The sequence below is a fragment of the Homalodisca vitripennis genome, unplaced genomic scaffold (assembly GCF_021130785.1).
Source record: "Homalodisca vitripennis isolate AUS2020 unplaced genomic scaffold, UT_GWSS_2.1 ScUCBcl_5893;HRSCAF=12845, whole genome shotgun sequence".
Lineage (NCBI taxonomy): Eukaryota > Metazoa > Arthropoda > Insecta > Hemiptera > Cicadellidae > Homalodisca > Homalodisca vitripennis.
Window position 1 is genome coordinate 4,880 of NW_025782028.1, and position 72,089 is coordinate 76,968.

General features: G+C 32.8%; 2 protein-coding genes across 2 annotated transcripts in view; one reads left to right on the forward strand and one right to left on the reverse strand.

Moving 5' to 3' along the window:
* Positions 1-4,290: 4,290 nt before the first annotated feature.
* On the forward strand, positions 4,291-53,763 carry LOC124373574 (trafficking protein particle complex subunit 13-like). Its single transcript, XM_046831937.1, is given in 11 exon segments — positions 4,291-4,691; positions 8,546-8,714; positions 11,212-11,296; positions 15,542-15,675; positions 15,939-15,981; positions 15,983-16,063; positions 23,152-23,248; positions 26,802-27,028; positions 28,908-29,008; positions 38,936-39,083; positions 53,468-53,763. Coding segments are annotated over 11 exon segments (1,365 nt in total). The 5' UTR covers positions 4,291-4,648; the 3' UTR covers positions 53,705-53,763.
* A 4,285-nt stretch (positions 53,764-58,048) lies between these two features.
* The window catches only part of LOC124373573 (1-acylglycerol-3-phosphate O-acyltransferase ABHD5-like), a 19,522-nt gene continuing 5,481 nt past the window's right edge, over positions 58,049-72,089 (reverse strand). The window contains 8 exon segments of the mRNA XM_046831936.1: positions 58,049-61,635; positions 62,857-63,046; positions 63,243-63,314; positions 63,316-63,361; positions 65,538-65,695; positions 68,094-68,209; positions 68,211-68,269; positions 70,731-70,937. Of these exon segments, the coding sequence (XP_046687892.1) occupies positions 61,384-61,635; positions 62,857-63,046; positions 63,243-63,314; positions 63,316-63,361; positions 65,538-65,695; positions 68,094-68,209; positions 68,211-68,269; positions 70,731-70,937 (1,100 nt within the window). The 3' untranslated portion in view covers positions 58,049-61,383.

The window sequence follows — 72,089 nt, forward strand, 5'->3', positions numbered from 1 at the left end:
GAGCAGCTACAGTTCGAGGACTTTAGCTTCGCGCGTGTGACCTTGAGTGTGTGTTGTGATATGCGGGAGGGGTGGCGGGGTAGCATTATGCGCTGCGTTCCCGAAAACATTTCCTGTGACTCATGGGTAAAACCCTCCTTTTAGGAATCGTTATTGGTCCAAATAACTCATCACACTCGCTACAATCAGTCTGTTTTGTGACAGTGATGATTGTGGTGAAATTAAATAATAAGAGAATAACAAATAATAATAGGACTTATCCTTTTTTTCACTTGTTATAGTGTTGTTTAACTTTTTTTTGAAAATAATGTATTTGTCAATACTAATCTGCAAATCGAAATCGTAAGTTTAAAGTCGTTAAAGAGATTGTTGCGCCTTCATGTCAGCGGCTAGCACGTAAACGCAACCTGCCACACATATAGCGTTTATTTGTTGAAAGGGTATTATTTGGGCCCTACGAGCCCTCCAACTATACCTGCTACGGTAAGTTAACAAAACCTGCTCAATTATCATCTTTGTTTAAAAACTAAACACATTAAATAGTGGGTTACAAATTGCATGCTCAAGATAATGACTCTTAGCTCCTTAACGTGATCAGTGCCGAATTCTGTAAACCACCCGAAACAAGAATAAAAGATTTATTATTAAATGCATTTATTTTCTAATTATTAAAAAATCTAAAATTAAAAATACTATTATAGTACTCTTGTATAAACATTTGGTCTTAATCGGATCAGAAGCTTCTGAATTAAAATTTTCAAAGTTGCAGTTTGCTTTAAAAGTGCCAAAACCGGTACATTTTCGTTGTTACCAATATAAAAACTGGAAGTCATTTTTTAGTGAACATTTTTATATTAGAAACACAAAAATAAACGAACTAAATTTTTATATAACTCCCGTTATTGTAGCCAATCAGGTAGTTTGTGGTCAACTTTCAAACTCGGATATCTATACTTTTTGATCCGAGAGTAAACATTAACATTTAGCTTGATTTGCAATTTAAACTTAATATTATTTTGTACAATATTTGGTTAGTGCTATAATTAAATTAAATTTAATTAAATATACTTCATATAAGCTGTATTTGTTTCAGAATATTTGGATTATTCCTGTATAAAACATCCTGGTGATTGGTGGTAGTTTTTATAATATATATATATATATATATATATATATATAAACTGTATACTCTGATATGATATTTGCCCTCCTTTTATTAGTTCTTTTCCCTAAGTATTATGAAATAACGATCCATAGAACCTAATATTTTTTACGTTTTTCTCGGGGGTTGCTCCCGATTCCAAAGTTAATACCATTTTATTGCATGGGCAATGTAGCAAATATATGGCAAAAGTCACACCGAATAAGTCTGTAATTTTTATATTCTTTCACTACATTCAGACATACAATCTTTCCAATCATGCATATCAGTCACTCGCCAATTGTCTCTAATCTAGAAGACTTCTCAACTCGTCGACGCTATAAAATGCCTTATATGCTAAAAAGCGTTTCAGACGAGTTTTAATGGCTTAGACGTTTATTCATTTTTCATACAACCGGGCAATCTGTTTATGGACCGGGCACCTGCCTGCGAGGGCAGGTTTTCAAAAACTACCGTTCTGTGTTCACCCAGTTCGGTAGTTGTCTCTGCCTCTCGTTGCATATCCATGTGTCTCGGTCCCTAGTCAAGGCACATTTTTATATACAGAATGAAACTTCTTCAAAGATATAGAGACATGGCAGAGTTAACAGATACAATTTTTTGAAAGCTGGTCGGCACGACTCTCTGAAGTTCATGTTAGTGATTATTCTGCTCACTTTCTTTTGAAGCTTGAAAACTCTCAAAATTTGATTGTTTGAACAAGTTCCCTACAAAATACTCTGTAGCAATGGTGTGGGTATATCAGGCTATAATACGCAACCATGAGTACCTGACTTGGACAGTATATGTTCTTAAAACATAAACCCTAGGTGTTCATTTTTGAACAAACTAAAACAATGTGAACGTTTCATGTCAAACCTTGATGAATGTATATTTCAAGGAATTTGGGAAAGTAAACTTATTCTAGTTTGGAGTCTCTCTGTACGATGGCAGTACCACATTCAAAGTCCTTGGGTCTCAGGGCGGAATTCAGAAAATTGATTTTTGAGGAATCTGTTATGAGATTGATGCTGTGGTAGTTTTAGACACAGTTGGTAAGGTCAACAAAAGCTTGTTGTTTAAAAACTTCCTTTGATTTTTCTTTGAAACAGAGAGTCGTGTCATCGGTATATTATACGTGATTCCCGTATAGAAGTGACGACTCATTGTCATTGACGTATACCAGAAAAAGAATTGGACTGAGAAAGGGGCCTTGGGGAACTCTTTAGCTCAAATCCATTGCACTTGTCATTGACTCAATTGGAAAAGTGATTTGCAAATTTGGACAATCTATGTTATGTGGCTTCGAAATGATCTAATCCACGACAGGAGCACAAATCGTATGCCATGAGATTCCAGTCTGTCAAGCAATGTATCATGGTCAACACAGCCGAATGTTTTGGATAAGTCGAGAAACACACTTATTGTGAGATTCTGACACTCTAACCCCTTCACAACCATTTCAGTCAGACTCACCACTGAGTCTATAGTCGATTTCCCGTTTTAAAGCCAAGCTGATCCTCAGGGAGCTGATTGTGTTTGCTAAGAAATAAAGCATTCTTGTCAAAAATGGTTTTTCAAAAATGTTGATTACGATTGGCAAAATAGAGACAGGCCCCTATTGATGTCGGGAGTTTTCATGATACCGACTCTCCGGTGTTCCAGAAACCCCCCCCCCCTCGAGAAGATTTCTGGGTGCTCCACTGTTTGTTCTTAATACTCGTAACGTAATATATGTAACAAAAGTATGTTGTTAAAGAATGTTAAACAAATTTGAGGGTCACAGAACAGTGAAAATGTGAACGAGGAACTGTATGTACTAGATATACCTCTATATGTAGTTAAAGTGTCAGTGTTGTGATGCAGACTTTTATACCATCCCGAGACAAATCTAGTAGGTAGTGATTTTGTGAGTTGAAAAAAATTTATAAAGCGGGTTCGTAAGATTTTAAAATAAGACGATCGTTTCAACACCGCACTCGGTTGTCTGGTGATTTACCCATTCCAATACAATATTTTCAATGAACCCGGCGTTAAACTTTTTTTTAAGCTTTTAGTAGATATTTACCAAGTTACATTCCCAAGATAACAACTTTAAGAGCTGCCGATTAGTTACCACTAACATCTTTTATTCGTATGATTTAAAATTTCCAAAATTACATATTAAAAATACTTTACTAATAACTAAGTTTTGGAACAATCGGATCACACATTTCTGACATATGAATTTTCCATAGTTGTCATTTGGTTTATAAACGCCAAAACCGGCCTTTTTTGTTGTTATTGAAATAAAAAGTAGAGGTTATTGTTTGAAAATTGTTTGTTTTGTATGTCTAAAAGTAAAAACAATCTAAACTTTAATTATTTAATTGTTGCTTTAATAATTATTCGTCTTTTAAACTGGTATTATGTTGAAACTCGGTTTTCTATACTTTTTGATCCGAAAGTAATAGACCGGTAGACAGTGTCGGCGTATCCCCTCTAGAACAATATTTGTTTAGTCCTCCTCCGTAGACTAATGGATATAGTCTCGGCTCTCTAACTGAGAGATCACGGGTTCAAATCCCGGGGAGGTCCAATCAGGCATAGACAGGATTAGTGTACTTTGCAAATAAATCTCAGTGTAATAATAATAATAAAACCAGTGAACATCGAAGCCGGCATAGCGTAAAGCTGAGGCTTAAAAAAAATTTGTTTATATTTACAAATCTGTGTACGTAACGTTTGCGCAGCCCTCATTCATATTATGGCTGATCGCGTATAATTCTGAATAACAAATTATGAGCTGACATAATTGCTATAAATGCAAAATTGCTATGGCAATAAATGAAAGAATAACCTAAAATAATTCTTGATTATTTAGAGGAAAGTTTTTAAAACTACAGAGTTAGCAGAATTTAAGTTTTTAGTCTAATGACAATATTAAATATTTAAATGGCACCTTGTGATAGATGGCAGAGACTAGAACCAACTTTTCGAACGTGGGAACAACTGATAATACAATTTTTATTAACATAGTATATTTTTCCCTTTTTACTCCATGCTGTACGTAGCAACAGAACATTACCTCATGAAAAGTTTAATATAGGAAATTAAACAACATACAGTATTTTTGTATATCATCAGTTATGTAAAACTTTGTTGGCAATTTCTATATTGGTGTAACCATAGAAAAGTAACTACAATGTATACTACTTAACTGATAAACTGTCACAAAGAGTGTTTATAATAAAGTAGGCCGTGATTCATGGAATGTGTTGTCTGCTATGATACATGACAACAAAAAGAATATGTTTATTGGTTATGTTCAAGCTGTGTATCCGATTTGAGAGTGTTGAGTTGATGTAAAATTTGTGGTTACGATATTATTACATTGTTTCGTCTTTTGCTTAGGTTTGTGTACCGTTTTTAGGCCCAAAAAGGTGGTGTTCCCTACATTACTTACATTCTAATTGGTGAGATTTAAAAGACTGTCACTTTTCCGTTGTCATTTTATCCAAGCTGGACATGGAAGCACGAGAAAAAACAGAACAATTGCTAGCTTTAAAAGGTATGTAGATCTTTCATGACCCTAAGGCCTACAGCAGCTAAATGGGTAAACTGAAATAGTACTTGTAGGGGCTGCAGTATTATAAGAGGCCAACACTCAAATGATCGATATTCATGATCTTCGAATCATCAATAGCCTATTCATGAGTAAGGAATTCACAATATAACTAACTACTTAAAACCAAATGTTGTAGGTACGTATTTCAAATTACAGTATAGTTCGGCTGTTTGGGAAGACTTCAATAAGCGGCCTACACTCGTTTATTCGATTGCAATTATCGAACAGTTTGATATATTATCCAACTTTGATACGAAAAATCGTACACAATGAGAGTTATAATAAACTACTGTAACCAGAAGAATATCGTACATTATAATTTTAAAAACATAAATTTAACAATAACATTACAAAACAACAAAATTAACTCAGACTTAGATATCAAAGAAACCTTACAATATTTATAACTTGCTCATCTTGATATCAATGAGAAACCGCCTTTTGTGAAATGCAGGAAAGAATTCTCCCATGTCTATTTACCAGGAGCCAAAACCCACATGTTGAAGCCGCTTAAACAAATCTCATCACTTGTGAGAAATATCTCACATATTTTCTTCATATTCATCGCATTTTACTAAGTCTCAAAATATTAGTTACCGGTACTTCTTGTTGTTTATTGTTTACTTTAAAATTACTATAACTAATAAGTTAAATCATATGCTAAGTTGAATAAATTGCAATATTGAATTATTTCTTCGGATGAAAACAATCGAACCATTTGGTAATAGCAATCGAATAACGAATGTAGGCCGCTTATTAAAGTATACCCCTCACGTGATCTAAGTTTAAATTTGGGTACTATCTCAAGGAATATTTTTTTGCAATAGCAAAAGTGCACAAGTAGCCGTGCAGTGTAGACATCCTTATCTGTTTCTCTAGCCTACCTTATCTGTACTTGTTCTTTCAACATGAGTGATTGTGCTCTGTGTGGTGATTTATTGCCCTAAAATGGTGATTTTACTGTCTGTTCTGTATGCTCTCAAAATGATCACTTTGAGGGTGTTGAAGTCTTGTGGGTAATTGGAACTGAATGGGGCAAAAGAGGAGGATAAAAATCAATTTGGATATCTCCCTGGATGAGGAACCGATTTAGCATTAGAGAAGCATGTGCTTCAAAATGCATTTCTTTTTTAATCTTGATAATATGTCTAAAGCTGAGCGTCAGAATAAGTTTAATTTAATCTGTCATGGTGTATATATAATTGTTCAGGTTCAGCTATAGAGGTGGTCCAATCGGTTATGTAGCTACCTAGGGATTTATATTAATAAATATTTAAAATGGAATCATCATGTGACTTATCTTACTAAAAGATTAAGAAAAATAAATTATTCATTTTATTATATCAGAAATTATATAAACACTAAATATTTGAAAATGTTGTACTTTTCATGGTTTAAAAGCGTGATAAATTATAGTACATTATGAATTATGGTGGCAAATAACCAACAATTTTAAATCCTGTAGTTATGGGTTAAAGAAAACAGATAGAATGAGTCACCTCTTTGCGTAGAATAGTACTTTAACATTAAAACAACTATCCATATAGTGTAGTAATGCATCTTTATAAAATACCAACACTATTTTTCTTTCAGACAAATAAATAGAACTTGATTGACCCAGTTTAACTTGCATCATTTACCAAATATTAAATAAAGAAATAAGTAGACTTTAGTTTTTATTATATTAGTCTGAAATATTTTAATGTAATAATACAGTATAGTGGAAATTAATACTACTCGAAAGGAAGCTTAAATTTAAAATGAAGTAACAAAAGATTATTACAGAAAATGGCAATCTATTTAACTGGAAACCTGTAATTCTTTCTTAAATTTAAAACTCCCTAATGGTTTTTCTGTGTTAGCTATCAATGATATAGTATATTTATATGTAGGTAGATGTGTAATAAATATATTATTATTTATTAAGTAATATCTATAATATTTTTATTGTTGTTATCTCTTTGAAAGTTTATTGTTTGTTGAAATAACTTTGCTATTGTTATAATCTTTTTATAAATGTTAAAATAATTAAAAATATTATTGTTCTGTTATAGGTGTAAACCTTTTTATTTTAATGTTACTAATTCCAATTCTTTATTTTAGAAATAACCATTATTTCTTATATAGTTGCATGTTCCAAAAGTATATATTACTGGTATGCAAATTCTATTTACTGTTTCAAAATGTATATAGAAGTAAAAAGTATGTTTTTTGTGTGTGTATGTGTATGTATATATAAATATATGCATATATTTATGTATATATGTATGTAGATAGGAATAAATATATTTTTATGTTTTTAGTAATACTCAGTGTTTGAGATGTAGATACCAAACATAAGGATAGAGTGGACAAGTACACCGGCTTCTAATATTTGTAATATTTATTTTTGTAATATTTATATTTTCCCCCACACACATACTTCTTTGTAGTGCATGGGGCTTGTAATAATTTTACAATGTCTTTTGAATAAATATAGTTCAAATGAAATGAAATGAAAAAATCAGGGTTGGATTGGGGAAGTGCACTCAGTAACTAATAGGGTTGGAATGTGGCTGGGTTTCTAATCTCGTGCACGAGTGTGTGTGCATTTGTTATTTGCTAGTAATATAAACCTCAAAAAAGGAACTAGCATCTAGTTGTACGGGTTGAGAGTTATGCTACTGGCAGTCAGCACAGGCTGTAACAGTACCGAATGCGACAAATGAGAATCATCTCTCAAGATATTACCTTTCAGAAAAATATCATAAATTAATACTGTTTGAATGCCTTTATAATTAAAAATAATTATCTTAGATGTATTATTACTTTTTAAATGAAAAAGATTATAATCCTAGTTGATTTTTAAGAAAGTTATATTTGTTTTTTTTTTTAGTATGCAAAAGGTTCATTTCAAGCCTCCTAGTAGTATAGATAAGCATATGCTACTATTGGCGTAGACATTATGTAGGCATTAATCATAATTTAAATGATGTTTTTGTCTTAACCAATAAACCGATGAAATGCATACATGTTTCTGTGTATTCCTTACCTAATTTCATGTTTATGTCAAATAGTAGAAAATCTTAACAACTTTTTTTAGAGATTTAAAACCCTGGAATCTCAAAATTCTATAGAAAACAATATTGTTAGCCTTTATTTAAAATTGAAATGCAATCTGGTTCCAGATTTCAGAAGAGTAAAAGTTTTAAAATGTTGCGCAGTAAGAACAACTAAAATCTGTACTGTTTCCATTCCAAGAACTGTAATAAAAAATCTGATAACACTTGGAATAAAAATGTGAAATTAGACAAGAAAAAAAACTATTGACACAATTTTATTTTTGATCTTAGATCTATTGGCTTAGTAAAATACATTGAAAACTCGCCAATGTATAACTTACTTTGTGCACTGACTGTAGTTTGTGCAGAGACTTGTTAGTACATCTTCAGATACTGGTTGACATAAAATAAATAATTACTATGGCAGCAGCCAAAGTAGTAAAAATCTATAAGAAGAGTATAATTAGGAGTTGAAATCTATTTTACGTTCAATTGCTGTGTAAATTATGGAAAATCATTGATTAAATTACAGTTTCTCATTTACAGAAATAAAATTAGATATGCACATTTTTTCTGAGTTATTGCGATTTTTTTGGGAAGCATTTTTTTGTGTGTAAATATTGTAATGACATTCTGCATCAATATGAGCACTGACCTATACTCAAAGAGTGGATATTGAACTCTATAGGTGCTAATGAAAAAGAAATAATTAAAAAAATTCACATTAATTAGTAGTAACATTATTTTGTTTTACAGTGATGAGGCTGACTAGGCCTACTCTGGCGAGTCCTCTAATTGTGCAGACAGAGTCCACAGACCTTCCTGGTATGCATTTGAACAACCATTTGAAGAGTGATATTACTTCAGTTGCTGGAGCAGAATCATTTGCTGTGGGACAGTTACTACTCTTGCCACAGAGTTTTGGGTAAAAGTTTTTTCTCACATTCACGTTTTGTTACAGGATGGATCAAAAGTCCTTAACTAATAAAAAAGTGCTCTACAAGAAACCTTGAATTTTATTTTATTACTGTTAGGGATATTTAGTACAACTGAGGGCAACATTGTCTGACTAGATGTGTGCAATGAACTACACCATTGTTGTCATTGAATATAAAATTAATATCACGGAAAACCAGAGAGAATTTTTGTTCAGCAGTACAACAAGAGTCTTAGTAGCAGCAAGAATTTAAGATTAGTGTGTTACGCTGCATATCGTTTGATTTACTAATCATCAAAACCCATGTAAATAAATTCCACATAGTGAAATAGAAGGTTTATATAAAGTGAAAGTTGTAAAGATAGGTTTAAAAGTAGTCAGGTTTATCTTTTAACGCCTATGTTTCTGTATATAGATCAAGAAATGGTGCAAAACTCTCAACGAAAATTATATACACACAGCAAACATTTCCTGGTCCTGTACCTGTACAACTTACTATAGAACTACAAATTGTGTTATACGTCTTTACAAAATGTTAGCACCTCAAACACTGTACGTTACCCTTAAACCTGTGTATAACTTATTGCTATTGGTGTTGGAAGTTTGTATGACAACAATATTCAGAACAAATTAAATAACATTTTTTAGCGTTGAAGCTTGATTCAGTTTTAAATACTTTGCGAACACATAAGATTAATCCACTCAGTAAGTGGAGAATTCTCACATTACACAGGGATAAAGACTACAAAAAGTAGATTTTTTTGTTATATTATTTTCAACAAAAGATTGTTGGCTCAATTTGATGTCTAAGAAATGTTGAAACCGCTTCGCATTCAGAAATAATCAGTTACCAGTAGTTAGTTTCTATGTCTGAAGATAATGAACAAAAAATTGTGCCTTTACGACAGGAAGGTACATTACACGTCAAACATTAAGAACATTGTTATAGGTAAACTGCTTACAAAAAGAGATTGGATGATTTGAGTACACGGAGTGTGAACAGTTGAACGATTTTTGTAACCTAATGCATAGAATCTATAGTTTTAGCTAATTGCATATAATCTTAAGGTATTTTTTATGGATAAGGGTTTTTAAATAAAGTTAATTCTAATGTTATAATTTTTACAATTCTGAAATATAATATATCTTATTTAGAAGAAAATATCAAATTTATTCAGTGGGCAAGAAAAAGTGAACAAAATGTTCGAGGTGAACAGGTTTTTTGAAACACTCTGATCGGGATCATTCGTTCACCTGATTTACCAGTTCGAATTGAGCAGGTTCATGACCGAAAGGACTGGCCACTGTCACTGTGCGGCTAACCTCACTCCAAAATGTAAGCTTCCTGGATACGTTTTATGGTTACATGAGTCTGTTTAATTAATATTTGATGCATGGACTGCGACACTTGTATAGGCCTACACACAAAAATACAATATAGTCATAGAATAGGTAAGTAGCTACAGTGTAAACAAAACTGTCTGAAGTGAAACAATCCATACAGCTGATAAACAGAGCCAAGAAGATGCTTGTTCCACTGCCCGCTATACTCCCTCCACTGGAGAGGAGCCTCTAGGTCTATGTGATTAACACTCATGTAAATGTGAAGTTATTCTCAAAACCCCAACTTATGAATATTACATACTAATAAAATGTAGATTAACAACAATCACACAGAGAACTTACTTCTGTGCCACAAAAAGATCCCAACTTTCACAGTACAAATACCCAGAAGCCCATTTACTAGTGATATTTTAAAAATTAAAAATAACTTCAAGTTTTTTATTCGGATGTTAATCTGAAAATTTCATGTCGTAACCAGGCATAATTTTAGCTTTATCAAAAATTGAAATGGAACATAAATTCTGAGCTTAAAGAGTAACAATCAACATGGCTTTGTTAGTATTTTAAATCCAAGATGTTATTAAACCACTAAACTGGAGATTTATTTATATAAAAAGGTTTCTTGACAACATCCCCTATGTAACAGAAAAGTGTCGTCCACAAACACACACAACTTGTCATTTCAAATACTATGTGTGGAGTATATATAAACAGCAAAGGACCAAGTATGGGACACTGATGCACTCCTGATGTAAATATCCTCTAAATTGATAATTGATTAAAATCAGACCTTCTTAATCGAATATTTTAACTATTCAACATCATCCTATTAAATATAAGCATACTTATTTTCTGCATCCCCCTTGAATACCCAAACTTTCTAACCTTTCTATATGTAATGCGTGATTAACTTATTGAAAGTTTTATAAAATAAAAGATTATCCAAATAACAGAGTGATGTTGGTTAGTCTTTAACAGTCCTATAAATTATACAGAACATGGCATCCACTTTGGTTGTATCCAAAACTAATAAAAAGATTTAATTTTAATTATGAATACTTAACAATAATGTTTTGTCATTTTTACATAAATTCAATTGTTATTTTAATTTTAGATAACTAATTCTTGAATTGTTTTATAGGAACATCTACTTGGGAGAGACATTCTCGAGCTACATTTGTGTACATAATGATAGCACTCAATCTGCCAAAGATGTCACTCTCAAGGTTAGTAAATAGATAAGGTCTACTGGTCAAAGTTTGTTCCCTGTTTTCCAATGGTTTATGTGTCAGTAGGAACTTTTATAGTTTCTGACATCAAGGTAAAGAAAGAGGTGTAGTAGAGAAAGTAAGCAGTGATAGTTAGTAAATATTAAGATAGTAGTAGTAATTAAAGAATATTGCTATAACCAATAATACTATAAATGCAAGGGGTAAGAAAAAAATGCTAAAACAAACAGATTAACTAACCATATTCTTACTTAACATGTGTCATTTAGTTGCATTATTCTGACTGTGACTATGCTCTGTCGTGTGACACACTCCCTTACTGCCAAGTGAAGGGTTAAACTAGCTAGCATAGTTACTAGTTAACCCTTTACTTAACATGTGTTCATTTAGTTACATTATTCCTGACTGAGACCATGCTCCATTGTGACACACTCACTTACTGCCAAGTGAAGGGTTAAACTAGCTAGCATAGTTACTGGTTAACCCTTTACGTAACATGTGTCCATTTAGTTACATTATCCTGACTGTGACTATGCTCCATTGTGTGACACACTCACTTACTGCCAAGTGAAGGGTTAAACTAGCTAGCATAGTTACTGGTTAACCCTTTACGTAACATGTGTCCATTTAGTTACATTATCCTGACTGTGACTATGCTCCATTGTGGACACACTCACTTACTGCCAAGTGAAGGGTTAAACTAGCTAGCATAGTTACTGGTTAACCCTTTACATAACATGTGTTCATTTTAGTTACATTATCCTGACTGAGACCATGCTCTATTGTGACACATTCACTTACTGCCAAGTGAAGGGTTAAACTAGCTAGCATAGTTACTGGTTAACCCTTTACGTAACATGTGTCCATTTAGTTACATTATCCTGACTGTGACTATGCTCCATTGTGACACACTCACTTACTGCCAAGTGAAGGGTTAAACTAGCTAGCATAGTTACTGGTTAACCCTTTACGTAACATGTGTCCATTTAGTTACATTATCATGACTGTGACTACGCTCTGTCGTGTGACACACTCACTTACTGCCAAGTGAAGGGTTAAACTAGCTAGCATAGTTACTGGTTAACCCTTTACGTAACATGTGTCCATTTAGTTACATTATCCTGACTGTGACTACGCTCTGTCGTGTGACACACTCACTTACTGCCAAGTGAAGAGTTAAACTAGCTAGCATAGTTATTGGTTAATCCTTTACGTAACATGTGTCCATTTACTTAACATGTGTTGATTTAGACACATCATTCTGACTGTGATTATGCTATGTTGTGTGGCAAACTGACTTACTGCCAAGTGAAGAGTAAAACTAGTTAGCATAGTTATCAGTTAACCCTTTACTTAGAAAGCGTATGTCCATTTAGTTACATATCCTGACTGTGACTGTGCTCTGTCATATGATACTCTCACTCACTGCCAAATGAAGGATTAAACTAGCAAGCACACTTATTAGTTAACCCTTTACTTAACATGTGTTCATTTAGATAGGTGTACATTATCCTTACTGTGACTATGCTATGTTTTGTGACACATTCACTATATAACTACCATTTAAAGAGGTAAAAATATTGGATTACAATTATTTAAAACAATAGTAAGAAATTATTCTGTATATAATACGTTGTGATAGGATTAGTTCAACTAATTTATACCATTTATACATTTTCACTGTATAGTTATTATTATGTTTAATATATTTGGCATGTTTCTTAGAGGTAATACATTTCTAACACAATTTAATACAATACAAACTCTTTTACAATCATTGATGATTAACAAGAGAGGTCACATGAGTAGTTTGTGAAAAACTTAAATCTAAGCATAGAACTAGCTGCATATCATTTTAAGAGTCTTGATATAGGAACTGAAGTAAAAATTTTCAGTTGTTTTTTTTTTTGTGTCCCGTCTGATTAAATTGTATATTTAACTTAACTAAATGTTAATCATAAGGTTTAGTATAGGACATTTAAGGGAATTTATTAACTCTCTCCTGTATAAACAGAAAGCTGACATATTCTGTTTCTCATTTAAATGGACGAAGACAACCTGTGATAAGTGTATTGATTCCTTTCCATTTGTTTGCGTTTTTTGTATTTTACTTGCAAGTACTTCAACTTACTGGTAGATGTAAAACATCCTATTTGTTTTTTTACATGGCTTTAAAAAGATGTTTTATTGCTGTTGCAAACATAGTGAATTCAAGTTACCCATCAGCACCTTAAGAGCCCGTTGTACTAACAACCATCTTTATTTTACTCTCATAAGAACAATGTTAAACCTCAAACACTTTTACGGCTTTATTTTTAATTATAAAATTATGGGAAATATGTAATGTTTTAAATATAACCAATACACATTTAAGCACCTTTTTATATTTTCATTATATTTATTGGTTTTTCATTCAGAAATCTTAAAATTATTTATACTTTATCAGTGTGAAAATACTCAAAAAGTATAACAATTTATATGAAAAAACTAAAGTATGACTTTTTGGTACTTTGGTATTATCCAGAAGCCACTCTATCCCTATGTTTTGTTATTATAAGTAGGTAAATGCATACATATGTATTATAGATAGAAAAATTTCAAATTAAAATTTACAAATGCTCATGTGATCTGAGCTTGAATTTAGGTACTATCCCAAGGGATGTTTGTCTTTTTTAGCTTTCCAAAAGTTTCAAACATTTACGACACGTGGACTATCAGACATGTGATCTGAGGTCGGGAACTTACTAATCGGAAGTGCCCCTGGCCAACAGTGCTGTTCACCCTGTACTTCGGTTAAAAAAGAAGAACATCTCTCGAGGTTGTACCCAAATTCAACCTCAGATCATGTGAGAACTCGTAAAGGTTAACTTTAACTTTGGTACTACCAGTAATATATTTATGATAACCTAATCTAAACCTACTTATATTGTATAATACCAAGTAGTATATGGAACAGAGTGGCTGCCGGATAATACCAGAATATGGTCTGTATCGCTTGTTTCACATTCTGTGCTGCTCACCGCAAACTATTATGTTTAGCAAGGTATCTAGTTTCTTTTTGTTATTGGCTATCACAACACTACAATTTGTTGTATTATTATTTTTAATGCTAACTTGTACTAGACTTGAATTTCAGGGGTTCCTAGCCAAATTTTGTTGTCTACAATAAAAACATGTATTCAATCATTTATTATATACATTAGACATGATGTTTAAATTTAATATATTTTAAAACTAATACTGTTTTGCCTTCATCTAGATTTTGTATACTTTTGCTTATCCTACTGATGTCATGTATAGCAAGTACTCTCCAGAGAGTATTGGTGTTGCAAACAAGGACTGTAAGAGCCTTATCAGGACTAGGCTTCAGGGAAAGTTGTAAAGAAGCATTTATAACTCTGAAGATCATGACTGTAATAAACCTCTACATAAAAGAAGTTTTTATGTATCCTGGGACACAAGGTAGAGATCTTCATGACTAGAACACCCGATATATCACAAGATACCATCTCCCAGCTTACCGCCTCTCCCAATATGAGAAGAAACCCTCTTACATTGCCATGAAGCTGCATAACCTACTGGCAGAGGAAGTAAGACGTCTCTCTGGAGGAAGATTGAAGAATGCCTTTACTGGTTAATCAGCAATCCATTCTGATCAGTGGCTGAGTTCCATGAAAGAAGACGCTGAACCAATACTTGAACAACTTTGTTTTTTTTTTAATATTATTAAATGTAAATAATACATATCATTTCCAATTCTTTTATTTTTCTTGCGAGGCCTTTCGAAACCGAAGGTTTCCTCATCAGGGCGACTCCACAAATTAAAAAAATGTATTATTTACATTTATTAATATTTATATGTTTTTCCAATTGCTCCAAGAGTCTTCAAATTTTGTTTTTTGTTTAAATTACCTGACACCATTTCAATATTTAATGTATTTGGAAATAGAGTGATTTTGTATTTGTATATATAAATAAGACTTGTCGTATATCCATCCAGTCTTAATTGTTGTTTCCTTTGTGTAATGAATTTCAATTATATTAATATTTTCTCAAGGAAGGTTACGGCTATTTGTTTTACAATTATAGCCTTTTCCAAAACTCCTGTTTAGTGGAGAAACTACTATTTCAATATTCAGTCACTTTGACTAGTAAACAACGAAACTCTAGATGTCAGTTGATGAATTATAACGATCTAAATCTGTTTACAAAGTTAATGTTGCAACAGTTTTGTCAACTCAGGCCGATCTTCAGACCAGTTCCCTGCGTATCCCCTTGACCGGCCATCAGAGTGATTCCGTGGCCAGGGACCTCGACCCCGGTCAGAACTTGGATGAAGTCATACACCATGAAGTCAAGGAAATTGGAACACACATGTGAGTCATACAGTGACACAATATGTTGCCTACCGGATTTCAATTTATTTTATGTTTATATACAAGAAATATTGTAATCAGAGGCTGTATATTAAACAAACAGTTGGGAAGTGAGTGTTTAGTTGATACCTGAATACAATTTGAGCAGTGTAGATTTAGTCTTTGGGTTTTCATTGTCATACTTTCAATACTGGAGGCAATACACTCCATGTAGAAGTCAGTCTTCACTATTTTTACTAAAAATTCATTGTATTTTTTTACAGCCTGGTATGTGAAGTGAGTTACTCACCTCAGACATTGACAAGCAAACCGAATGTCGTTCCGAAAGTTCTTCAAGTTCCAGGTCGTCAAGCCACTCGATGTCAAGACAAAATTTTACACTGCAGAGGTATTGACATTGTTTCCCACTTATTTCAACAGTATTGACAGGCCATTGACAAATTTTCCACATTCTTGTCTTTGTATTGATATCCAATCATAATTTGGCTGACATGTAACTGCTAAAGTCTGCTTTTATTAAAAAAAGTAGGAGCTACCGACACATTGGTACTCAATGAGTTAAGTATAGACTTGTAATGGGTATATTTCTTTTGGGAGATGGGACATGTGCTTCTAACCAATTTTCTTTTTATAGAATGAATTTAAAAATTGTATTGTATCTAAATGTATTTTAGCTTTGAATCTGGATGACTAATAAATTCCAATTACAATGACTTTGTATTTTTTTTTCTTGTAGCTGTGAACATATGACTAACACTCAAACTGTTTCTGTTAAAGAAAACTATCTACTATTAAAATATTACATATATGTACCTACTTCCATTCAACTACCCTTGTGCATATATAAATTTATTGAAACTAATAAAAATAAACTGAAATATCATAACTTTATGTTGCATTTGTCAATTAATAATTATTACAGTTAAAAGTATAAACAACAGAAAAAATAATATATGAAGATTTAAAACCATTTTTTATGTTACAGAGTTAAAATCTTCAGATATCCTTATTGGTCTTACACATTTGTAGTTGTGTAACTATATTGTGAAAAAACTCACTAGCATTGCCATTGAAATCAGCCATAGCTTTGTAGCACTGTATTTTTATCAGCAGAATGTATTCTTTGTTGCAATATATATGGAATAGATGCTAATCTGAAAACCAGACACAAGACATACAGGTGTCAATTTCTATATTGCAGAGTGCGTAAATTGACAGAAGAGTAAGCAGACTTCGTCTCACTGACAGATACTGAGAATTCAATGGGCTTTTAAACATTGATGTTTAATATCTAGCAAAAGTTTTATTTTCCCCTCTTGTAATTAGTTATTTTAGTAAAGTATATTTTTAATTAATTTCAGAAAAAATGTACTCAATAACTACACTTTAAACCAATATTTTCTTTTGTGGTTTGAAAATATCTTATCTATCTCTAATTAAATATGATAGTTGTCTAGAGGTCTTTCATAAAAAGTTGAGTAGATATAAACAGTTCTGGCATCCCTTATAGCCAGCACCTATGTCACTTATTCCACAAGTTAGTTGTCACCAACGTTTCATTGTCTTTTTGTTTTTATTGATATTACACAACATTTTTGTGTTATTTATTTTTAAACATGTAAAACTTGCTGAAATGTACTGTCAATATTTTTATTATATGGTAGAAATATTATTAAAGAAGGAAAAGTATGGAAGTGGTGTCACCTGTTTAATTCAGGTTGAATTACAATCATTACAAAAGTTGATGGTCTCCTATTCCACATTAATGAAGGTCTGAAAACACAAGTTACATCAAAGTTAACCAATGTTTCACATTGGATAAACTTAGTGACTGTATTTCTATAATTTAACAATCAATTATCCATGAAATCATTGCTAATTATTTCTGCTTAAAAAATATTTGTGCACAGTGAATTCCATGGCTTTTCACTGATGACCATAAGCAAATGTACATTACAGATTCATTGAGCATTCTTGAAGACTTTGATGTTCATGAAACACTTGACAGTCTGTGACTGGTTATGAAACTTAAATGTCACACTTTACACCCAACAATGCAAACTCATTGTCAAGGTCAAAAAAAGTGCGAGCTAACCTGTTCAACAAGCAAACAGGTGATTACCATTATCTGAGACCATTGGAGGACCATTTCATTAACCACGGTGCTTTACTGTGTGAATTCATGCCCGAGGTGAAAGCATGAATGCTGGTTCTCACTGCTTGAATCTCAGCAGACTTCAACATACTATTCAGAACCGCCAACAAGGGCTATTGTTAAAAGGAATGTGTTTGATCCGTGACAATATGATGCGAACACAAAAACAGGTGCTGATTAACAGTTTTGGGTAGGAGAGGTTTCCAATCATTTTCCACACAGTCCCCAATCTTACACCCAGTCAGTTCGCTTTTCAGCCACTACAATATGTATACTAGTTTATTTAGATAAAAAGTCATAAGCCATACATTTTCATTATAATAAAACTTTTAATATATGAATAATTGGGAGTTTTTTCTTGTAAAATGAAAATAGCTCTTATTTTCTGGGCAATTGGCGTATATTTATGTATTTAATGGATATTTTTTAAAATTTAATGCCTTTCTCATAAATAGTATCTTTGTCATTTTTTCTATACTTAGTATATTTCTTTCAAACCTTAGTAATACGTTGACATGTCTTTCTAACAGCTTTACCTGCTTTTAACAATATACTGCATGTTTCAAATGTTTATTGCATGTTCCTGAATGCATGACACTTTTACTGCACAATGCCGCTGATATCTGCAAGCTGTTTTGCAGGAGTTTATAGTAAGTTTCTTCTTTATTTTTATGTTACTTTTTTTAAATTTATTTTTTTTAGTAAAAAATCAGGATCTTTGTATGAGATATGTATTAATACTTTTGTCCCGTGGGTGTGCCAGCAATAATACTAGCCTGGATATTTTTCTCATAATAGTAGTTTTTAGATTAGAGTTATATAATTCATATAGTGAAATAAACACTTCATTGCTTTCTTTCATCAATTGTACTAAAGTCCAGTAAATTCACAAATTTCTCTTTAAAAATATACTCAACTATACATCTTATCAAGAATTTGTTTTCAATGTGACGATATAATATATGTATCTGTTTACAAAACAACAGCTTGTGAAAACTTCAAAATATGGAATCATTACAGAGTGGACTATGAAGACAGAAAAAAACAAACTAAACTATTAAGTAGATCACTCTTCAAGAAAAATTCCAATATTTCATAGAGTATTTAAATAGCTGGTTTTACTAATCATTAATGTAAATGACATGCCAATGTGCCAACGTAACACTAGTGAGTTAATGCACTTGATGTGCTGGCACACCTTTGTGACTCAAAAAGGTAATTTCTTTCTGATCTATTTTTCTTAAAAAGTATAGTCTCTTTTAAAAATATTTTAAAAGTTTTTAATATATACATATGAGCAAATTATTAAAAATATTAACTGATATATTATTGACACTATCTTAAATTTATCCCACTCTAAAATATGAATGAAGGCTCTTAAATAATAGTCTATTGTGTAACAAGTAATTTGACTTTCATAACAAAATTAAAATCTAAGATTTTATTTTTATTAGTTATTAGAGATACATTTGGTTAAAATATGGTGTAGAATTAGTTTAAAAAGAGTTCTTCCTGGTTTTAAAACTTCAAAAATGAAACTTAAAAATTCCTTAATTTAAATTTTATTTATGTGTTAAATTAGTAAATAAATTAAATTAATTATTTAATTTATTTTATTTGTTTTACTTTAGGTTTCTCTGTAAACTATTTCAAGAGGAGTCAGAAGTCAGAATATTCTTTATTACAATTTCTTTAAGAAATGCAATGGTGTCAAAACAATACTGTATACAATATATGAGTAAATACATAAAATTGTAATACAATACATAACATCAAGTCCAGGTCGTTTGATAAAATTCATCCATGGAATAGATTGGATTGTCCAACAAGAGGTTCTTCAGTCTGTTCTTTAGTGTTGCACCAGTTTCCTGTCTGAAGTCTTGTGGTAGGTGGTTGAGGATTTTCATACCGGCATATATTGGTTTTCTTGCATATAGAGAAGTTCGATGAGCTGGGAGGTTGAAACGGGTTGCATGTCTTGTATTATAGTTGTGAAGGGCTGATCCTTGAGCTGGTTATTTGATTGATGCATAGTGTGCCACCTCACAAATGTACATTGCATACACAGTCAAGATTTTAAGACTTTTAAAATGTTCTCGGCAGCTCTCCATAGGTTGTAGGCCTAGTATAGTTCTTAATGCTCTCCTTTTGTAATATTAGTTATCCTGTTCATATTGGTCTTGGTAGTACCCACCCCATGCGGCTATGCCATAGATTATGTGAGTTTCACAGAAAGCATGGTAAATGATTTTTGCTATTTCTGGATTGCCAATTTGCGTCATTCTTCGAATTAAAAATATGCCAGTGTTCAACTTCCTGCATACACTGTGAATGTGGGCTGTCCAGGTAAAGGAACTGTCGATGGTAATGCCCAGGAAGCATGCGGTCTCTTCCACTTCCACCTCAGGTAAAGCTGGTTCCTCCCTTCCTCTTCTACCAAACAAGATTTACTTTGTTTTTTGTGTGTTTATAACTAGGTCATTTTCGTGGCAGTATTGAGTGGCTAGGTTTGTAGCAATAAATGCGCTTATCTGAAGTGATTCAATACTTTCTTTGCCCAGCACAAGGGTGGTATCATCAGTGTACATTATTGGGGTACAGCTGTCTCTTAGATATGCTGGTAGGTCATTTGTGGTAAGGATGAAGAGAGCAGGGCCCAGAACAGAACCTTGGGGTACCCCTCTTGTTATTGGTAAAGGTGTTGAAAGAACTTTTTTGGTAGTACTCTTTTTCTTGACACAGAAGCTCCACAAGCTGATGTCTATCAGCCAGATAGTTCTGAACCCATTCTGCTGCTTTTGCCACAATACCAAGGGATTGTAACTTGGTGAGGATAAGGTCATGGCTGAGGCAATCAAAGGCCTTGCTATAATCTAGCATAATACCTGCTGCTATTCTGCCAGCTTCTATGTGGTCAACAGTCTCCTCAAGCAGACTTATTAAGGCCGTTGTTGTGGACTTATGTTTCCTAAAGCCATGTTGGTCAGGTGTCATCAACTCATTTTCGTTGCAGTGATCCAATAATCTTTTGAGGGCTATCTTCTCGAACAGTTTGGAAATTGTTGAAATTACTGATATTGGTCTGTAATTATTGACTTCCAGTTTATTTCCACCCTTATGTTTTGGATGAACTTTGGATTTTTTCAGCTGTTTGGGGAAAAATTCCTTGTTGAAAAGATCTGTTAATTAAGTATGACAGAGGTTCAGATAGCTCCTCACAACAAAATTTCAATATCTTTGAGGATATTTCATCCAGACCAGCTGAATGAGTCGATTTCAGGGATTTTATTACATTTTGCACCTCTTCTACTGACGTGGGATGAAATACTTCAAGTTTACTGTTTGTAACAGGTACTAATGTAGATAATACTGGTCTTGTATGGTTTTTGGTTTGTTTTCTTAAAGCGTGTGTCTTATCTAGTGTTATCTTATATTAGTGAAGTATTCATTCAGGAAGTCTGCAATTTTCTGAGGGTCTTCAAGTTTTTTGTTATCAACAAGTAGTTCTAATTTTGAGTTATTGTCATTCTTCCCTGTCTTTTCGTCATTTATAACCTTCCATGTTGCTTTGGACTTGTCATGAGCTAGGTTGATGTAAGTGACTATGTGTTGCCTCTTCATGTCTCTCAGTTTAAAATCGTATGCTTTTTTCTTGATTGTCATGTTGGTTTTGTCTGTTACAGAGCCTGTTAGTTCAAATTTGTGCTGAGCCTCCAAAAAGTCCCTTTTAAGGCTTAGTGCTTTGTCATTAAAATAGTATTTTGTCTTGGCTTTTTTTTCGAGATCTAATTTTCTTTTTAGGACATGCCATATCCAAGATAACATTCAGGGTCTTGAAAAAGTATCATAAGCATCTTGTAGATGGTGTGCATTCCTGACATTGTCCCAGTTTTGCCCTTGTAAGAGAGATTTTAGCACTGCCATATTGTCATCATTGAACCTGCGTCTTGTAACAGAAACTGTTGGTTTTTCTTTTGTAGGGATGTTTAGGGTACACAGCTGAGCTCTGTGGTCAGAGAGTCCAGTTTTGTAGTACTTCCACTTGTACAACAAGTTCCAAGCTATTTGTCCACACCCAATCAATAGAGGACTGTGTGGAGCTGGTAATCCTAGTAGCTTGCAGGGGTAGTCTTGTGGTATTAAAACTTAATAGCATGTCATTAATTAGTTTGTTATCAGAGGTTTCCTTAAGCATATCAACATTTACGTCACCCATTATGATGAGAAATTTACTGTATGCTTTGGTGTCCGCTAAAAGTCTTGACATAATATTTTGAAAATCTTCAAGCTGTCCACTTGGAGACCTGTATGTGCCTAATATGTATAACTGCAGGTTGTTTACAGTTAAACGACACAGTTCTATCTCGCAAATTAACTCTTCACAAAAAGATGTTGTGTCTATGTGTTCTGTCATGACTTCTAGGGCACTTTTGATGTAAATTGCTACACCTCCTTTAGCATGGGTTTTCCTACAGAAGGCAGATAATAAAGTATAGTTTTGTAGCTTTATGTTTCTGAGCTCTTCTTCTTTTAGACCATGTTCGGTAAGTATGACAACACTAGGTGTAAGGACCTCAAGGTGGTCAGTTAGTCTTTCGATTTTGTTACGAAGACCATCGATGTTTTGGTGAAGTACTGACATACTGTAGTTGTTGTTTTTATGAGAAGTGCTTCTGGTTTGACTTTTATTCAATTTTTTAATTTGCTTTCTTTTACTTGTCTTTGTTCTAAAAAATGGACTGTGTTTTGGTCTTGCAAAGCACCTGTAGGGGATGGGGGCATCTGTGACTGATTTTCGGTTTGAAACGGACTGAGACTTATGGTTGGACTGTGATAGGTCATCACAAGCTCCAGTATAGCCATAGTGTTTCTTCATGTGCTCCATGTAGAATGTAATGTATTTTAGGAAGAATTCCTCATAATCTTCATCACTTTTCTTTAATTTTGTGTTTAACTGTGTTTAACTAATAATAGGTTTCACGTTTAGTTTCCTTCTTATTTTTGAGTATTTAAAAATAGTAAATATTTCTGTCAAAATTATTCTTATAAAATATTTAATTTAACGCATCACGTCACTACTGTGGCGGTTGCCGGTGACTGTACGCAATGTGTTAAAATCAATTTTGTTTTCTATTCTATTGCAATATCATATTGCTTCCTTCTGTTCAAACTTGTGTTAGCTGTTCTTACCTGTCTGTGCTACTCATTGTATATTCAAATTATGTACAAAAAACGATATATATGTATCATAAGTGTACTTCTCCATAATTGTCACATTCCAATATCAGTTGTTGCTCATGTCTGTCTATTGTACGTTTCAGTCAGACGAAGTGTACTTAGAGGCCCAAGTGCAGAACATCACATCTGGCCCCATCAGCCTGGAGAAAGTCACTCTGGAATCTTCTCATCTCTTCACTGGTAACAGAATATATCAGTGTTTACAACTTCTCTGTTCAGAGTGAATTAACTATTTATGAATTAGATCATTATCATCAGTGTAAATAAATAGTGCAGATTTGCATTTCTCACATATTTATTATTTGATCATACATTGAAAACAGAACAAAAAAATCAAAGTGTGTGTGCTCATAAACTAATTTTTGATTTAAATTAAGCTATAAATTTAAAATTTTTGGACCCTATTATGAGGGGAAATGATAAATGGACTAGACCCAAATAGTTTACAAATTGTGTTTTAAAAGTGTTATTTGAAATCTTAAAAATATATTTATACTGAAATATAAATTCTCTCTGCAAAATAATTTTCCAAAAATGAGGTGTCACTCAATCTTTCAACTTTTATATATTTTGTAGACTCTTTAGGACTTTCTGGTTTGTATATATTTCTAGTTCTCAATTTAATGTGATGATAACTTAGTTAACATTTTAAATTTAAGCCATGTTATGCCTTTTTTGTGCTTACACAATATATCATTGCCAATCAATTCTCTACTATAATAACTGTTATAACTATCTCTTTTTACCAACTTATTTTGGATATGAATAAATGAGTAGTAGTTAGTATAGTTAATCACTACAAACGTTAAGGATCCTTTGGTTTGCCATGACTCAAATGTTTTAATGATGTGGTATTCTTGGATAATTTTTATTATATTACTTGATAGTTTGAAAAGGTTTACAAATGGCAAAAATTTGATTTGTGATTATTTTGTTTGAATCATATTATAGACTGTTATGATTCTAAATTTGAGAACCAATACTTTTTAAGATTTTGAATCGGATTTAAGATTTGAAAATTCTGAATTCGCCCATCACTAATTTGGAGCATAGGTGAATTGCTTCATCTTACTCTTTACTTTTCTCTCAGGTGTAAAGCAGGTTCATTCAAAATCGTGCATTAGAATAAAAATTGTATTATTCTCAGTATATTTACCTCTGTTATAATGCTATATCTAAATAGCTGCTCTTAAGCTGTTTTTCCACATAACTGCCATTTAAATTTAAGCACTTTATATTGTCGGTTATAAGCTTTTTAAATACATAGTAAATTAAATCCTGCCTTCTATCCACTTAACCAGCCATTAAGAGTAAACAGTTTGGGGAACAAAATAAATAAATGCAGACAATCACCTTGTGTTTAAATAACTTTAAATATAAACTTATAATATTTCACATGCAGTTGGTACTTTATACATTTACGATGGAGCAATCACCGCAAGTCTGTTGCGTCTAGTTGCAGATAAACCTCTGATTAGCAGTACAACAAATTACCGAACATATTTGTTGGCTAGGAATGGTTTGAAATTTTTAAAATATTTCAAGTTTGATAGACATTTTTTACGAGTGATATAAATATATTTGAATATTATTTTGCAGACTAAAGGCATATATTCTGGAAGTCTATATTATGAACTACCAAATTAAAGTAAAAGGTAGGGGATGTGACTTTGTTCTTTAAAGATAACTATCTCTCTGAACCTCTAGAAATATCTTCAAAATAGAGTGGTATTCTTAGATTATGTTCTCAGACAGTTACCGATGATTTAAGATTGGTAGGCATTGGATTGGTGATAATTTTGTTTAAATCATTTTTAGGTTATAAGTTATCAGGATTTGCCCCATTACTAATAGCTACACAGCACCATAATGTTTACCATCAGATGCCAAGTAATTCACTCTGAATAACCCCATATAACATTTATATAATATGAAATAAAGATTTTATTGTAATGTATACGTTTGTCTACATTCCAAATGTAATAACGTCATTGATAATAAATTAAGTTTTGAGCTTTTTCAAGCTTCTAAGGTAAAATAAATTCAGATTTAATCAATATTTATTGCCCATTACTATTATGACCAGAGTATCAGATTTGACAATCATTGAAATCTTGGATAGGTGTTGGAACAGATGTCGACACATCTTACATTCCATGTGTGATTTTCACAGTGACCGCTCTCAATACTAAGGACGATGGCGAGTCAGTGTTGGAACAGGTGTCGACACATCTTACATTTCATGTGTGATTTTCATAGTGACCGCTCTCAATACTAAGGACGATGGCGAGTCAGTGTTGGAACAGGTGTCGACACATCTTACATTTCATGTGTGATTTTTCACAGTGACCGCTCTCAAATCTAAGGACGATGGTGAGTCAGTGTTGGAACAGGTGTCGACACATCTTACATTCCATGTGTGATTTTCACAGTGACCGCTCTCAATTACTAAGGACGATGGCGAGTCAGTGTTGGAACAGGTGTCGACACATCTTACATTTCATGTGTGATTTTTCACAGTGACCGCTCTCAAATCTAAGGACGATGGCGAGTCAGTGTTGGAACAGGTGTCGACACATCTTACATTTCATGTGTGATTTTCACAGTGACCGCTCTCAAATCTAAGGACGATGGCGAGTCAGTGTTGGAACAGGTGTCGACACATCTTACATTCCATGTGTGATTTTCACAGTGACCGCTCTCAATACTAAGGACGATGGCGAGTCAGTGTTGGAAACAGGTGTCGACACATCTTACATTTCATGTGTGATTTTCACAGTGACCGCTCTCAAATCTAAGGACGATGGCGAGTCAGTGTTGGAACAGGTGTCGACACATCTTACATTTCATGTGTGATTTTCACAGTGACCGCTCTCAAATCTAAGGACGATGGCGAGTCAGTGTTGGAAACAGGTGTCGACACATCTTACATTCCATGTGTGATTTTTCATAGTGACCGCTCTCAATACTAAGGACGATGGCGAGTCAGTGTTTGGAACAGGTGTCGACACATCTTACATTTCATGTGTGATTTTCACAGTGACCGCTCTCAAATCTAAGGACGATGGCGAGTCAGTGTTGGAACAGGTGTCGACACATCTTAACATTCCATGTGTGATTTTCATAGTGACCGCTCTCAATACTAAGGACAATGGCGAGTCAGTGTTGGAAACAGGTGTCAACACATCTTACATTCCATGTGTGATTTCCACAGTGACCGCTCTCAATACTAAGGACGATGGCGAGTCAGTGTTGGAACAGGTGTCGACACATCTTACATTTCATGTGTGATTTTCACAGTGACCGCTCTCAAATCTAAGGACGATGGCGAGTCAGTGTTGGAACAGGTGTCGACACATCTTACATTCCATGTGTGATTTTCATAGTGACCGCTCTCAATACTAAGGACGATGGCGAGTCAGTGTTGGAACAGGTGTCGACACATCTTACATTTCATGTGTGATTTTCATAGTGACACCGCTCTCAATACTAAGGACGATGGCGAGTCAGTGTTGGAACAGGTGTCGACACATCTTACATTTCATGTGTGATTTTCACAGTGACCGCTCTCAAATCTAAGGACGATGGCGAGTCAGTGTTGGAACAGGTGTCGACACATCTTACATTCCATGTGTGATTTTCATAGTGACCGCTCTCAATACTAAGGACAATGGCGAGTCAGTGTTGGAACAGGTGTCCAACACATCTTACATTCCATGTGTGATTTCCACAGTGACCGCTCTCAATACTAAGGACGATGGCGAGTCAGTGTTTGGGCAAGTAAACTGTGTGCCAGCTAATGCGAGCCGACAGTTTCTGTACTGCCTACGGCCACAGGACTCTCTGACCGCAGACTTGCGGCTTCTCAGTGGTGCCACCAACATCGGAAAATTAGACATTGTCTGGCGCTCCAACATGGGCGAGCGCGGCCGCCTGCAGACATCTCAACTACAAAGAATGGTGAGTTGTTGTCATAGGATTAATTTCTAACTCATCTGATAATTTTTTGTAGCAAACAAAAGTTTTATCCTTCTTCTATTTTTAATTTTGTAATAAAAAGGAGAGGTTAGACAACTTTTTAGTTTTATTTTTTCAGTTCTAATTAGCCCTGATCTGTGCAAGGATTTGATTAAATAGAATAAGAGGGAGAGTCAGTATAGCAAGATCAACATTATTTATAAAAAGTGCTAAGGCACAGACTGGATTTGAACCTGTGTTATCTGTAACTTAGAACGAAAGTCTGATGCCTTAAATCTTGTGGCCAACAGCTATCCCATGTGATGATGCACTTCCCCATTAGTGTGGCTGTAACTTAGCTACAAATTTGACTTGTGTGTAGAAGATAGTCTGTGTTTGATATAATTATGAATTAATATATGCTAATCAGATAGACCATTTTTTCAATAGTTACAAATTATAGTGATTAAGTCACATGCAAAAAAAAAGCCGACTGAGATAGACACAGGTCACGCAGAATCACATAGTTGAAGAAAGATAATAATTCTCAATAAAAAAGTATTTAAAAAGGTTCAAATTTCTTTTCGATCTGCTACCAATGTGTGGCGGTCAACCCCTTGAAGTCCGTAAAATAAATCTTGGAACCGCAATTATTAAGGTAGCAAAAGTCTAACCTTCCTGCGTGACCTCATCCCTAACACAGCCAGCTTTTAATGTTTATTTAAATTGTACAAATAACGAATTAAATTATATTATTAAGATTTATTTTTTGTTTCTCTTAGGACAAGAAAGCTTATAAACTGCAATTAGTCCTATAAGAACATTAGCGCTGCTTCCAGAGTGACAGGATATTAAGGATGGGTAAGGTTAGGGGTAGGGGCTGCCTCCTATCGAGATCCATGAGGGAAGAAATAGGCACTAATCTCTATGTCTCCCCAGAAGAAGGAGAGACCAGCTCTTCCAGTCAAAGCAGGCATGGGTTAGCACACTCTAGTTGAGGGTAGCAAGAACCTTTGAGGTTAGGGAACAAACCCCACAAACTCCAACAGTCATCTCCTGCAGTAGACTAGACCTATAGAATTGTCCTTGAACCTCAGAATCTCGACATTTGCGGTTAGGTGCCACTCCTGGACATCATAAGTTTACCCAGATTTAAGTGACACATCGGTTATTGCTGTGCTCAGTGGTAGGTTCACCTGGAAGGCTTAAACCAACCAAAAGTGATCCCTGCTGGGTTCATGGACATAGTTACTTACACAATTAAATGCTATAAATTACAATTGCAATTGTTCTGTTGAATCAATTAGTTCAATCCTAATCGACACTTGACCTGTCTACTCCTGACCTTTCTATAAATATTTTATTACTGTTTAATCATAAATCAACCCTATAAATAAATCATCAATCAGCCAGCCCTACACCCTAAAAACACTTCTCCTGCTTGCCCTATTAATAATTCACACCATATTAACTATTACTTCGTTGCCCTAAATAATTGTATCTTATACGAATACTCATCAGCCCTGAAGTGACTCTCGTCTTGCCCGAACACTGACTGCCTGTGGTTCATACCGCTTGTGGTTTGGTCACCGGCGACCTATGACTGCCCTACGTAGTGGTCACTGAGGCAACAAGTAAAATTCAGTCCTTGAAAGAATGATAAGCAACTGCAGTAATACATTAGATCCAAGTCCATCCAAGTGAGACAAATGGTACAAAGGTTAAAACTTAGACTGAGTACTTCTTACGATCATTTGGTATTAATAATATATATATATTATCTGATAGTATTAGTTTGTTTATTTTAATAATAAAATGTTAAACATTTTCCTCACCATGACTTCATAAGTGGTTCAAATCTCACATTATCGCATCTGTGTAGGCTCCAGAGTATGGAGATATGAGACTGTCAGTGCAAGAGTTACCCAACATTGTGCCTCTAGAGGAACCTTTCGACTTTCTCTGCAGGATAATCAACACCTGGTTAGTCATATGTTTTTCTTATTACATTACTTTTTAATTATCATTCAGTAATAGGTTTGATATTTTTTTTTATACTGATTTTATAAATTGTTTAAGGTATCAAATATATAGTTCTTAGTTGATTTTACCAACATTTTACTAGTTAACAAACAGAAAAAGCATAATTTCTTCTGTGATAAAATTGTTCTTCCATGCCTTTCCATTCATTATTTCTAATTTCATAGAGTAATACAATGGTAGCAAGTATTTTCTTAAAACTAATAGGATTATTACAAAAATTGTAAGTTTCAGTAACAATTCAGATTCAGATTCAGAAATTCTTTATTCATAAAACAAATGCACAGATTGTACAATGAATAGCGTCAATCATAGTTAATAAAAAAATTATCTAACATCAACTTATAAAATATTAACTAACATAAGCATTAGTACTAGGATTACTATTATAATTTTTAAGTGTATTTCATGCACAGTTGCTAGAATAAACATTCATTCATTATAAGTTATGGTAATAAATAGTTATCTTATACATATAAACAGACACATACATACATAAATACATATACACAGACACATATACACGTAAATACATATAGACATGTTGAGCTAAACCAGTCAATTAGCCCTTTCAAAAAAATTCTTGGAATGAATATATAGGTCTATTTAGTAGGTATTCTTTAAGTTTAGTTTTGAAATTATTTGTGTTGTAGTTAGTTTTCAACTCAATTGGTAAATGATTTAGAAACTTTTTCCCCATGTACGAGGTTTTCTTTTTATAAAATTCCAAGTGATGAGAATCATTAGATATATTGAACCGTGTATTATATTGATGTTTTCTTTCTGTTAAAGCAAGATTGCAGAAATGCACAACGTAATTTATAGTTTTCAAATATGTGTAGATTGTAGACAGTAAATATTTGGAGTTCCCTAAAAATATGCTTAACTGAATCTCTCCTCTTTAATCTCTTTATAATTCTAATAGCATGCTTTTGTTTAACTAGAATTTTGTATAAATTATGTGATGTGGTAGCTCCATACATAGCTATACCGTAAGCAATGTGGGAATTAATGAGAGCATAATAAATTTTTTTTAGAGATTCTACACTGCAAACCTTAGCCAATCGTCTCAGTGCATATAGACCACTGGAAATTTTATTTAAAACATAGTCCACATGTTCATTCCAACTTAAGTTTTTATCTATAATCAATCCTAAAAATTTTGTGCTGTAGGCATTTAGCAATTGTTCTTCCTCAATGAAAATGTTGGGTTGAACCCTGTTTAGAGCTTGTTTTGTGGAAAAAGAGATAAAATTTGATTTGTTTGAGTTTAATAAAAGGGTTTTACTTATCAAGAAGTCTTTTATCATTGATAGACCTATAAAAGCGGACATCTCAACACTTTCAACACTTTTTCCTGAGATAACCACATTTGTGTCATCAGCATATAAACAGACAGCAGAGCTTTCTCCAACCAATAAAGGCAACTGATTTATATAACAAAGAAAAAGAAGTGGACCTAATATTGATCCTTGTGGGACTCCATGCTTTACTGTTCTTAGTTTTGAATTGAATTTGTTTTTAAAACAATATCGAGTACTGTTTGAAACATGCTCTATTTCAACGTATTGCATCCTATTTTGAAGGTAAGAACTAAACCATGCAAGTTTCCTTTCCCATAACACCCAACATTTTAAGAGTACTTATTAATTTACAATGTGACACACTGTCCAAATGCTCTGGTCAAGTCCAGAAATACTCCAATCATGTGTTCTCCCTTATCCACTGAATTGATTATTGAATCAATAAACTCGATACCGGCGGTTAATTGTAGATCGTCCAGATCGAAAACCGTGTTGTTGACTGTTTAAGAAATTGTTAGATTCCAGATAATTTAAAAATTGGTTATAAACAACTTTTTCATATATTTTTGATAAAACTGGGAGGAGAGACACTGGCCTATAACAGGCAGGATCATTTGGATCTCCCTTTTTAAAAATAGGAATTACTTTAGCTATTTTTAGCTTATCTGGAAAAATTCCTGATATCAAAGAAGAAATTAACCAAATGTATTAAGGGTTTTAATATTAGTGGACAGGGACTGCTTTAGAACAATAATTGAAATTTCATCAAATCCTGACGAATATTTGTTTTCAAATGATGAAATTATGCTTTTTAAGTCAACTTCATTTACTGGTTTAAATTTAAAAGTAGTTGAAATTTGGTTTGAGTGCTGAAATTCAATATTGCTTTCATGGTTGGTGGAGGAAATGCTCGGAAGTATTAAGCTATCAACTGCTTCAACAAACAAATTATTAAAAATATTAGCAACCAAGATTGGGTCTGTCAATATTTTACCGTCCACTGCAAGTGATATGTTTGATATTGAAAGCTTCTGTTTACCGACTTCATAATTAATTAAATTCCAAGTAGTTTTAACTTTATTAGGCGCTTTAGAAATTTTACGATCATAATAACTCTTCTTTTGCAAGGCAATAGACTGGTTCAACTCTTTTTTCATATTTTTTAATGGTTGATTTAATATTATTATTTTTAGTAATTCTAAATTCATGCTCTAATTTAACTATTTCTTTTCTCCTACATTTCAGCTCTTCAGATGCCCATTTATTACTTTCCATTAATTTCTTAGAGGTAAATACTTTAGGAAAGTTTACATCAAAGTAGTAACAAAACAAATTGCTAAAAAAATCATACTTGTGAATTACAGATGCCTGGAAAACTTCACACCAGTTTTAACTGAGACAATTGTCTTAAAAACACATTATAATTATTAGCTGTGAATTTTCTAGTTAATTTTCTTAAAACCAGATTCTTTTGATTTGTTATTCCAAAAATTTCCAGCAACTGTGCATCATGATCAGACAATTGAGTTATAATTCCATATGTATTTAAATACTCTTTTTTTATATTAGTTATGAAGTTATCTATTGCTGTTTGTGACTTATTTGAAGTTCTTGTTGGAAAATCTACAGTGTAAATCATATTATAAACCCTAAGAATATTAACAAACTGTTTATATATGGAACTATCCACATTTAGAACATTTATATTTAGATCACCAGTTATAATTACATTTTCATACTTGTTATTTAATATCTCCAATAATAACTCAAACTTAGCCAAAAAGGAGTCCTCATAACAATGTTTAGGGCTCCTGTAAACACAAGCAAGTGTGAATGAATAATTATCTATTTTAATCTCCGAAACACAACATTCAAATTCTTTTTCAATTAATAATGACTGGATTGCCGGTAAATTGACACTTTTTGAAGTCAAATTTCTGTGTACTAGAATGACAACAACCACCTCCAGTGCTTAAGCATCTCGCAAAATGAGAGGATTTAAAGTAGTTTGGTATATGTAAAAGTATTAAATTCAGCATCTGACATATTATGTTCTGTAAGTGCTATGATATCAGGTTTAATTTCATCTTAATTGCACTGAAGTATATCTAGACGTGATGGAAGGTGCTGAATATTCTGATGCAATATTGTTAGTTTAGAATTTTGTAATCGAAACTCATTGTTACTGTTTTTTTTATTACAAGACACTTTGGTAACCAGGTTAATATTTTTTATTTGAATTAATTGATAATGATCTCTTATAATTGTTGAATGCAATCATCTTTGAAGATTTGCCTGTATTTCTTTCATTAAAAAAGATTTATCTAAAGCTATTTCTGGTGAACCCCCATCCCAAAAAAGGACTACTTAAAGGTGACTCACTTTTGGCTGGTGTCTGATCTAATTGCTTATTTTACAGAACTTAGACTATCCATAATTATATTACATTCCTCTTTGTCAGCACATATATGAGACACTGGAGAAAGAAGTGGCACTTCATTAAATGCCTTTGATTTCACACACTGCACTTCATCCGGGTTTCTGTACAGCTGCAAGGGTGATGGCATAGGAGTTGTCAGAAGAAGGTCATCAGCAGAGATTATTTCAACATCAGCCTGGACTCCAGTTGTTGTAGCCATATCCAGAGCATCAGACAGTGGGTCTGTTTCAGTTCCTCTCTCCTGCTGGTAGGTGTTAGAAAGAGAGTCTCTCTCAGTTTCTTCACAAAGTTAGAATAAGACAGGCCACCTCTTAACCTCCGAGAGGCATGTTCATCATACGTTATGATGTCAACTGAGGCTCCTGTTATTTTATGAAACTCAATAATCTTGATGACAAAGTGTTCAGGTGGAATTTCATCCCTCACACAACCCATGGGTGAACAAATGAGTTTTTTTAAACCCCTCTTCTTAAATTCTTGTATCAACTCTTTGAAAGCTAAATTGTAGTCATCTAGTTTGGGTTTGTAGAAATATTTTGATTTGGTAATCAAACCAAAAATTGTTGTACCCTTTGCAGTTTTTTTGACAGGTCAGATGGCTATTAAATACAATAATTGACTGAGGGCCTTCCAACTTCTCTTTAAACATTCTTGCAATTCCAGCACTCATATTTTCTCTCATCATTTAAATCTGCTGAGATACAATGAGAGAAACCCACACTTTCATACATTGATACTCCTGAAACACTTTGTTAATATTCTCTTCAACGATCCTAAATTGGTAAATCCAGCTCACCCGCCAAAGACACATCCGACAGTGTCAAAGTTACAGGAAGACCTGTCATTGTATTCTTGTTGTATATATTGGTGTTCTTCGTGTGATACATTTCACCTAAAGAATCAATTATCATATAACTAAGTTTCTTTTTGCCTTTGTAATTAAGATGTAATCCTTGACGTGTAAAATGAATTCTTCTAAAAGCATCCAAATCAATGAGATGAACTCGATCCATCCTTACCACGATCTCTCGTATGTAGTTATTAAACCATTGCTATGTCATTATGTATTGAGTTGTTCTGAGGTACATCAAAGCGAGGAGGAATAGTGGTAATAAATATGGATCTTGACATACTTAAAGTTCGGAGTTTATTTTCCCATTTCTTCATATATAAATCTAGGAGATCTTTTAATCATATCATTTGTACCTGCTAACAATATAAGAGGGTGTTCATGAGATTTTGCAGCTTGATTGTACACTCGACAGATATCAGCACCAGGTGTGTTACCAATCCATCCATACTAATTTTTCCTCCACTGCATTTACCAACTATCTCTGGAAGTTCTCTTCCCTGGCTGTCTGCATAAAGTTCTACCTTTACCTCTCTAATTTTTTTCTGATTTGATTTTTTTTGATTTTTTTACAGAATAGATTATTTACAGAAAAGAAGGAAAGTGTCAGTCTCCGCTGAAGACCTCAACAAGTCTGTAGAGTGGTTGGTTAATCAGCCACTTGCTCAACTCCCTTCAGTCTTCTTAATTCCTCTGGAAGGTTATTAAGCAGTCTAGATCCAAAGTAACTTGGTTTTTCTTCATGTAAAGTGAGTCTGTGTTTGGAAGTTACAAAACAAGATGTGCGTCTGATGTAGTAGTTATCGAAGACGTTGTTGCAACGATGGTCTTGCTTATCAGCATACAGTATTACCCTTTCCACATATAGACCAGTCACAATCGTGATCTTCAATTCTCTGAATGCATCTCACCAGGTTTGCAAGGATCCTTATAGCTAGCTTCTACAGGATGACCACTCTTTCTGTATTAAAAATTGACGTACCATCACACATCAGTAATCCATAATTATGTTATGTGAGATAATATCTTGGAGTCAGTTATTTGTTTAATTTTTATTGCTTAGAGGCCAGATGGGACTTTTTACACATGTTGTAGAATGTGCGGTGTCCAGGTGCTGTTGGCATCAATGATCATTGTGAGGAACGAGGAGCTTGATCTTGTGAATCCACATCTGGTAGTCCTGTTGTGTGACTTCTACTTCTAAAATTGATTTATATTTTTTTTTACCTAACTTGATCATCTGCTCTGTTGTTACTCACAATGTGTGTGGTGTCATCTGCATACATTAAGCAAGTGCTGAGGTTATCAAAATATTGTGGCAAGTCCTTGGTAAATAAAATGAAACAGGACAGGACCCTAAAACTGATCCCTGAGGAACTTCTGTTAATTTCTTTTGGATTGGATTTCAAGTCTATCAAGTTCTTTTAACTGTCCTATCTTAATTCCTGTTAAAGTATGCTTGCGTATGTATTCACTCAAAGCTGTCAAAATCAGATACCAATTTTTCGTTGTAACTTCAAAGTATAAGAAATGTCAAAAAATATCAAACCTTTTGCTGGCAAAAGTACAATTTATTTAATCTGTATTTACATCCTTATCAACCTGGGATGGACCACTTTTCTGTTTTTAAAAATAACCAAAAGTCACATTTAGCTATGTTAGGAGTAGGGTGCCTGTCGAACCAGAAGTATGTTATGTTTGGCAAAAGAAGTTTGAATCAGATGAGCATTAAGAGTATAGCTCATGTATCACAATTTTATTGATATGTTAGTCTTGCATACAAGACCTCAGTTTGCACCACAGATATTTTATTATTATTTTTATAATGATATATATGATAAATAAATTATCCTGAAAAATAAAACAATTTCTTAACACTTATCATTATTAAGTGATACATAAAAACCTAACACTACATTTCGAAAGTTTGTATCTTTTTACTATTTTTAGCTTAAAAATAAAAATACATATTATATTTGTTACATTAAATATAACAAATTAGCTGAACACCCCAAGTCCAACTTAACAACAGAAAAGTTTTATGTCAAATGCTTGAATGCCAATACACTCAACGGAGAATCCCCACTCTGATCTCTATGAATGTGGGGGGTGTCGAGGTTTGGACAAGGACTGCGGCGAAGTACCTGGGTGTGTTACTCGACTGCTGCCATCTTCGGTATTGGGAGCACATTCAGGCGGTGTGTGACAAAGCCTCTAAGGTGGTTATGTCTCTCGGCAGGCTGATGGCTAACGTAGGAAGCCCTAGGTCAAGTACGAGACGCCCCCTCATGTCTACTGTATACTCAACCCTTCTGTATGGCACAGAGGTTTGGGCGGGTGTCATGAGGATAAGGTGATACAGTCAAAAGCTGTTATCGGTACAAAGAAGAGCGGCACTTAGGGTCGCCTGCGCCTATCGCACGTTTCCGGTTCGGCCGTGGTGGTCGTGGCCTTGGGTGATTCCTATTGATCTGCTGGCCATCGAGAGACAGACCGTCTTCCGGGAGGCTGCCGAGCGGGGTAGAGAGGATGTCTTGGCTGCTGCCAGGGTGGAGACTCTGCAGGTTTGGCAGCGGAGGTGGACGGAAGGATCGGACGGTCGCTGGACCTACCTTCCGACTCAATCGAGAGCTTCAATCCTGGATAGATCGTTGGCCACGGGGAGATAGATTTCTACCTGTGCCAGTTCCTGACGGGGCACGGTTACTTTAGGAAGTACCTCTACAGGATGGGAAAAGTCAGGTCGCCTCGGTGTGCTTACTGCCCGGAGGAAGATGATAATGTTCATCACACCTTCTTCGCTTGCGGGCGCTTCACCGAGGCCAGGCGAACGCTCGCCACCACAGTTGGCGATGTTTCGGCAGAGACCATTGTGGAGATGATGCTGCAGAAAGAGGACGCCTGGAATGCAGTCACCACTCATGTACATGCGATCCTTCATCAGAAGCGTGAAGACGGATGCCTGGCTGACCCCTAGCTTCCGAAACAAGTAGCTTTGTCCTGGTTGGGACATAAGACACACGGACCAGGCAAGATGTCATCCGAAAGGGTTCCGGCCTGGGCCCTCCGTGTGGCCCATAGGGGGTTTAGTGGGTAGTCCGCAAGGGAGTCCCACACTCCGTGCGCAAATGCATTCCCCCTAAGTAAAAAAAAAAATACAGACAAAATAAAACACAAACAAAACAAAACACAAGCATGATGTACACATTACAGAAAAGAAACCTTAGCCTTGCTTATACAAACATATAATGGTCCCTTTATTTTTCTTTTATATTCCTTATCACCTCAAAAGCATTTTATACTTTAAAACAGTTCCTTTTGGTTTGGTGTTTGCTAGACAAAACAACTAAGTGTTTTGTTTATAAATGTGTGTTTTATTATGTATATTATATGTGTCCTCTTCTTATTTTCTCATTAAAGATCTTTTTTTTGCACTTGTTTATTATAGAATTAGTGTATCTATTTTGTCTCTGATTTAGTTAGACTTTCTGAGTTTATTTTATAGCTTATCTTTGCCTAAAACACAAACTATTTGACAATGGTTGGATCAAAAATTTAGATACAATCTGTGGCGTATTTTCTTGCCTTAAGAAAAGTTTTCTTGTTTTAATAGAGTTATTGATATTGAGTGTTTAAAACATATTATAGGCTAGTCAGATTTAACATTGGAAATACTGTATCTTTATTATCTGTTTCAACAGATACATCGATTTTAGTTTTTCAACAAAGCAGAGTCCTTAGAGTTTTTAATGAACAAATTTGTTTGTCTTACAAGTGGAATCAATGTGTCAAATAGAACTCCTGATTTCAGGAACTAATTATTTGCCAAGGATAGTGTCAAATTTGTAGATACAAATTTGCGTACAAGTGTTGGATTTTTAATCTAATGATTCGTTGTAGAAATTATATACAGTATATATATATATATATATATATATATATATATATATATATATATTGGAAAATTACTTTTTTTAAATATAATATAAATAAAAAACATGTAATTTTCCTCCTGCATATATCTTGCTGCTAGGGGTGGGACTATCATGGCCATTTTAATGTCAGGGCGTTTCTAAGTTCAGTGGCTATTGATCCATGCTAGTGAGAGGTTACTGTCACTTCTTTTTGTTTTACAATAGCAGTTTTTAATGTGTGATGCAATTTAAAATCCCGCGAGTTGTGCAGTGTGATCTCGGTAATACAGTTTTGGTGGCTAAGCACAACAAACCAATTCTGATTTATTGCCAACTCTGTGAAGTTTATGGGAACAATGTGATTACTAGGTGGAGTGCGTCAGTGGTTCATTAGATTTAAAAATGGCCAAACTAATGTGCATAATGACGAAAGAAGTGAACTGCCAAGCATTGTGACTGATGAAATTGTCTCTAAAATCAATGAGAAGATTAAAAAAGTCCACTGATTCACAATAACAGGACTCTCGCTTAGTTTTCCTCAAATTTCAAGGAGTTTTTTACTCAAAATTGTTACGCAGAAGTTGGGTTACCATAAGTTTTGTGCTAGATGGGTACTCACCACTCACAGCAAATCAGACTCGAAAAGTCCTTAATGCTTTTAAGTTGGAGGTGTTTCCATATCCACCTTGCAGTCTTGACCTTGTATCCAGCGACTACCAGCAATGACGACCTGTCCTTGTGACGCAACACTTTGATAACATGGAACTACCTGGTTAAAGTCTCAGGCCGCAGAATTTTATACCACTGGTTTAAAACATTTCCAAACTAGTTCACTGCTATGATAAGTACCTCAATTTGTATGGAGACGATGTTGAAAAATAGTATTTTAGTGTCACTTTTAAATGTAATTAATAAAAATTTTTCTTGTACTTTGCTTTTTGTATATACCAAACGTAAAAACGTAATCTACTTACTGGATAGCCCTCATATAATAAACAAAATCATATCAGTATCTACAAAGGTTTTCCATTGGTCTTGATTGTAAGATGTCTGTAAATTCTGCTCCAAATGCCTCCCACTACTTGTGAAATACCTAAAAATGTTTTTATATTTTTCCCATCTTCAGAATATATGATATTTGAGAGAGCTGTGATGAAATTTAAATTTGTTTAAATTTCAAAAATAATTATTCCAACCAAACACTTATTGCAAAACATAAATAATCAACACTTATCAGCCTCATGTTTCTAGATTTTTGTAGACCTGAGAAATAGAGCGGATCTACAACAATAGATAATGGAGACTACAATATTTTACATTTACTCCGAGAAAATTTAAACTAACTACTGTACCTGTCTGTAGTGAACGGTCACTGGACATTGTGTTGAAACTGGAGCCATGTGCTGGGCTGGCATGGTGTGGTGTGTCTGGTCGCCAACTGGGAAAACTGGAACCTGCACAGTCTGTCCACATCAACCTGACGGTGGTGCCTCTGATGCCAGGACTTCAGGTCTGTAGTGCAGTCACTTCAATATCTTCCACATTTTAATCTTTTTTAAGACAAAAAAAGGTGCTATCACCTTGTCTGACAGGTTTGTCTTACTTGTATTTTCAGAACTTTTCAAATTTGTATTAATTCCATAGGACTTGGAAGCTTTTATGATGTAAATCTATTTATAAATCTTATAAATAACAGTGAATATAAGAACTCACTATATTTATAGTTCTTATAGTGTATGGATGAATGTGTTAATGTGTGGGTAAGCGCTAATCTTGAGAACGTCTAAACCGATTTGGCTGATTCTTTTTTCAAAATATTCATTGGAAGCCCAAGAAGGTTTATATGAAGAGAAATATTAGAAAACTATAACTTTTATTCCAGATTGCAACAGAAAGCTGTGAAGTTTTTCACAGTGTACACATACACACCTTGCACATGTTGTCTTCATTGACATTATATTGCATTTTTACAGTAACTTAAGAGAAAACGGAATTGAAAAGTAACATTCATCATCAAATCATTCTTTCCCAGACATCTGTGACTCAAAACCTATTATAAATTATTATTTTAAGTAATAATTACAATGTTTAACTCTTTGGAGACCGACCAAATTCCAATATATCAGTAGTTGGTAATAGTAGCAAATACAGCGGACTTCCAATATATCTTTACATAGATAACTAAAGTAACAAAATATAATGGTTTTTTAAATAGTATTTAACTTTTCATTTGTTTATTCTATATCTGTATTCATGCAATATCGTCCATCTGCTTCCTCCATGGTCAGAGTACGCGCCAATTGCTGCTTCTGGCGCTGCTTCGGGGAAACTACTATTTTTGGACGAGTTTTCCATGTCAGGGACCAAAATAAATTAGAGTATTAAAAAGAACAAAAACTTACAAGTCATTATGACAAATGGTTATTGTATTATGTGTCCCAAAAGGAAGTGATGTCGATGAGAATTGAGTTTAATGCATCGCCGTCACTCCCGATCGCCACACGTATTTTGCGAATAAAAAAACTTGCCTCTTCAGTTCAAGGTAAATCCCAGAGGTGAAGATAATTATTCATAATAAAATTATAAATTAATCTTGGGCACAACAATTAGTGAAAACACAAACTAAAAGAACAACAATTAATTATTCAAAAGTAACAGGTAATTCATGCCTACTTGAAGGGCTGCTTGTCTAGGTCTATTTGGAGGCAATGTGGCAACAGGAAGTATGACTCATCTGATATTTTTTCGATTCATTATGAAACAAGGGAAGTGCTAGTTTTGGTCCTCAATAAGGAAAACTCGTCCAAAAATACTACTCCGAATAATACCAAAGTACAGTAAAGTCCTGCTAATCCAAATTAATTGGGGCCAAATACTGTTCAGTTTCGTGGGAATTCGGAGTAAGTGGTTTTTCACGAATAACATATCGTATTTATCGACTCGTGAACAAGTGAAAGTCGAAAGGGAGGGGCTGTGACCTTTGGTGACTCATACGTTCATCCGTCGACGCTTATGTATCCCTCTCCTCTCACGTTCAATTCAAAAAACTTTATTCAACAAAAAAATTTGTTAACATTTTATCATTCCCATGTGCACTTGCACGTGCGGGGTTATTATAATTTAATTATTATACACTTCATTGTATATGGCCATATATGCAGTCTTTGTTGTACCACCATCTCCCTGTATTTTATAAGCAATATAACTTTAATAACAACAAACTATACATATACAGGGTGATTCATGAAGTTCTTCCCCCACTTCTACAACACATTTTACTAGTAAAAATAATGAAAATATGTTATATAAACATAGGTCCGAAAACGCTTCGTTAGCGAGTTACAGCTAGCGAAAGATTTCGCCTGAATTCCTGGGTAAAGAGTAAAATAAAGCCATACTGAACTTTTGGAAAGGTTAATTAAGTAAGAAATATCGTGGATTTCTTATGTATTTTTACCTGATAAAGCTAATAAAATAGGTTTCAGAACTGTACCTGTAGTAGTTTTTTAGGGATTCAGGGTTAAATGCAAAAAATTGGGGCACGAAACATTGTTTTTTTAAGTTTGATGTTCAATAACTTTGTTAAATTGGTAATAAATACATAAAATCAACAAACATTAATTGTAGAGAATTTAATTCTGAGAAATTGATATAATCAAAGTCTAAAATAAAACAGAAATAAGTACCAAAAAAATCGATTTTATTCAGTATAATACATTACTAGCTGTAAAGAAATACCGTACCGTATTTAGTTAAAATAAAACAAAAACAAAATGTTTGTTCCTTAATGATGAGACAAATTGAGAAAACAAGATTTAACTGTTAAATAAATTTGTTTGTAAATAAAAATATCATGTTTTATTACGTTGTATTTTTTTTTTAATAAAAATTTACATCAAATGTTCGAAAATAAATGAAGCAAACATTTTCCCATTATTGTTTACTAATCATCGAAATGCAGTTTTTTGTTTTATTAATTTCTAAGTTGGTAACGCACGAATAACAGCTGATCAACAATGGTATTCTGTACTGTTACGTTAGAACTGTGTATTAGTGGTGTTTTGCAAGCTACAGCAGGAGATCGGGTTCTGTGAATCGTGTTATTAAATGCAATTTTTCTGTGAGTTATAATTCGATTGTTTATTTAGCGAAAAAATGCCTTACTTATTTACATCAGAGGAATATGCTGATATGGTTTTTATTTTGGGTTACTGTAATGGTAATGCTAGAGCTGCTGTAGAAGAATATGAACTACGTTACCCTAATAGGAGGATTCCAGATACCAAAACAATTTCAGGAACTTTTCTTACTCTTCGGGAAACAGGATCACTACCAAGTACTAGAACCAATTATGAACGAGCTGTCCAACTTGATGATGATATTGTTATTAATGCTGTTCATCGCAGTCCAGGTGTAAGTACACGACGTATTTCTAGGCGGATAGGAGTTTCGCAGTCAACGGTGTGGAGGTCACTTAATCGAAACAAATTTTATCCGTTTCATAAACAAAAGGTTCAACATCTACAGCTAGGGAATGGTCCGCTTCGCTTGGAGTTTTGCAACTTTTTGAATATTAATAATCAACTCTACAAGCGTATTTTGTTTACGGATGAGGCACAATTCACTCGGGATGGTGTCAATAACTTGCACAATGAAACACTCAGGGGCAGAAGAAAATCCACATGAGGTAGTCGAACAGAACTTTCAACACCGATTTAGCGTCAATGTCTGGTGTGGCCTTTTGCACAATCGGCTGATTGGACCTTTCATATTACCTGGACGCCTAAATGCTGAGTTCTATTTGCATTTCCTTCAAGAAGAGTTGCCGCAGCTGTTAGAGAATGTTCCTTTACATCTCAGACAAAATTTGTACTTCCAGCATGACGGAGCACCTCCCCACTTTTCAAGTGCCGTTTCTGCTTACTTAAATCATCAATTTCCTGGACACTGGATTGGTCGTGGAGGGCCTCACCCTTGGCCACCAAGATCACCAGATCTATCTCCATTGGATTATTGCATCTGGGGATGGATGGAAGACATTGTATACAAGACAAAAGTGAATTCTCGTGATGAATTAATTGCCCGTATTATAGATTCGGGCTGTGCAGATACAGGGAAGTCCTGAAAAATTAAGAAACGCAACAAAAGCAATACACAAACGTGCTGCAAAATGTATTGATAATGATGGCCTCATTTTCGAACATCTATTATAAAAAGGTGCGTACGGTTGGCCCAACCTGATTAATTTTTGGTTAAAACTAGTAATGTATTATACTGAATAAAATCGATTTTTTGGTACTTATTTCTGTTTTATTTTAGACTTTGATTATATCAATTTTCTCAGAATTAAATTCTCTACAATTAATGTTGGTTGATTTTATGTATTTATTACCAATTTAACAAAGTTATTGAACATCAAACTTAAAAAAACAATGTTTCGTGCCCCAATTTTTTGCATTTAACCCTGAATCCCTAAAAAACTACTACAGGTACAGTTCTGAAACCTATTTTATTAGCTTTATCAGGTAAAAAATACATAAGAATCCACGATATTTCTGACTTAATTAACCTTTCCAAAAAGTTCAGTATGGCTTTATTTTACTCTTTACCCAGGAATTCAGGCGAAATCTTTCGCTAGCTGTAACTCGCTAACGAAGCGTTTTTCGGACCTATGTTTATATAACATTTTTTCATTATTTTTACTAGTACAATGTGCTGTAGAAGTGGGGGGAGAACTTCATGAATCACCCTGTATAATAACTTACAAGAAGGAATAACAGAAAATTAACAATATAACTAACATAACAATAACAATATTAATACATAACAAAATAAACTTATTTATAACTCAACTGTCATGGAACTTAATTTTATACATTCTAATAAATATTTAATATTTTATTGCAACCTTTCAATAAATAAGCATTAATAAACAAACAAGCCAAATTAACAATATAAGTAACATAACAATAACAAATAAACTTAAATATGTCAACAATCATAGAATTTAATTTAATAACATTATAATAAATATTTTTACATTTCACAGCAACTTTAAATAAATAAACATTAGTAACCAAACAAGCAATGGGCGTAGTTAAATAACAACAAAATTTAATAATGCATTGCAAACCATGGCTTTGATTGTCCTCTTCAGAATTGGCAAGGTACTGCCCCGGACAAACATTCAGAACATTTGAATATTTATTAAATATTTCTAACAATTTATAATTCAGTTGTTTTCTGGAAATTTCCCGTTTATAGAATGGCATAACCAGAGTATTTGTAACGGATGCTTGAGTATTTCTGAGAAAAACCTTCTTTTCAAACATTTCTCTATTTTTCATTGTAAACATTAATACAGAAAAAACATAGAGTTGCTGTAAATTTAAGATGCCTATTTCCATAAACATATGTGATACACTTTCATATCTAGTAATATTACATATATTCCTAAACAGCAAATCTCTGCATTAATTTGTAAGGGCATCAATATTGTAGTTCCACCCCAGCGTACAATACCATACCTCAGATATGACTGAATCCATACCATTTTATTGTCTGAATCAATCTCCCACACGAGGTGCAAATTGCCTTGACAACATTTTTGTCAATTGTGGGCAGAATAGGGTTAACTCTTGTAATATTTTTTCGTTTTCCCTTTTCTGATCATGATGGTGTAATGGCTGACCTTAATGTGCTAGATACTCAAGCTCTTTCTCCACCAAATGATAAAAATGGTTTTATTGGAAAAAACATGTACTTACAAATTGTCTTGCCTAAACAAGAAATATGCAACTTAATATCTAGTTTGAATGCTTATGACTGGGAACATTTAATTAATGAAATTAAGTTCACTGACGCTGAACAATCTTTTTGGTCCTTTTTTCAAATTCTTTTAAATAATATAAATTATTACTCAGTTATTAAGAAAAAATCATTTATAGCTAAAAAGCAATTTTAAATATAAAATGGTACACTAGTGAATTAAGGAATATGAAACAAAAGTTGTTATGTTTTGACTCTTTAATCAGAAGTTCTAGGGAGCCTTCGAATGAACTTCTCCAACTTTTTAACCACCTAAAAAAAGAATATAAATTATCTATTAAAAACGCCAAACTTAATCACAACACCAATTATATTAAAACCAGCAACAATAAAAATAAAGCTGCATGGGAAAATAATTAAAAGCAAGAGTAAAAATACACCCCATAGGCTTCAAACTGATATTACTTCAGAAGATTTTAGTAATTTTTTTATTGACTCGATAAAAAAAATTAAAGTGAAAACCGGTACAGTTATTAATAGTAGTTTAAAATTCATTAAAAGCTAATTGTATTAATTCATCATTTTTATCATTTAAATCAATCAAAGCCATCTGACACAATTGATGCAGCTAAAAGACTAAACAATTTAGATAGTAATAACATCTACAATATATCCAATAATCTGTTAAAGAGATTGATTTATACTTTTGTTGAGCCACTAACACTTTGCTTCAATATGTGTATGAGTCAGGGTATTTTTCCGGAGCAACTGAAGGTGTCCAGAATTTGTCCAGTCTTTAAAAAAGGTCCCTATAATGATCCAAGTAGCTACCGCCCAATTTCGGTCATCCCAGTCTTGTCTAAATTACTGGTCTATGACCAAATAAGTGACTATTTAGAAGAAAATAAAATTTTAAGTCCATCACAATTTGGTTTCAGAAGAGGTAAATCCACTATTGATGCCATTGACAAGCTAATACGAAATATACTGTCAACTTTTGAAAATAAGGCCTTTGCTCAGGCCACTTTATGTGACCTGAGTAAGGCCTTTGATTGTGTAGAACACAGTACTCTTTTAGCCAAATTAAAGCATTATGGAATTCATGGAAGTGCCCTTGATTTTATAAAATCATACCTCATCAATAGAACACAAAAAGTATACATCAAAGGAAGTTGGTCACAGGAAGTCAAAATAGAGTACGGTGTCCCTCAGGGATTTGTACTTGGACCCTTACTTTTTATCATATATATAAATGATATAACATTGGCTGTTGATGCTAATACGCTTCTCTACGCTGATGACACAACTTTTTTCAATAGTAGTAATAACCTGAATGAACTAAAGCAATTAACCGACACCACCACAATAAACAAGGCATCAATATGGTTTAAAGAAAACGGTTTTTTAATGAATGAAACTAAAACTCAAAACATTTTGTTTACTTTAAAATCAATTCCTGAAAATAGTTTTAATTTTAAATCAAGTAGTGTAATCAAAATTTTAGGAATTCATATTGATAATAATCTTTTATGGGGACCTCACATTGATTTTCTGTCTACTAAATTATCTAGAATTATTTTTTTATTGAGACGTCTTGCTGCATAAGTGAAAATTATGTTCGGACTGCATATTTTGGATACTTTCAGTCAATTTTGAGATACGGATTAATACTGTGGGGAAATAGTGCTAGAGTTCAGGAAATACTGGTGCTTCAAAAGATAGCTGTTAGAATTGTTGGTAAAGCTGAATATCTTGATCATTGTAAAACCTGTTTTCATTAACTTAACCAAGGAATACTTACAATAGTTAATTTATATTTGTTTGACTTATCTGTTTACATTTTAAATAATAAGGACTTAATAAACCATACACAAACACATAATTATAACACACGAAACAAAAATAACATTTTAATTGAATATTGTCGACTGAGCAAATCTTTGAATAGTCATGTTATAATTGGCTTGAAGGTGTATAACAAATTGAAACATTTGATAGAAAAATACCCTCTTAAAATTTATAAAAATAAACTTTATGAATGGCTATTAAAAAACCCTTTATATAATATTGATGAGTTTTTTTTCTATTAACAAAATAGACTTTTTAATGATTGTTTTAAGATAAACTCATAATATAACTAGTATAATTATCAACTAGACAATTAATGTCTTATATTGTTTTATATATAATATTTATGTATTATACTTATTAAATATTTTTATTATTATTATTATGACTCAAACCACGATATGTACAACATTTTAAGATACTCTGACTTTGTATATTTTTTTGTGAAATATAACAGATAATTTATTTTTCTTAGTTTGGTATTTAAGCTTTGAATGTTTAAATCCCATTTCAGTTTGCTATCAATTACTAAACCTAAAGTATTTAATGTTGGTTACGAACTCAATTGCATCACATTTACAGTAATAAACACAGCTATGCTTATGACATATCAACTTTAAAACATCTGTAGAAGCAAGTTTCCTATATGAAAAATTTACACATTTTTGTATTGTTTACATTAATCAATAACTTATTATTTGCTAACCAATGACTAATACTGTCTAAGTCCTTTTGTAATCGGAACTTTAACACATCAAAACTACATCCTGTACAAACAATAGCAGTATCATCAGCAAATGAGTAAATATTTGAATGTATCCTCAATTTTAGGAGATCATTAATATATACAACGAACATGAGATGACCAAGTACTCCTCCCTGCGCTATACCATATTTTAAATCACAATCATTACTCATAGTTTCCATTAATCCTTACAACCTGCCTTCTACTACATGAAAAAGAAGCCAACCATTTCAAGAGAATGCCCTTCAGACCATAGCCTTTAAATTTTTCAACCAAAATATATGGATCAACAAAATCAAATGCACGAGCCAAATCTAAATACACTCCAACAATAAACTGATTTTTTTCAATTCCTTTAGTAATTTCACTCACATGCTGATATATAGCTAGGTCAGTTCCCTTTCCAGGTATGAATCTAAATTGATTTTGAGAAAATAATTTATTGTTCATAAAATATTCCATGAGGTTGTTTTTTACATGGGTCTCTAATATTTTTGACAAACAGCTCAAGAGCGAAATTGGACGATAGTTCAAAATTTCTTGTTTGTCTCCTGCCTTATGCACAGGAATAACAACAGCAGTCTTAAGTTTAGCTGGAAAAGTACCTGCCTGCAATGACAAATTAAAAATATGATACAACAATGGTACAAAAATATCTATATTCTTTTTTATAGTAATAATATTTATGCTATTCAATACCACTTGAATTTTTATTTTTCATATTTCTAATAATATTACAAACATGTGCAGGTGTTATGTTAATTGAGCTGATTTCACAATTTACCATCCGGTAGCCTGGGGGGCACCATTACATCCTCACCAAAAGTTTCATGCTTCAAATAAGCAATGTATTCTGTGAAATATCTATTGAACTCATTAGCAATTAATTTGGGATTATCACATGCTTGAACTGTAGACCCATCAATCTTAATACAAGAGATATTTTCTGTTTTTTTCTTTATAATTCTCCTCACAACTTGCCAGTATTTCTTTGAGTCTTTACTTACTTTTTCAATTTCTCTAGAGTAGTACTCTAATTTTAACTGTCTTATATCCCTGGAAATCTCTCGAGACAAATCTCTGTAAATATTAAAAATTTCAAAATCCTGCCTATTTACCAACCACAACTTGTACAATCTATTTTTTCATTTATCTTTACAATTAACTCATTTGTTACCCATGGATTACGGCTTCTATTTTTACTTGTATACTTAACTAGTTTAGTTGCTTTATTTACACATTCATTATACAGATCATAAAAAATCAACAAAGCCCTATTTACATCCTGTGAGTTTAATAAATCTGACCAATCTGTAATTAATAATTGTCTACTTAATAACATCTCATCAACATATGTACCATACTGTGCTCTTAATTCACATTTTGGCTTTATATTGCAAACCACGTCAATCCCAAAATGGCTTGTACAGTTACAATGGACTACTTTACATTTAATCTCAATATTTTTAGAATTTCTCACAAGTGCATGATCAATACAAGTGCTACTATGAGTAGTTACCCTCGTAGGCTCATTAATATTACTTTTAAATCCAAACAATGATATTAAATTTTTATACAATATCGTATTTCTATCATATTCATTCAATAAATTATGATTTATATCCCCAACTATAAGTGAAGGATCATACTTAATTACCTAATACAATTTCCAATTTCTTTAAAAAAATCCAAAAATGTATTCTATAATCCTCTATAAATCCCATAGATTGACATTTGTATAGTGGTGCCACCCAGACACACAGACAGAACTTGACCGGCCTGGGCTGTTATCAGTGGTAGCTGCTGATAAGTGTACTGCAAGTTCTGGTCCACATACGCAATCACTCCACCTGAGCTGTCAGTTATCCTGGGCTGTAGTATCATGTCATAACCTGACAACTGAAACTTGTTTGTCTCTTCAGGAAAGGTCCAAACTTCACTTAAAATAATAATCTTATATTTCATGCTGCAACTATCAATGAATATCTGCAAGTCATCAAAATGTTTTCTTACACTCTGAATGTTCACATAAAAAATGCTCAAATTATCATTTTTATCCATTAACATTTACTTATCCGAACAAAGTCCAATGTCAATACAAGTCAAATTGTGCACATTACACATTTCCACTTTTTTTTAATTTTTCAATATCCTGGCTGGATGAAATACGAACAGCAGGCTGCCCTTGACTTTTTCTTACAAATACTTTGCAGTTGCTAACCCAAACATATTCACACTTCTTATCCAACTTGAGTTTTTTAGCTTCAAACAGCAAATTTTTTTGTGTATGCTTTTAGGTGGTTATTTACATAAACTCTTGTTAACGGAAACCCTTCAACAAAATGTGATGTGTTTAAACCAGCCTTTTTTGCCTTATTCAGAATGGCTTCCTTCTTTTGTCGATTGCTAAATCTAATTACAATTGGTCTAATAGCAGATTCCTTTTTTTGTCGGGATTCTATGAGCCGCCTGCACATCCATATTTAAAACAATCGGCTCATCCACAGCAATAGACAGTTTATTTACAATGTTCATTACATTTTCACCCTTAACTTCGGGCATTCCATCTATCTGGATGTTTTCCAACTTGCTGTATTGTTCAAAATTCTCACATTGTGTTTTAAGGAACGATATTTGTTTTTCCAGAGCAACATTCTTTACCTTCAAATTTTCATTTTCATGAACTACATCTTTAACTGCCATCACAAGCTCATTTGACTTTTTTAATCATTTCATCATATTTTTCTGAACAAAAATCAATTAATTTTTGCATTTCTAAAATTTTTGTATCTATTTGTTTGCTCATTTTTTCTACATGAACTGAAAGGCTTTTTTGCACTATCTTGTCAATAACATTTTCAAGTTTAGAAAACTGAGAATCAGACAAAATTGATTTAGATTTCTCAACTTCATCCTGCTCATCTCTACATAAAATACATATATAAGTTTTCCTTCTAGTACCCATTTGCTTATATGTATTTTCAGCAATTTTAGCACAATTAAAATTCAACTTACATTTTCTTACTGACGTGCAGGACACAAAATTGTTATCCATAATTTTCTTCAGAACAAGAAGCACACTTTACACTCATGATAGAATTCAGTAAGAAACTCAAATGCAAAACGATAATGGAACACTACAGGAGATAGATGTTTCACTCATTGACTGCCAGCCACTCACATTCTAAACACATGACTCATTAGTCGTATTTACTTTAGTGTTCACTCAAGCGTTGTTTGAAGAAATGTGTGCACTTATAGCAAATTTAATTCTAAAGGTTTGTTCTGTGAGTGTTGTGTTACTTTACCAAGTGACTGTGCCTTTTTTAATTATGTTCTTAGTCCTTGACGTGAATATAAAAATTAAACATTGAATATGGCAAGTAAACAAACTGAATCTTTGTATATTTTACAACAAAAAGTGTTAAAAAGACTGGATAAAGGAGAAAGTACTACTAAATTATCAGTCGAATATAGTGTCAGAAAAGCAACAATTAGCCACGGAAAAAAAAAGAATCGTGTTAAAATTGAGCAGTTTTGTTAAAAAAACTCTTGAAAAAAACGGCAAAAAAACTATAGGGTCTTCATGTGAAAAAACTTGATGAGGATTCTTGTGGTTCACTCAATAGAGACAGAAAGGAATGTCTATTTCTGGTCCTTTGGTAAAAGAAAAGGCACTTCAACTAAACAACATTATGGATGGTGATCCTTTATTTACACGGTTTTTTGGATCATTGGAAGAAAACACATGGAATTAGACAACTAACTATTGCTGGTGAGAAGCATTCAGCTGACAATGAAGCAGCTGCCAATTATCTAAAGGAATTATTTATTCTCAAAATTGTTGCCATAACAAGTTTATAACGTGGAGGAAACCAAAATTAATTTTAAGGTTGTGCCTACCAAAAGTCTTGCTTCTCAAGAAGAGAAAATCTGCCCCAGGATTTAAAATAAACAAACAACGTCTGTCTTAGCTTTCACCAGTGCCTCAGCAACAAACAAACTTCCACTTATGGCAAATCAGTGAAACCATGAGGGTTCAAAAACATTAACATTAATGTACTTCCTGTGTGTTTATAAGAATCAAAGAAAAGCTTGGAGGGAATGCAACTTGTTCAAGGAATGGTTTGATCACCAATTTATCCCTAAAGTGACTGCATTCAGTAGAGAAAATGGATTGCCTAATCGTGCTCTGCTGTTTATAGACAATGTACCGTCCCACCCAGAAGAAATTAAACTTGTTTGTGAGGACATCAGATTAATTTTTCTGCCACTAAATGTTATTTCAATTCTTCAGCCTATGAACAATGGTATGTTGCAGGTTGATAAAGCAAAAAATACAGAAAAATGCTGCTTTTTATCTTACTTGAAGGAGATGAAAATAAACTGAACTAAAGATGAACTGACAATCCTTCAAAAACTTAAAGATATTACATTAAAAATGTGATTTACTGTGTAGCTGAAGCGTAGAATAACACCAACAAATATGCAATACAAAAATCATAAAAGAATCTCTGGCCCTAATTTGTTTAAAACAACTTTTACACCAGTAAATGGCTGTGAAAAAGCAGAAGAAAGCTGTGTAGAGGAATGGTTTTGCTGTGGACGACAGTGGCAAACACACAGTGGGAAGGAGTATGGAGATGAAGACATCATAGCAATGGCGCAGGGCTCATCATCTCGGATCGACTCAGAGGAAAGCGAGAAGGTTAACGCTCAAACTGAAACTCGTATCACACTTAGTTGCAACTAATGCTCTTGACCTCGCCTTACACTATGTCGAACAACACACTTTCATTGACACCAAATGATGTATAAACACCTATCTATATAAACAATTTGCACAAAGAATTAACCAAGAAGATAAAAAAGTTACAAATTAGATAGGAAATTAGAAAACGGACAAATTTGTTTGAAAGAACTAAATATTACAAATCATTTTACAAAACTCGTCAATTTTATAAAAAGGTTTTTTTAAGTAATCAATTATAAAATTTAATACAGAAAACATATTTTATACAACTATTAATTAAATGACATAACGTGTTGTAAATTTTCAGTGACACAATATAATGACTATTGGATGATTTGCTTAGTCTGCAAAAATCTAGTGTAGTAAGTCCTTTGTAGTAATGTTGGTTGTTACTATGGCATTGTATGTTTTCCCTAAGCATCTCTAAACCTTTTCCCCATTTTTTATGCTGTAACTTTCTCTTGTATGTATGTTCATTAAAACAATATTTGGTTTACCATTTAAAGTAATCTGTTCTTAAATTTTGTTTTATACAAATTATTAATCTACGACAATGAACAAGGTCAAAGAAAGAAATAAAAATACAATATGAATATATAAATAAGTTAAATAAATAACAACTCAAATTTAAATAGGTGAAACAGTTTGATAAATTAGTGACAGTTTAAATATAATATGCAGGTGCTAGTCAGGTGCAATATAAAACTAAATTCAATAGTGTCTGCTAGTAGCAGACTGTCTAATAACTAAGCAGTTTACGGGTTCTCGCAGGGTTAGTGGCTGTGAAGAATAACCAGTTGCCTGTCTTTTGTTGCTCTCTTATCAGCAAGCCCGATAAACACAGAGAAACTGCTCAGTAATTCTTGATGCGAATTGTTGGCATTAAGAATTCAAAGAGTGCATGCGCAATAATTGTTGTGAATTTAAAAACCGGCCAGGTAAGTCTCTACAAGTCGGAATTTCAAGAACTGTTATCAGTAAATACAGTTCATAATTCCTCAGTAACATTTATCTTACCCGAGTCAAAGAACTTGTGACCACTGTAACATTACACACACTTATTGAAAAACTTACATAGTTTGACAGCATTTCTTTTCACTCCTTTTCCCAAGCTAGTAGTTTGTGCCAAGAGGATAAATTAATACAGCAGTTGGTGCCAAGGGGATAAATTAATACAAAAGGCAACAGAACTTGAAGATGCTATTTGTTGACATGCCAATAGATCTTAATTGCTTAGTCAGATAATTGGAGCTCAGGAATGGAGTTCTGTATTTCTATTTTCTCCTTTTATATTTATTGAAATTCTGGAGTAAAACTGTTGAATATCATTACTGTCTTTTTAGACTATTTTGTACTCCTTAAACAATTTATAAGCCTTTAACAACTCTATGCATGCAAGAAAAACACTTCAAAAATCAATGCACTAGTAACATTTACTGCTTTTGCAGGGACATGAAAACTATGTTGATAAACGTTTATGTAATTTAAAAACTGTAAAAAATTTGGAATGGTTCAGATGTTGTGCAAAACATTTGTTTTCATATATTTTACTTTAATTTGCATAGCCAAAGATTTTCATATAGTAGTCAGGAAATATATCTGTATACAAAAATTAATTAAAATGTAAATTCAATCTAGTGTACTTATTGGTGACAATTTTGGGATGATTTGTGAATTATAGGTAACTGACACTATTAGTAGGATGTGTAACTATGTTAACTATTTAAGATCACAAAATATTGTGTCACAATGCAAAATTCAAATTGTTTTATATTTGCAGAACATATCTGGTATCCGGCTGGTGGACACATTCTTAAAGAGAACCTATGAGTACGATGAACTCGCACAAGTATTCGTAACACAGAAGGATACAGACTTCCTGCAACGTCCAGTTGAAGTGCAACAGACATCTGCAGAGCTTCATTTTAACTTCAACAGAAGTTGCTGCATAATACATACATTCCAAATATTGTTGTTATCCTTTAATAAAGTGTTAATTATTATACTTTTAATTTAATTATTAATTTCAATTTATGTACATATTAGTTATGATCGATTAAAATAATTTTGATGTTACATTTTATTATTTTTCATGCTTATATTTTTATACCTAACATAAAAAATGTATGTCTTTCGATCCACACCATATTACATTGCTTACATGATTAACTTCTTAAGATATTTATGTCTTGCTGTGGAGAGCCATCTTTAGTCAACAAATATATTACTGGAATTATCAATAATCAACAGTTGTCTGTATAGACGAGTTAAAGGGGTAGAGCTTTGTGATTGGCTCACGACATCCACAGCAAGGCCGAAATATTTAAAGAAGTTAATTATGTATGCAATGTTCCAACACAATGTGAACTGAAAGATGTTAGTTGTGACACTGGCCTTGTAAGCCCAAGAAGTCATATTGTTCATTGGAGAGGGCTTTAAGTATCAGTTAAGACTTTGTTTATTGTACTAAAATATTTTTAAATTGACAAAAGACAGGAGTTAAATTTTTAAAAAGACAGGAGTTCAAAATGTTGTAAAACAAAAAACCTCGTCAAACTTATTTTTGGTACCATTTCTGAACCATCTAATATAAAGTCAAACTTTAAACACAAAAGTTCAGTTTTTAAGTGAACTTGGCAGCTTTAATGAAAGTCTTGAAGTTTTACAAGTTTGAAATATCCTAAATTTGAACTATTTAATGTTCTGAAAAGTAACAATTGTAACATATATTTCAAAAGAGTACTTGTTTTTGGTAACCTTGGAAAAAATTTGGATTTGTTAAAATTTTGAACGAGGTACCACTAAGAAAAACATTGAAACCGAACAAGATTGACATTTTGGACCACTCTTTATACGCCTACTCCCCTAAAAGTGCCATTTGGGGTAATTTTGAGTGTTAAAAATTATTTTCCCGAATTCTTTGGTGTCAAAATATGGGGGTTTTCATTAATAATATAAGGTAGGTTTCTCGGTTCAGCCGCTATACATCGTGGATTGGTGGTCAGCCTCACCCTGTATGTATGCACATATATACATGCGACATAAATCTGAAAAATAAAAACTGAAACAGCTGGAAAACAGAGAATTCATTACCAACGGACTATGACAAAAACACAGAGAGAGTCAACATTACAAAATGACAATGACATAACTATCCGCATTAATATAGGATGAATGAACCTCATACAAAATTAATTTGAGCAAATACAAAAAGATATAATACATTATACATTAGTATAAGTAAGAAAAACCAAATTAAAAGTTACAAAATGTATGATAGCAGAATGAATTCGAGGTATTTTTTATTGTGGAATATAAAGTAGATACCACGTGTACCAGACTTGAAAAGTCAGTTTCCATAAACTCTTCATTGAGTGTAGACATATTTGTATTATATTAAAAAGTTACTTGTGGTGAAGCAAAGATTACCATTTAACCTGATTGTGTATGTGTTATTTCTATTATTTTGAAAACTTCACATATCCAAAATTATGAAAAAGTAATCGGACAGATGAGAACAAGCATGTAAGTAGTTATGTTACTTTCACTTTAAATTTTGCAGTACATTTGTGCATAATAGCACACATAGTAAGGTTTAAGTGGTTGTACAGGCTTATCTTTGAGGCCAATCTTTAATTTTCCTACAAACTTGTAAGCTTACAAACTCTCTCTTTCTCTGTGTACACCATGATGCAATAATCATTGCTTAAATTGAAGCTAAACTTTTGCAAACACACTCAAATTCCAAATGGCATACTATCATTATTTTTTATTTAGTCATTAAATTAGCCAGGCTTCGTCCCACTGACCTCTAAAGTTGAAGAAATCTCCATAAGAAATTTATTGGAATACAGAGTCTGAATATAATTCATATATATATAAAGTGAACTTTGCCTCACTACAGTTTATTTATTATGATTTAATTATTTTATATTATGATTTTCATTTTTTATAAAACTATTAATTAGATAAAATTTGAAACAAACATGCTAATTGGCTAATCAAAAATTACCAAAATTTCAGGAAGTCATTTTTTGACTGATCATGTCTTTTCTACATTTTACTATACAGCTGATTGCAACCATGTGTGCAGTGAAATAGTCAGGTTTACCAACTATCCGAATAGTATAATAACATTTCCCTTCGCACAAGCATATAAAAACGAGTTTCTATGAATTATTTGATGAAAAACAAAAGGAAAGTATAACATATTTAGTATTTTTGTAATCAGTAAAAAAATCTACTTTCTTTTGGTTATGTAAAAAATGGGTCGTTGCATTAAAAAAATGACTCAAACCCTACAGCTCCTGCCTGTTTATGTGGATAAACTTTTTGACTAAAAACAGTTTTTTGAACGCAGTGAGTAAACGATGCAACCAATAATCAACTTGACCTAATTAATTTGTTGGTCTTGTTATTACGCACAATTTTGTCCATTTAATCTTTGCTGTATTTTTTTATAAGGTTTCCAAAATCCCTTCAGTGTGCATAAAATTTATAACACACTGTATAAGACATTTTTAAAATATCAGCCTTCTAGGAAAAATTTTTTAGGTTAAACTAATAAAATATGCAAATTTAGCTCAAAAATACATTCACGTGATAGGGAAACATGTGCCTATAATTGAAAAGGTTAACATAATATCTGGAACTCCATAGACAATGTTGCGAGCTATACTTCCACAACTTGAACCTCAAGCACTGCAGAACCACTATTCTGAACTAAACTGGAGACACATTAGCACTTATGTTATATTTGATTTTGATGCTACGCACAGCAGAAAGTTAAACAGTCAGTCATGACAATGTTAATAAAGTGATACAACAGTTTGTTGAGTTTATACAGAATTTGGCAGAACAATTTTCTAATATCAAACATTCTTTTTATAACATCATAAAGGAACATATATTCCAAAAAATATTTATGTGCTTCATGATTCAAAACTCCTGATAACCAAAAAAACTTAATGAGTAGACCTAAACAATTTCTTGAGTAAGACCCATAAGCCACTGGTGGCAAAATATTAAAAAGAAAGAATTAAAACACAACAATTTGTCCAACACTATAAAAAGTTCTTCAATTTAAATTGTGCTTTTTTACATTATCTCATTTGTATCTAATTTTCATTAATAAATTTATTGCATTATTTACACTTGTCTTTTTATACTCTATGAGAGGTTGGTACAACACTTTATAGAGTATTCTTTAATCTGATAGTCAATGTGGAAAATCCTTATTTTTTCCTTGTTTCCTTCTTTTTACTATTCATTATTAACCCTTTGCGCTCAAACGGCCAGCAGCACTGGCCACACCAAGATTGCAGACAGCTCGTGTTAGTATTACCATAGTTTGTCTTCGCAACTCATAAGGCGAGTACAGATGGCTGCACTACTTTCATTGAAAACTCGGTGGCCATATTGGTTGTTTGCCTCCCCAGATCAGAATTATTTTTCAATTACTTCCATGCTATTTGCATAGTAGTTTTTAAATGTTTAAAGAAGAAATGAAAAATAATTTAAAATTATTTTTAATGAATCTTTCTAATACAAAGATAAACATACATTTGGGAAATTTAACTCTTATACATATATTGTTAACAAAAATATGTAAATAAAATGTTATAAAGTAGGCCTTTACAGTTTTATACTCAGAAATGAACTATTTTAGAATTTTCTGTCTACATTTTTTTACGGAATAAAACTTTTTTTAATACATACCTATGTATAGTCAAGAATAGTTAGCACAAATTCCTCTAGGTTTCTATCACCTCAGTGTATAGGCCCACTACGCGTTATTCATCTTATTTGCAAAGTCAATGTTTAGAGAATAATTATAGGCTAATTTAAAATTTACTGCTTACTTAAAAATTACTTTAAATGAAAGCTGCTCGATAGGTTTCAGCACTCACCATTCATTATAAAACAAAGAGAATATTAGAAAATGACTGCTTGTTTAGTGGCCAGTGGTGCTGGCCTTACGAGCTATGGACATATTATATCTTGCCCTTTACAGGTGGACATACGAGCCGAGATAACAATACAGCAAAAATTAATCGGTGCTTCCGACAAAATGGTGGCGGCCAGTAGAGCTGGCCATACGAGCTCCAAGGGCAAATTATAAATACTGCCCTCAGATACATAGAGTTAACCTACTACTTATGAAATACAGAAATTAGGTAAATAAAAAAACCATGTAATGTAACAGCTTTATTTAAATTTTAAACAGAAACATAATAAGGAATAACACAATAAGCTCGTTTTGTGAATATTTGATAGATATATATATATATATATATATATATATATATAAACATATACTAGATAATAATTTAACAGGAAAGACAACAAAGGAACATAAAGGTCACAGAATATTAATTATTTATTCACTGATGTTCAGCTAGATTAACCTGTGACAAAATTATTTAAAATACTGAACAGTAAAACTTAAAAACATAACAAATAAATGTAAATCACACTATGCCTATTAATTCTTATGAATTGAGAACTTAAATATAAAAATCGGTAAACGGCCTTAGAGACTTCCATGTTCAAGTTATTCTACCAACTATTAAAAATACTTAAATTTTACTATTTACCTTCAAAACATTTATCGATCAATCAAATCAAATTCTTTATTTACATAAGGAATATAGTTTAGACTGAATCCAATGAGCACATAAGACACAATACTCGTTAAATGTGTTACTCAACAGGAAATACAATATTGTAATTGAAATAATTAATTAAAATTGATAAATATAAAATATTGAAATAATAATGTGCTCTTTGGATTCAAAGTCTAATACAAAGGTAAATAGTAAAATTTATTTACAAATTATATATAGCTTATACAGTGGATTGCCCATCACTCTAGAATACACAGAAATAAAAATCTGACAAAATAAAAATTTCAATAAACATAATCAAACACATCAGTAATGAAAAAAAACAGATTTCTAAGAAAAATTGGCTGTTTTGGCCATCAATTAGCCACACATACTATTTAATGTTGAATATCAGAAATTCCAATACACAGAGTCGAATTGCGAAAACTACAATTTGTAAACTGGTTATGATTTGGCAGTTTTACCAAATTCATTCTGAAATAAAAATTGTAGAAATTTAATTTCATCTTAAATCTTTACTGTTTTCAAACTTATAATTTTTAACTAAATAATTTATTGAAATTGTTAGATTTTCCATAATTTGTTACATAGCAAATTCGTGAGTTGTTGTTAACAGAGACAAAATAAGCAAACACTGATTAAACTATTAATATACAGTCTATGGTGATTATAAATAATATGTCTCATATAATATTGTATTGGCAAATTGTATTTTCAATGTTGTATAATTGTAACAAACATATACATAGTACTCAAGAGTCCAATTGGATAAGACGATTTAATTTCGACTCTGTGTATTGGAATTTCTGATATTCAACATTAAATAGTATGTGATGGCCAAACAGCCAATTTTTCTTAGAAATCTGTTTTTTTTTTTTTCATTACTGATGTGTTTGATTATGTTTATTGAAATTTTTATTTTGTGCTCTTATTACAGTAGGGTATCACAATAAGAAATACTTAGTTTCATCAAATTTGTTAAATTTAAGTAAAAATACTCTTTCAGCTTTAATGCCTATTTATATAAATGACCGCTTACTTATTTACACTGATTATTAATTTAAAATTAACATAATTTAAAAAAGACATAACCTGTAAATCAACTCATTGAACAATGTTGTGATACAGTAATATTTAGTCTAGGTTGTATGTGAACTGTAATTGTATGGTAAGGTAAGAGTTAAGCAGCAATTTACTAATGAAGAAATCTTTATATTTTGTGATTTGTTTCAATTTTAATGCAAATTAGTAATAAAGCATTATAAAATAATAAAACGTGTTTTCTATTGATATAGAGAAATCTTTGCCATAAAGATGTGCTCTTGCACCTCGCATGAAATTGCATGATTGGGCAGCATTATAACTTTGATCTGTAATAATGAATTATATTCATAATAACTGGCTATTCATTGATTGTAATGATGGAGGAATTATGAAGGTAACAGGATTTTTGGACATTTGCCATCATCCAGTACAAAAAAATACAATACATACCAAAAATCCACTGGTAGTTCAACCAATAAGAATAACTTCAACTTGGAAGTTTCTAAGGCAGTTTTACTGATTTTTATATTTAAGTTCTCAATTCCTAAGAATTAATAGGCATAGGCTGAGTTACATTTATTTGTTATTACTTATATATTTTGGTATCAAATAGTGATGGTAAATGTCTTATAAAGTCCTGCTTCCTTTACGTGTTATAATTAGAAGTCACACTTTTCTTGCCTAATTCCCATTGCTTAAGATACCATGCACTTAAACACCTAATTCCAATGTCAGTTAAAAATAAGAGCTTAAGCAATGGGAATTAGGCAAGAAAAAAGTGTGACTTCTAATTATAACACGTAAAGGAAGTTCATATATATATTTTATTGTGACAGCCTACTATAATAAAAACACTTATAGTCTTATCCAATTGAACTCTTGAGTACTTTGTATCTTGTTTGTTACAATTATACAACATTGAAAATGTTTGCCAATACAATATTATATAATCTTATCCAATTATATATATATAATAGTATAATACAGACTTGACCTGTATTCAACCATAAGGAATATACTAACATAGGAGTGTGGGTTTTGAATACTTTTCTGTTACATAAAAGTACGTATGAAAAGAGAATTTACCACCGTATTTTTGCATTACTGAAACTTCTACCAAATAATACCAGACAGGTACATAGGAATTACATGCTAATATTTATTTATGAGGTAAACATTCATCTGAAGTAATGTTTTCACAAGTATGATTTTAATTCATCCATACTGAAGACATTTGGATGATTTTATGTTATAGCTATTTTATTGTTGCAATGTGGCCGTATCAATTTATTTTACCTCATTGGACAATGTTGTGATAGTTGATACAGAATGCTTTATTACTAACTTGCATTAAAATTGAAACAAATCACAAAATATAAAGATTTCTTCATTAGTAAATTGCTGCTTAACTCTTACCTTACAGTTCACATACAACCTAGACTAAATATTACTGTATCAACTATCACAACATTGTTCGATGAGGTGATTTACAGGTTATGTCTATTACACAGAAGAAATTTAACAGAAAAAATCAATATTTTAGATTTCTATATCAGACGGAAACTCTCCCATAAAACATCAATTTGAAACAAAAGTATTCAAAAACAACACTCCTATATTAGTATATTCCTTATGCAATTTCTACAATGGTAATTTCTTCATATAACTAATTTTAAATTTCAATCAATTTTAGTTACATCCCCTAGTTTTTATTACAATAAACTTGTGGTATACAAAATAACAAATTCATAATGTGATGTTTTGTTTTACTTACAAACAAATCTTGCCTACTTCCTTAACATGTATTGTAATTTTTACATATTTTTCATTCAGACATGCAAAAAAAAATTACTTAATAATTACGAGAAATAAATATCTACTACTATCTTACAAAAAATGTGCGTTATCACAATTATATTATAAATTGTAACAACTATGAAAATACAAGAAATTCACAAATAACAATAATGCATTCCGTGTTAAAAGTTTGTGCATAACATATAGTTTGACATTTCAAGCTGATGTTTCAGCTAGTGATGTTTTTCTTCCGGTCAACCCGATCCACTGCAGAGGAAGGAGGTTCATTGGACGCAATTCTCGCCCGGCTGCTTTTAGATTGCTGTTTGGCCTTCTTGTTGATGCGGGGTTCTTCTGGGGGGTTGGTAACATTGTCCTCAGTGTCACTGCACTCATCAGCGAACTGGCATACTGCGTTGATAGTGTCGTTAAAGACTTCACTCTTGTCTGCATAAACATGGTGTCCAGCTCCCATTATTGTCTGTACATAGAAAATAAAAACATACTCGTAACTCTGTTACAAATCAGGACTCCTTCAAAAGCAATAAATTACACAAGTAAATTCTCTCTATTTTCAACTGGAAAATCAAATTTTAGGCAGAGGCTTGACTCCTGTTGTTCTGATTCAGCTATCTTCTGATTCACTCTACCCTGCCTCTGTCACCACAGCTCCCCAGTCCTACCATCTCATAACTGCTGCACATCAGGTCTCACACTCACAAATGAAGCCTACTGGCTGCCGTCCCCTACATGATTGTAGAGTTATAAAAATATACACAGTGTACAGGTTGTAGCCCGTGTGCATTGTAAATATATCTTATAAATAATAAAGAATCTGATGTATTCTTTGTTCTATTTCAGTAGCATAATCTCACAGTAATATTGAAATAAGAGCCGTGTGAGTTAAAAAAAAAACATATTCTAGGGATTATTACAAGTTTATTTTGTGGGCAATGACAATAATTCAATAGAATTATTTGTTTTATTGGTTTTCATAGAAGTATGAAATTGCATAAATATTATTTCGTCATTTGACACAATTAGTTTTATTTTATATTTACAAGGTGTCTTTTTAATGTAAGTGCTGTCTTAAAATTACACCACTACAGCACTGCTGTCGGTGTCGTGCACTTCCCCCCCGTCTATCTTCATCTGTTAGCAAGTCATAGACGCAATTACGGTTTACATCTGTTAAATAAAATTTCAAATGCCATTACCGTTAGTACACGTCAGTAAATCCTATAGAGAGCGTGCTACTATCTTCAATCTTCAACAATAATTCATCTACTAATAGTATGTTTATATCTATGACTCAACCAATGTATAAGGTACAACTAAACTAAATAATTACCAACTACTCTTACTTTACTTCAAATTTAATATCTGACTCAACTAGAGAAATATAAGCTGTAACTAATAACTAAAGCGTTAGTTGTTACAATACTTTATTCACTACAAATCTAGTTACAACTTACACAGTTAAAAGTTTAGCAATAACCACTCTTTATTTATTTCACTGACTACTTTACGCCACACTGTGTTCTGTAATCATGCTAAACCTGTTTTTTCCGCACCTTACCACATTTCTATGCAGCTCAAACACGGCTGTCTCTTTTTGTCATGCCTTTGCCAAGATTAGATTCAACTTAATAACTCATAAAATCAATTTGTTGTCTTAGACCAAATATTTCTTGACTGTTACCTTGATGTCGGTGTAACTGGATGCAGGTCTCCTTTCCAAGACCGCCTGGCCTGCCGTGGTGTCCATCCAAGAACGTGATCCATACACAATGGTGATGGGCAGATCTTCACTGAATTCTTCTATTCTGTTTAATAGTGGATTCTTGGCCCATCCCAACCCTGAATTTAGAGCATGAAATGCGCTCTCTCCCCTGAATGAAAAAAGAAAAATTTTTAAAGTCAAATTTGATCATATCAGAAAATTTTAGACATATTATTTAAATACTTAGATCATAGTGTAGCATATAGGATATTTATTATAAAGTATAATTTCATTTGAATTTCACTTGATTTGTTGTGAATGATTTCATAGATCATTATGGATAAGTGTTCCTTATGAGAACTTACGAGGGTCTTTGTGCATTGCACTGAAAGATGTACTGAGACACGGCTTTTGCATCACCATCCACTGCGACAGAAAAACTTAGCCACCAAGTCTGGGCGAGTCCTCTCCACCAGCTTCTGTCCTGCAATCACACATTAACAATAATATTCGCACCCTTGAAAAAGGTTTGACATGAATAGTCTTAAAATTCGAAATTAAACAAAGGTAAGATAACCCTTCAGCGTTAAAGCAAAAACCCTTCACGACACCCACCCTCCGGGGTGGGTCACAAGATAGTCACGCAGTGGTTTCACATGAACGTCACATGAAGCATATGTGATCTAGCGGCATCAGTTTGAACTACTTCCAGCAATACTTTATTGTTACCAAGAGGACATTGAATTCTTTATTTTCGTTTTCACAGACCATTTTTTTATTATTATTCAGCTGTTTATAGAAACCAAACAGATGGCTCAAATGAGCTGTGTTTGCAACATCGCATCTGCTCTGCTGTTTATTACAGACCAGTTTTATGTTTTTAAATTTTGTTTCACGAGTTCTGATAAAACAATTGTTTTGTAATAAGGAAAGATTATTGCTTTTGGTCCAAATACTATTTCACTCCAGAGTAAGTGCAAAATAATGATGCAAAAGTGATTTAGTGGTTGTGTGCATGTGATGTAGGCCAACTGTGAAAGTTAGTTGCTTATAAAGTTTAGAGCTTCTGAAAGTTAGTTGCTTATAAAGTTTAGAGCTTCTTGTGTGAGGTTTTCTAGCGTGCCTTAATTTTTCCCCTTGACCATAAGCACCAAATCGTCAGTGTAGCATTTTAGACATATTCTTCTCTGTTATTGTTATGAGGTCGTCAGCCACCACCGCTCACAAAAGGGAAGACAGAAACCCCTCCCTTGGGGTATCCTTTCCAGGCTGTGATTGTGGCCAATTCATCCCCAAACTTTGCTGTTACTTGTCTACTTCTTAGGAGGAGTACTATCCACTTGACATCTGGGGGAACTCCAAACCGTTCCAGAGCTGCCTCCATGTTAAAGGATATGGATATGGTATTCGGTTTAAAAACCTTCTTCAATATCCATAAAGACGCCGACTAGGGCTCAATATCCATAAAGACACCGACTAGGGCTCAATATCCATAAAGACACCGACTAGGGCTCAATAACCATAAAGACGCCGACTAGGGCTTCAATTTCTTTCAAGTTATCCTCCACCACTTCCACCAAGCTGTGGAGAGTGGTAGTAGTTGACTTACCTCCCTTGTATGCGTATTGATATAGACTGACAGGGTGTACCAGTAAGGTTTCGTCCCTTATATGTCTGTTTATTATTTTTTCAAAGTTTTATACCCATACATACATAAATAAATATAAATAAAAAATGAATTCAGATTTTCGAGTAAACTTTGTGTAACTAAGAAGCTCCTGTCATCAAGCAGCATCAATGTGTACTAATAGAACTTCATGCTATGCCCTTGTCGACAGGTGCTGTTCCCAAGTTATTTATTTTTGAACTAATAAAAAAAAACAAAGTTTAATTCTATTATGAAAGACTTGTGAGATAAGAGTTATGTAACTGATTTTACTATATATTTCCACAAATGTTTATGGAATGATACAGGTATTTTCTTTTATTTGTATTATTACTGTAATTTCATGTATTCCTAATAAGTTTAGAATCACAGGTAAAAAAGGATGGAGATGATGTGCCAGACACATTGTCATTTTCCATCTCTTATACCATCCACATAAAAACAGACAAATGCACAGTGTGTCACTTGTAAAAAAAAACTCAACAAATATAACATAAATGCCATTAATTGTACTGCTGAATGTCATGCTGGACTATGCTTTACAAGGTTCCAAAAAATAAAGGATTACATAACTAGTTTTTTGTAAAAAATGTGACATTTGTATTTGAAAATGTTTTAATTTTCTTTTGCGTGTAAGCAAAAATTTCCGCACTGTGACTTTAGCAATAAAAGGGTTAACAAGGGTAATTTGGTAAGTACATACATACCAAATTTTACTGTAAAAACAAAATTAAATCCGTTTAAGCAAGTATTGTTTTAATTAATACCGATACTATGATAGAAAGTGGTTTCTTAGAAAATAAAAAAAGTTAGGTTTCAAGAAAATAATAAACATTTTATTCATAAACTTTTATGAAATAATTTCAATTGACTTAAGTCGACTATGTTGATTATTCGACAATTTTTAGTAAATTAAACCCTGATGTTTAACCAAATTCAGTTTTATATTCTTCGTGTGATTAGGATTAATCAACATTAAGACACAGTAACTAACCGAAAGGTCCAGCAACTCTGACGGCCCACAATGGGTTGAAGGGCTGCATGGTGACAAGTAGTGCTCTGGCCCACCACGGCAGCTTAGACTTCCTGGGCTGATCAGTTCCAGGCTTGGGTGGCATACCCCATGGGTCAGCAAGGATCAGGTGTTTCACTCTGAAACAATTGAATTATTTAAAATAAAAATATATTCCTAAATAAAGCATGCAAGATTTCGACATTCCCATTCAAAGTGTGGTGCAACAAATACAGGTTTTTGTGGCCTTGCCACAGTAAATAATTTATTTTGAATAGCCACATAATCATAGGTTATTACTTAAAAATCAGGTATTATACACTACTGTAGAACAATCCAATTTTATTCCAAAATGGTATGTTGTAAGGCTTATTATTCCTTCAATATTAGAGGTCTGTCGCCGTGATGACAAATGGCTTTATCACACACTTAAAAATACGCAGTACAAGATATAAATAAAATTTTTTTCCGAGGGGAAAGAGACGATTGTCCCCGTACTTAGTCCTAAAAAGGACCTTGGCGTCTCCCTTACTTATATTTGTGTCCTCAGAATCTGAGACTTTAACAGAAGCTGATCAGATTTTTAGGACTCCTGTTCTCTGATGTCCTTGAGGCTATGCCGCTAGGAATCTCTTCCGAATTGTAGGTATGGCAGGAAAGTTTAGCCATAAGTGCTCCGCTGATTCCTCCGCTTTTCCGCAGAGTCACTATGACCTCCCTTCATAAGGTGTTTTTCTGAGGCGGTCATGTTCTGTCAGCATCCCTAATATCATTCTTATATTCCCCCTACTCTGATAAAGGAGAGATGCCCATCCTTTAACATAGGGAGAGATAGAAAGATAAGCATTTTTGATTGTCTTGATCCTGAGGTTCTACTCCAATATTAAAGTATCTTATCCTCTTTCCCCACTCTGTAACAAGAGCTTTGCTGTAAGAAAAAGCTATTCCGCGCAACCTGGCTCTGGCCCCGCCAAAAAGAACTCCGCTCCCCTTTTTGGCAAGGGTATCTGCTTTTTCATTAACATGAATGCCCTCATGGCCCGACACCCAACCAGGTGTAACTCTTTTTTCTTAGCCAGTTCTACCAGAGCATTCTTGCATTCCCAGACTGCTTTCAAATCAAACAAACAGGTATCAAGTGCCTTCAGTGCTGCCTGGCTTTCAGAAAGTATTAAATATTTTGCCTTCATTTGTATGAGTCTTCTGGTGCATTGCCATGACTTCCGCTTGGAAGACTGTGGCATGTTTTCCCAGGGGCACTGTTAGGTTAACTCCTGGTCCGTATATTCTGGATCCCTCCCTAGGAGTCAAGACATGAAACCATCTGTGTAAAATTTCTGGACTCCTTTGTAGTGTAGGTCTCCTTTTTAATACCTTTCCCCCTTTCTTCAACAGAGACTGTATATGGTTTTTTCTAAGGAGTATTTCTTCTTAGAGTGGCTGACCTCATCATCAGTGTATCCCAGGACCGCTTCTAGTGCAACGGTTGGACAGGAGCTCATTGCTCCTGTGATGCTTGGACAAGCTAGCCTTTGAAGACTCTTTTGGCAGCTGTATTTGTTTCTACTTTTGGCCACCACACTAATGCAGGAGTTGTCCTAACTAATATCATTGCACGGCTTACATTTATTATTGCACGCATTCGTCTTTTCTTCTTTTAATTTACGTTCTATTTTGTTTAATTTTTAAATCACAATTATCAATAAGATTTATAGATTTATAATTTTTAAATAACCAATTTTACAACATAATATACAATTAAAATATAAATTTTTACTTCCTTTAAAACAGCCAATAAATTCAGCAAATAAAATTCGGAATAACTTTAACAAGTTCACAGGACAAAAGATTAACTAATTTCAAATTGACCAATGTCAAAAAGTTTTAAGCTCATCTAAAATATACTGATTTTTTACAAAGCACATAATATGGAACAAAAATTAAATTTGAAAATTACCTCACAATGCTCAGCACTCAGTAGTACAATTAATTGTTTGGTTTCTACTTATGACACGACTCTGACACAAATGTGAACCTTATTTTAGCTTTTCCTCTGTTGTTAACGAGTTCTTGTTACTAATGAATACAATTCATCCTACTATACCATATTTAAATACCTATTAGAAAAAAGAAATTAGTCAACATAGTAGAATATCAAATTATTTTTTCATGTGTTAATGTACTACTTAATTAACTTTTATAAACTATAAAGAACTATAAAGCACTCAAACATATTTATTTAACCTTAAAATCTTTCTTGAGTTATCTCTTAGTAACAAAGAACGAATTTTTCTTTGTATTCATTGAAAGATTGAATGTGATGCAATACTTCTTTTGATCTTTGATAACATTTAGAGCCTCAACTCTATAAATACCATTGTATAAAATGTTTCACAACGTCTACACCCAACTTTAGTAATCGTTATTTTCATCTTATTTCAGTTTATTCTCACTGTAACGTGCATTGTACCAGACAGCTAGCCAATTTACTGATGAATAAATGTAATCAACAAAGGATTAGTAAAAAATCACTTGTACCTCTCAGGGTAATTTAAAGCGTAAGTCCCTGCCAGAAAACCACCCATGCTGTGTCCTAAGAGGATCATCTTAGGTAGTTTCATCTCCTTTCGCCACTCCTCAACAGACTGGACCAGTTTGTTTCTCCACTTCATCTGCATCTTTGCTGAAATCTGGTCGTGAACTTCTGCCAAATCCTAAGTATCAAGAGTTTTATTAGCAGTGAAGGTGATCTTTAGCAATACAGTTTTCTTATGAGTTCATACTACATAGATAGTGGCTTTCAAATCACTACATATTTACACTACTTTCAAGATAAATCAACAACTTCCTCCCCAATTTTACATCCCAACCAGATGACTTTAAAACAAAACCTCAAGAATAGAAAAAAATATTGATTCTAATCTTTCATGGACATGTCACATTGATAGTGTTCTTAAAAACCTGTCTGGAGTAATATTTTTACAAGCATTTTAAAGGAGTTATGTGCAAATGGCATATTACTCATTTTTTTAAAGTATCACAAAGGTACAGTTTTTTGGTGGTATGGGGGAAAAGGTGTAGGCATAGAGAAGATTTTTAATCCTGCAGAAAAATAGCAGTAAGAATATTAACTGGCTCTAAGCCTAATGCAAACCTCTTTTTGTAAAAACGAGTATTTTAACAATTATAAATTTCTATATATTTGATGTTTTAATTTTAGTTAAGAAAGATTTTAACAAATGTCTTTTAAGAAACACATTACTATGATACTAGTAATGGTAATAAGCTTGAATTGCCACGGTGTAGAACAAGAACCATGAATTACCATAAGTATCTAGGTTTAAACAATTTACCTGCTTCCGGGCAAAATCTAACAGAGAAAACATTAACAATAGTGTTATATGACTGGCTATCTAGAAATCCATTCTATAAATTTGATAAATATTATAAACTAGCTGTTCCCCGCGGCTTCGCACGCTTTTTGTAAGCTTTTCTCGTGTATGAGCACTTCTGGTTCAAGTGAATTATATTGTCAACGCCGATGTAGAGTTTACCTTTATTGACACTATCAAGAAAATCTGCCAAAAGTGTATGTTTATAGCCAATGTACACGTACATGTACTTAATAATAAAGTGGTATAACATTCAAGCTATAAAGCCAAACAGAAATTCATTTGAAAGACAAATATCCATAAAAACCTAGCGCCTTCACATAGTGTGTGGTTATTATACACAACTATCTCGTAATTGTAGTTAACAATATGCAGGCGCTTTGATAACATATATTTTTGCAGCGCCTCCTGGTGGTGAGTTACATCAATGGGCATAGCATATAAACCTTCTACGTGGAAAAATATATATACATACAAATTTTCATAATGTTCGGTCAAATAGTTTCTGAGTCTATAAAGGACAAACACACAAAACATTCATTTTTATATATATATAGATGTATTAAAGATGTGATATAAAGTTGTAGTCTATGAAGTTGTTACAACATTTAATCTGGATAGTAAGTACTTGTATTTAAAAAACATTTATATAGGTAAAACCTTTGAGAATGACTGTTTTAAATAACATGACAATATCCATTGCAATGTATGTAACGTGCTGAAGGATAAATACAATGTCTTTAATGTCTTCCATAAATCCATAATTGACTCACATTTTGTTGTGTTATGGAACTTGGAGCATACTCTATTAAAATTAATTTGTACCTATTTTTTTTGCTGCTTTTGTTTTAAATTTAACTAATTTTCACAAATCCATAACATAAAATGATACAACTTTTTTCACTCATTGATAAAATTACTTAAATTCTGTTGAGGATTATTAAAGATCAAAAGATAAAAAAGGGCGTAAAGACAATTTTTTTACTTTTTCCTTTATTTAATAAAACTAGAAAAAATGTTTTGTTTTAAACAGTTCCCTGAAAGAGCAGCTTTGGAAATAAAAATCTTAAAAAACTCCTTTTCCTTAATAGGATTTCACATTTTAACAAACTCATCTAAAATAATTCGAAATGAAAGGTTCTGTTAAATTTAAAGGAAATTGTTATCAATATGGCCTGTAGAGTTATCACACTAATACAAAGTTTTAAAATAACACAAACAATCATTCTTCAAATTAGAATTTCTTCAAACATATATCACCATCAGAGCCTCAAGTGTTTCTACAACCATAGAGTGACTGATCAGAGCCTCAAGTGTTTCTACAACCATAGAGTGACTGATACAGTGTAAACGTTCTTTTGGGCAATTCGAAATTAAGTTGCATTCAAACCTGTTGTCAGACAATTAAAAAAAAAATAACCATCTATTTGTGTTGCATTTAGAAATTAATACCAGCAGTTTCAGGTATTACACCCATCAATTAATAGTAAAACATACATTACATCACTCTTGATTTAAACAACTGTAGTATTAATGTAAGGAAAGTAACTAAAACCCTTTTTATTACATTTATATATATATATATATAAACCCCTGTAAATGGAGTTAATAACATAACTGTAGTATTATATCATTTGCATACATAACTTTTGACACATTCACTGCATGTTTGTAATGAGTGATTCTAATTCCATGGGAACTATATGTGATGCACTAGGATGTCTGCCGCAGTTAACACGCTAATTAATTTAAATTATCCAAATAAAAAATTATTTAAACTTACCAAGAACATCAATGGCGTAAACTGGTCTTTGGGAAGCAAATGCGTCAAGGTTAAGGCACCAGAGCCCTACACCAGCTCCCAGCCCATGGAGCAGAACGAGAGGCATCTTCTGTGATTCTGTGTTCAGTGCAATCGTCCATATTTTATCTGACGTGCCCACAACAGACCCGATGTCAACGTACCTACCTTTGTATGGAGTTTTTAAATCTACAAAACAATAAAAATCAAATTACTGTAATAAATTTTATCAATATCACAAAGTATTTAAATACAGATAAGTTTTAGGTTAAGAATTTAAAACAAAATGAAAGCGAAACAAAAAAACTTAATCTAAATGAATTATTGGCAACAGTCCACAGGAAAACAAACACCTTAAGCACTAATATTTTTTAATCAGCGAAAACTTTTCACAACAGGAGAGAGAAGAGAAAATACACAACACATGATAAATTAGACAAAATAACCTGATGTGTGTATAACTAGCAAGGAGTGTAATCAGACTCTACTCAGTTTAATATCAGTATTAGCTTCTCCACAAGTTGTATCATTGTACCTGATATTTTAAAAATGTTCAAACCATCAGTAAAATTCATAATTTCGTGTGACGGAAGGGTCAATTTATTATGAAATACTAAATATTAATTAAACAAATTTTTGTCAGCAACTTACTCTATTATATATTTTACCATGTTTATTTCTGGGTCTCAGCTAGTGAACAATATGCGATGTAACATTATAAATAATATTGTTTTATCTTGGTTACTGTCCATGCCAAGTGTTTTTAACTAGATAACATTTATCTCCTTCCATAGGAGTACATAATCATGTGTTTGTAAAAAAACTAAAGATTCAAAAATGTGTTCTTATTTGATCTACAAAAATCAGCGCAATATTCACCAGTTAAAGAATGACATTTCTTTATTTTATACAGTCTGAAACTATGTCAAGGCTTTCTTTGTTACAGTCAATACCAAGGTTTTCACGTTCACAAATATACAAATGTTGAACAGAAGTAAAAATGATGAATTTTCCATTAAGAGCAATGCATAAAAGCACAACACAACAGGTCTAATAAAACAAGGGCCATACATCACTAACGCCAAATATCTATAACAAAAAGATGTTTAACTCTCTATAATTATTACAAAACGGTACAATAGGCAATTAAATTCTTCATAGTTTACTTAAATTTATGTCCAATGTTATAAAACGGTCTAAAAACTATATAACATGAAGTTTCAAAAATGTCTGCAGCTACCTAAGTGCAAAAACTGTTTAAGTGCACATTCTAAAAAGGTAGGCTACATCCCTTTTGATTACTTTTCTAGATTACTCATATTAAAAAAAATTTATATGAAT